Genomic DNA, 61,844 nt, shown 5'->3' with positions numbered 1-61,844 from the left:
TCTATTTTACTGTTTATATAATACTTTTATTTTCAAATAACGTTTCTCTATTCCAGTTATTTAGAAGTTAGTTAAATCATCATTGAGTTAAATCAACATCCTGTGTTAAACGCAAGTATGCTATTACAAAAAATAAAAAAATAAGACCACACCAGCCAGCCAAGATGCTGACATTTGGGCACAGCGATTACAGATGGTCGCCCTGGACAGCGATGTTCCTGCTGATTCGGCAGCGACTCAAGGCTGCGTTTCTGTGCTGACCTGCCCTTTGAGTCTTTATGCACATTTGCTTTGAGAAAGAAATACTTCTTCATTTTTTGCTTTGTCTAAACCCACTTCCTTTATCAGACTTAGAAACACATACCTTCTTGCTTCAGCCTGTGGCTGTCCATGTCTAGAACCAAATTTTCTTGATGCGTGTATATGTGTTTGGCTTGCATTGTTTTCAAATATACCATTAGTTAATATGCGTTAGTTACTATGTGTTAGTGGTTGTCTTATGAAAGAAATATATTCATTAAAAAAAATAGGTTTATGGGAAAATGATTGGTTTTATTTTTATTACAGAGACTAAAGAAACTACATGTAACATGGATATAATACATTATTTTTTACCCACTGAACACTATAGTAAAGATGGGATTGTGCGAATATAGAGAGATACAGTATCAATAAGGCCAAGTTAGCATGGAGCATGATATGAATTAATGTGTATGGCAGTGGTAACCTTGAACCATGTCATAACAAAAAAGAACAGAAGGATAAAATCCTGTATAAGGCCACTTAACTTAAACAGGATGACCCTGGAAGTTTAGAACTAATGATCATGAATAATTAAAAAGACTTAACTCAAAGTACTTTGACCTAAATTCAGGGAAATTCATTGTTTAATTGCATTCAAGTAAATCAGCATTCTTGGAAATAACACGATTTAATCTGCCTTGTTAAAAATTCAAATTTTCACATGTAATAAGGCATGTTCAAACTTCAAGTAGTTTAAATTGCCTTCTCATAGGAATTAAAAAGATGATCACAAATTTAATCCCTGAGATATAATATCTAAAGAATGAAATACACATTACTTGCATTCTAAAATGTAAGGAAAATCAAATTTGAATACCAAAATTAGTGATTTCCTTTAAAAATAAGGGGCTACAGGGCCGTCTTCCTCAGCAAAAAAAAAAAAAAAAAAAAAAAAGAGGAGGATTGGCGGATGTTAGCTCAGGGCTGATCTCCTCACAAAAAAAAAAAAAAAAAAAAAAAAAAAATAAGGGGCTAAATTCTCCCATTAAGCTTACTGTATTTGCAGATTTTTTTCAAGACAACAAATTATAGAGTACAGTTCCTGAGTAAACACTGGATTAAGGATATTTTTCTCTTATTTTCCCACTTGAATAACTGAATATTAATAAAGCTACAATGTCTTGACCACTCAAGAGTTAGAAATGAAAGCCTCCATGGGCTTTGGTCCTGTACACATTTATTTTGCATAGACAACAGTGACTTGTCACCATCTCTTCATGTAAGTCCATGATTCTCAAAATGATGATTTCATTTACACATAGCAAAAGTTCACAAAACCTTTTAGCGCTGTTAACATTTTTCACATCTGGGAATAGAGCTAGTTCGTTTTCTTCTGATTTCTTCCATTTTTGGAATCCCACATGATTATAATGTTAAAGTACACCAAAAAGAACAGGAAGTTCAAGCAGGACACAGAACAAACCAATACAGTAAATAAGTCCGGTAATTTCTGAGGAGGATCCAGTGTGACAGTCATCAGTGTCAGAAGGACCATAGTGATTACTGAGATAAGAAACTATAACAAGAAAAAAAAAGTATTAATGAATAGTATAAAAGATAAAGCTTAAACGTACTGGTAACATTGTTTTACAGCTGTAAATGAGCAGAACTGAAGGTGAGGGTTCGGGGTTCAGTCTCTTCTGGTGGATCTCACCCTAAGCTGCATGTTAGAATCATCTGGGGGCTTTTAAAAAATCTCAATGCCCAGGCCACACCCCAGATCAAGTAAATCCATTTCTGGGGTAGCCCTCAGTATTTTTTAAAGCTCTCCGAAGCCCAAGAGCCCCTGTCTTATACTTCATACACTCAGGCACTGAAGGAAGGCATGTGAAGCAGATCATACTGCTAGTCAGGGTTAAAGTCACAGCATGCTCCAGGGCCCTGAGTCCCTAGAGGATATAAAATTCTAAGCTAATCTAAGAGCCCATCTATGAAAAAGTTTTCCATGGCAAATGGAAAATTACATTTCATATTCACTGAACACTTTCAGTGAGCTAACCCTGCAGTAAAGCATGGTGGGGCATATAGGAGAAATGCAGTCCTCTGGCCTCAAAGAGTTTTCAATTTAATTAGGGAAATGCATGAGCTAGTTAAATAAAGTCACAAGGTCACATTTTATTAAATGCCAAAATGAGTAGTAACAATAATGATCTCATTTACTGTCATTGTGTAGCAGTCGGTGTTCTTCGAGACCAGTGTACTGCACGACAGAACTTTCTGCAGTGATGGAAACATCCTCTATCTGTGTAGTCCAGAGGAGGAGCTGCCAACCACATGTGGCTATTGAGCATCTGAAATCCTGCTGCAACTAAGGAGCTGAATTTTTAATTTTATTTAATTTTACTACGTTTAAATGTCCACTTGTGTCTAGTGGCTACTGTATTGGACAGTTTAGCTCTAGACTGAGATCCTTTAAGACAAGGACCAGCCAGATCTTACTCATTTTATCCCAAGCTTGGTACAGAAGTTCACAGAAGCTCCTTAAGTGAATGTAGAAAGCAAACAGAACAGTAGTTGCTAACTTTCCTGAAGGAGGGGGACATCCCTGGAACCCTAGAAGATGCTTTCACAGCTCTATTATGACAGGACTGGTAAGACCTGAATAGAGAGTAATACAGTGAGCATTCCAGATGGAAGAGGGGGAAGGATGGGAGCCAGAAAGGCTTCCAAATAGGTAAAAACAGGCTGCAAGTGTCCTCCAAAGGGAAAATCCCTGAGTCAAACTTAGTGGGAGTGAAAATTTCTGAAGTGAAATCAAATTAAAAGTTTCAAACTTAAGAAATATGGTTGAAATATCATGATGTTCTGATCGTGAATCGGTGTTCAGACATGCTAAAATTCCTCCCAAAACAAACTCTAGCTATTACCCCATTTGTCTGCTGTTTACAGGCAAGCTTCCCAGAAGAGTTGCCTCTAACTTGCTGCGTCCAGCTCTCCTCCCATTCATTCGTGAACCCACCCTAGGTAGGCTGTCACCCCAGTCACTCCAATGAAACTGCCCTGCTCAGAGATCCATAATGACCTACCTGTGCTAAATCCAATGGCCAATTCTTATTGCCTTATTTGATCTCTCAGCAGCATCTGAAATAGCACATCACTCCCATCACCTTGAAACACTTCCTTCACTTGGCTTCCATGACACCATACTCTCCTGGTTTCCTCTGACCTCACTGGTTAATCCTTGTTCTCTGCCTCTATGCACTGTAGTATCCCAGGGCTCAGTACTTAGTCTTCTTAATCTATACTCTCCCCTTTGGTGAACTCATCCCGTGACATGACTTTAATTACTATCTATCTATATGCCGAAGACTCAAATTACCAGCCCCAGCCTGGACCTCTCCCCTAAAGTCAAACTCATATATCCAGGTGCTCCTTAATATCTCTACTTGGATATCTAATAAGCATCTAAAATCTAAACAAACATATGAGCTACCCTCAGTAAGATTAAGAGGTGACTTCTCATCAGAAAACATGGAGGCACCAAGGCAGTGGGATGGATGACATGCAAACTGCTGAAAGAAAAAGACAATAATTCTATTTCTAGCAAAAATACCCTTCAAAATTGAAGAAGAAATTAACGTAAAGTCAATACATTTGAAAATACTGAAATAATACAAAGTATGTCCAAACACATTGGAATTAAGTTAGAAAACAAAAACAGGAAGAAATCTGGGAAATCCCCAAATTTTTGGAAACTGAACAACAAATTGCTTTTTTTTTTTTTTTCTGAACAACAAATTTCTAAACAATTCATGAACCAAAGAAGAAATCACAATGGAAAGGGACTATATGTTTAACTAAATAAAAAAACATATGTATGTCAAAATTTATGGAATGGAATGCTGCTTAAACAGGGCACGGGGGAATTTGTAGGTTTGAATGCCTATATAAAAATGGAAAAAAGGATTGCTGGAAGATGGCAGCATAGGAGAACTCTGAACTCACCTCCTCCCACAGACACAACAAATTTACAACTACTCTTGGAAAAATTACCCGAGAGAGAACCAGAAACTGGATAAAGAGAACCCCCACAATAAAAGACAGTGCTGACTGAGGTAGAAGAGGCAGAAATTCCTTTCTAGAGAGAAAAAAGCCACATTCAAGCCTCAACGCTTCACAGCCGGGAGCAATCCTAAGGTACGAAGCCTTCCCTGGAGGAGTGGGGGATCTGAGCGGGAGAGCTATGCCACAATAAGCAGCTTCTGAACTCAGCACAACTGAGATGGGTGTCATAATATCCAGCTTTGCTGGATATTAACAACAACGGAGAATACCCCCAGAAAAGCCACTGAATGTAAGGGAAAGAAAAAGCCTGCTCTTAAAGGGTGCATGCACAATTCCAGCCTTTTCAGAAAGCAACCTAAAATCACCAGAAAGAAAGGTGCACAGTCCTTTGGTGAAAAGATACTCACTTGATAGGCTCTGGGTGCATCTCAGTGAGAGGTGAGACCTCCCCAGGCTGAGACCACCTCCCCAGTGACTGAGACATTGGCAGCAGCCATTATTGTGACCCAGTACAGGCATGCTGACACAGACGCTGGCAGACGCCATTGGAGTTCTTCCCCTGGGCTGTTAGCACAGGGGTCTCCCCGACCCACTAGAGTACCGATTTAATCCAGCTCAGCCAGGGCAGGCAGCCTGCCCTAGGGACTGGCCCCAGTCAACAGCAAGCCCTTGGGCAACTTGTGGGCCTGCATAGGCAGGGTGTGTGGGACCTCTGCAGCGGGGCGAGTGGGTCCACTTCAGTGGGTCGGGGCATATGCAGCGGGCAGGACTGTGTTAAAGGGGTGTGAGGGCTTGTGGGCAGTGGGGCTTGTCAGCTGCAGCAGACTTGTGCTTCACAAAGAGCCACATAAGGGATCAGCTCCACCTTCCAACACCTGAAACAACTGTGTGCTACCACGCCTGGGGCCGGCCCCACCCAGCTGCACTACTGAGACCTGACAACAGCCTTGCAGGCCAGAGGCCCACAGCAATTGTGAGCCCCTGAGCCTAGCAACCAGCCATGCTGGGGGCCTACTCAACAGAAAAACTGCAGCAGGAATGTGCTATTAGACCTTGCAGCCAATTGTGCTGGGGCTCCCCATGCCCGATAAAGTGACTGAAGGGTCCACAGCAGCCGCACGCAGCTGAGCATTACAACCAGCCAGCCAGGGGGACAGCTTAGCTTCCCTGGGCACCTGCAGCAAGAGCAACCCTCCCACAACAGGACACACATAGCCCACACAAGGAACACTCCTGGAACCCTTAGAACTGGTGATGAGAGGGAAACCACTGCTGGGCCTCATGAGGCATCTCTTACATAATGCCACCTCTCCAAGAACAGGAGATGTAGCTGACCTGCCTAATACATAGATATAAGCACAGAGAAAGAGACAAAATGAGGAGAGGAGGAACATATTCCAAGTAAGGGAACAGGACAAATCCTCAGAAAAGAGCTAAATGAAACAGAGATAACAATCTACCTGATAAAGAGTACAAACTAATAGTCATAAGGATGCTCACTGATCTTGGCAGAATGGATGAACTCAGTAAGAACTTCAACAAAGAACTGGAAAATATAAAAAAGAATGAATCAGAAATGAAGAATACAGTAACGGAAATGAAAAATTCACTAGAGGGACTCAATGGTAGGGTAGATGATACCGAAAAATGGATCAGTGAGCTGGACAAAAGACTAGAGGAAATCAGCCAAGCTGAACAGATGAAAGAAAAAAGAACGAGGAGGGGCTGGCCCGGTGGCGCAAGCAGTTAAGTGCGCGCGCTACACTGCAGTGGCCCGGGGTTCGCCGGTTCAGATCCCTGGCCCGCACTGACGCACCGCTTGTTAAGCCATGCTGTGGCAGCATCCCATATAAAGCAGAGGAAGATGGGCATGAATGTTAGCCCAGGGCCAGTCTTCCTCAGCAAAAAAAAGAGGAGGATAGGCAGATGTTAGCTCAGGGCTGGTCTTCCTCATGAAAAAAAAAAAAATAATGAGGACAATCTAAGGGACCTCTGGAACAAGATCAAGTGCACTAATATCCATGTTATAGGTGTCCCAGAAGGAGAAGAGAGAGACAAAGGAGCAGAGAATCTATTTGAAGAAATAATAGCTGAAAACTTTCCTAACCTAAGGAAGGAAACAGACATCCAGGTACAGGAAGCACAGAGAGCACCAAACCAGATAAACTCAAAGACGCCCACACCAAGACACATCATAATTAAAATGTCAAGAATTAAAGATAAAGAGAGAATCCTAAAAGCTGCAAGAGAAAGGCAACAAGTTACATATAAAGGAAACCCCATAAGGCTATTAGCTGACTTCTCAGCAGAAACCTTACACGCTAGAAGGGAGTGGCACGATATATTTAAAGTGCTGAAAGGAAAAAACCTACAGCCAAGAATACTCTACCTAGCAAGGTTATCATTCAGAATGGAAGGAGAGAGAAACAGTTTTCCAGACAAGCAAAAACTAAAGGAGTTTATCACCAAGAAACCAGCCTTACGAGAAATGCTAAAGGGACTTATTTAAGTAGAAAGGAAAAGACAACAAATAGGAGTAAGAGAATTATCAAAAACAAACAAAAAAACAATAAAATTACTGGTAAAGGCAAATATACAATAAAGGTGGCAGATCAACCACCTATGAAGCTAATATGAAGGTCAAAAGACAAAAGTACTAAAATTATCTATTTCCATGATAAGAGGGTAATGGATAAACATGCACAAAAAAGAGGTTAAATATGATATCAAAAACATAAAATGTGGAGGAGGGGAGTAAAAGAGTAGAGCTTTTAGCAAGAGATCAAACTAAAGAGACCATCAACTTAATATAGATTGCTGTATATGTAGATTATTATATATGAACCTCATGGTAATCACAAATCAGAAAACTATAATAAATACATAAAAAATTAAGAGACAGTAACCCAAACATAATACTAAAGAAAGCCATCAAACCACAAGGAAAGAGAGCAAGAAAAGAAGAAAGGAACAGAGAAGAACTACTAAGATACCCAGAAAAAAAGTAACAAAGTGGCAGTAAGTACATTCTTATCAATAGCTACTTTAAACGTCAAAGGACTAAATACTCCAATCAAAAGGCATAGGGTGGCCGATTGGATAAAAAAACAAGACCCATATATATGCTGCATACAAGAGACACACTTCAGACCCAAAGACACTCACAAACTGAAAGTAAAGGGATGGAAAAAGATACCCCACACAAATGGCAATGAAAAGAAAGCTGGGGTAGCAGTACTTATATCTGACAAAATAGACTTTAAAACAAAAGCTGTAAAAAGAGACAAAGAAGGGCACTACATAATGATAAAGGGAACAATCCAACAAGAGGATATAACACTCGTAAATATCTATGCAGTCAACGTAAGAGCACCTAAATATATAAAGCAATTATTAACAGACATAAAAGGACAAATAGACAGTAACACAATAATAGGAGGGGGCTTTAACACTCCACTTACACCAATGGATAGATCATCCAAAGAGAAGATCAGTAAGGACCCACTGGCCTTAAATGACTCATTAGACCAGATGGACTTAGTAGATATACACAGAACATTCCATCCAAAAACCGCGGAATACACATTCTTTTCGAATGCACATGGAACATTCTCCAGGATACATATTAAGTCACAAAACAAGTCTCAATAAATTTAAAAAGACTGAAATAATACCAAGCATCTTTTCTGACTACAACGGTATGAAACTAGAAATCAACTACAGGAAGAAAACTGGAAAATCCAGAAATATGTGGAGATTAAACAAAATGCTACCGAACAACAATTGAGTCAACTAAGAAATCAAAGGAGACATCAAAAAATACCTGGAGACAAATGAAAATGAAAATACAACATGCCAAAATTTATGGGATACAGCAAAAGCAGTTCTAAGAGGGAAGTTTATAGCAATACAGGCTTACCTCAACAAACAAGAAAAATCTCAAACAATCTAATAGTGCACCTAAAGGAACTGGAAAAAGAAGAACAAACAAAGCCCAAAATCAGTAGAAGGAAGGAAATAATAAAAATCAGGGCAGATATAAATGAAATGGAGATTAAAAAAACAATAGAAAAAATCAGTGAAACTAATTGCTGGTTCTTTGAAAAGATAAACAAAATTGACAAACCTTTAGCTAGATTCAGCAAGAAAAAAAGAGAGAAGGCTCAAATAAATAAAGTCAGAAATGAAAGAGGAGAAATTACGATGGACACCTCAGAAATACAAAAGATTATAAGAGAATAGTACAAAAAGCTATAGACAACAAATTCTTAGAATCATATATCCTTCCAAAACTGAATCAAGAAAAAAAAGAATTTGAATAGGCAATCACCAGTAAGGAGATCAAAACAGTAATCAAAAACCTCCCTAAAAATAAAAGTCCAGGACCAAATGACTTCCCTGGTGAATTCTACCAAACATTCAAAGAAGACTTAACACCTATCCTTCTCAAACTATTCCAAAAAATTGAAGAGGAGGAGAAGCTTCCTACCTATCCTACCCTGATACCAAACCCAGACATGGACAACACAAAAAAAGAAAATTATAGGCCAATATCACTGATGAACATTGATGCAAAAATCCTCAACAAAATACTAGCAAATCAAATACAACAATACATTAAAATGATCAAACACCATGATCAAGTGGGATTTATTCCAGGGATGCAGGGATGGTTCAACTTCCACAAATCAGTCAATGTGATACACCACATTAACAAACTGAAGAATAAAAATCACATGATCATCTCAGTAGATGCAGAGAGAAAGCATTCAACAAGATATATCATACATTTATGATAAAAACTCTGAATAAAATGGGTATAGAAGGAAAGTACCTCAACATAATAAAGGCCATATATGACAAATGCACAGGTAATATCATACTCAATAGAGAAAAACTGAAAGCTATCCCTCTAAGAACAGGAACCAGACAAGGATGCCTACTTTCACCACTCTTATTTAACATAGTATTGGAAGTCCTAGCCAGAGCAATCAGGCAAGAAAAAGAAATAAAAGGGATCCAAATTGGAAAAGAACAAGTGAAACTGTCACTATTTGCAGATGACATGATTTTATATATAGAAAACCCTAAAGAATCCACCAAAAAACTTTTAGAAATAATAAATGAATACGGTAAAGTTGCAGGATACAAAATCAACATACAAAAATCAGTTTCATTTCCATACACTAACAATGAAGTAGCAGAAAGAAATTAAGAATACAATCCCATTGGGCCGGCCCCATGGCTTAGCGGTTAAGTGCACACACTCCGCTGCTGGCGGCCCGGGTTCGGATCCCAGGCGCACACCGACGCACCGCTTCTCCGGCCATCCTGAGGCCGCGTCCCACATACAGCAGCTAGAAGGATGTGCAGCTATGACATACCACTACCTACTGGGGCTTTGGGGGAATAATAAATAAAATAAAATAAAATTATAAAAAAAGAAAAAGAAAAGTTACGAATACAATCCCATTTACAACTGCAACAAACTTAGCCAAAGAGGTGAAAGATCTGTACACTGAAAACTATAAAACATTATTGAAAGAAATTGAAGAAGACACAAAGAAATGGAAAGATAGTCCATGCTCTTGGATTGGAAGAATTCACATAGTTAAAATGTCCATATTTCCTAAAGCAATCTATAGATTCAATGCAATCCCTATCAAAGTCCATCCCAACAACACTTTTCACAGAAATGGAACAAAGAAGACTAAAATTTATATGGAACAACAAAAGACCCTGAATAGCCAAAGGAATCCTAAGAAAAAAGAATGAAGCTGGAGGTATCACGCTCCCTGATTTCAAAATATACTACAAAGCTATAGTAACCAAAACAACGGTACTGGCACAAAAACAGACACACAGATCAATGGAACAGAATCGAGAGCCCAGAAATAAACCTATACATCTATGGACAGCTAATTTTCAACAAGGGAGCCAAGAACATACAATGGAGAAAGGAAAGTCTCTTCAATAAATGGTGTTGGGAAAACTGGACAGCCACATGCAAAAGAGTGAAAGTAGACCATTACCTTACACCATACACAAAAATTAACTGAAAATAGATTAAAGGCTTGAATGTAAGACCTGAAACCATGAAACTTCTAGAAGAAAACATAGTATACTCTTCGACATCCGTCTTAGCAACATATTTTCAAGCACCATGTCTGACTGGGCAAGGGAAACAAAAGAAAAAATAAACAAGTGGGACTACATCAAACTAAAAAGCTTCTGCACAGCAAAGGTAACCATCAACAAAACAAAAAGACAGCCTAACAATTGGGAGAAGATATTTGCAAACCATACATCTGATAAGGGATTAATATCCAAAATATATAAAGAACTCATACATCTCAACAACAAGAAAACTAACAACCCAATTAACAATGGGCAAAAGATCTGAACAGACATTTCTCCAAAGAAGATGTACAGATGGCCAACAGACACATGAAAAGATGTTCAACACCATTAATTATCAGGGAAATACAAATCAAAACTACAATGAGATATCACCTTACACCTGTCAGAATGGCTACAACTAACAAGACAAGAAATAACAAGTGTTGGAGAGGATGTGAAGGAAACTCTCATACACTGCTGGTGGGAGTGCAAACTGGTGCAGCCAGTATGGAAAACAGTATGGAGATTCCTCAAAAAATTAAGAATAGAACTACCATAAGATCCAGCTATTCCACTGTTGGGTATTTATCCAAAGAACTTGAAAACACTAATGCGTAAAGATACATGCACCCCTGTGTTCATTGCAGCGTTATTCACAACAGCCAAGACTTGGAAGCAACCTAAGTGCCCATCAAGGGACGAATGGATAAAGAAGATGTGGTATATATACACAATGGAATACTACTCAGCCATAAAAAAAGATGAAATCTTGCCATTTGTGACAAATTGGATGGACCTTGAGGGTATTATGCTAAGCAATATAATTATGCTAAGCAATATAAGTCAGAGGGAGAAAGTCAAGTACTGTATGATCTCACTTATAAATAGAAGATAAAAGCAACAGCAAGCAAGCACATAGAGACAGAGATTGGATTGGTGGTTACCAGAGGGGAGGGGGGAGGGCGAAAGGGGTGATTAGACACATGAGTGTGGTGATGGACTGTAATTAGTCTTTGGGTGGTAAACATGGTGTAATCTACACAGAAATCAAAATATTATGATGTACACCTGAAATTTATGTGATGTTATAAACCAATGTTACCTCAATAAAAAAATGGAAAAAAGTTCTCAAATCAATCACCTGACTTTGAACTTTAAGAAATTAGATAAATAAGAGTAAACCAAACCCAAAGCAAGCATGAGAAAGGGTATAATAAAATTAGAACCAAAATCAATGAAATAGAAAACAGAAGAACAATAGAGAAAAATTAATGATCAAAAGTTGGTTCTGTAAAAATATCAGTGAAACCAACAAACTTTACCTAGACTGACCAAGGAAAAGAGAAGGTACAAATTCCCCAAATCGGGAATGAAAAAAGGACATCACTCCTTACCATACATAAAAATAAAGAATGATAAGGGAATACAGTGAACAACTGTATGCCAACAAATTATATAATACAGATGAAATAGACAAATTCTTAGAACACCACACTACTGAAACTGTCTCAAGCAATACAGAAAGTCTGAATAGAAAGACCTATAACAAGTAAAGAGATGGAATTAATCATTCTTAAAGTCCCACAAAGAAAGGACCAGGCCCAGACAGCTGCACTAGTGAATCATATCAAATGTTTATAGAAGAATTAACAACAATCATAAACTCTTCCAAAAAGTAGAAAGGCAGTATCTTCTCAACTCATTCCATGAGGCAAGTATTAACCCTGCTGCCAGAACCAGACAAAGATATCATAAGAAAAGAAAACTACAGACCCATATCCCTTATGAATATAGATGCAAAAGGCATCTACAAAATACTGGCAAACCCAAACCAGTGGTATATAAAAAGGATTATACACCATGATCAAGTGGAACTTATCCCAAGAATGCAAGATTAGTTCAACACACAAAAAGCAATCAATGTAATATATCTTAATAGAATAAAGGGAAAAAACACATGACCATATCATTAGACACTGGAAAAGCGTTTGACAAAATCCAACACCTTTTCATGATAAAAACGTTCACTAAACTAGGAATAAAAGAGATCTTCCTAACCAAATAAAGGCCATCTCAAAAAAACCCCACAGCTATCATCATGGTTAATGATGGAAGACTGGATGCTTTCCCCCTAAAATCAGGAAGAAGAGAAGATATCCAGTCTTGCCACTTGTATTCAACATTGTACTGGAGGTTCTAGCCAGGGTAATTGGGCAAGGAAAAGAAATAAAAGGCACCCAGATTGGAAAGGAAGAAGTACAACTATCATGACTTGTGGATGACTCATCTTATATACAGAAAATCATACAGAATCCACTAAAAACTTATAGCACAGAATACAAGTTCAATATTAAAAAATCAATTGTATTTGTATACAGTAGCACTGAACATTATGAAAATGAAATTAAGAAAACAATTCCAGGGGCCAGCCCAGTGGCATAGTGGTTAAGTTCACACGCTCTGCGCTTCAGCAGCCCGGGTTTCGCAGCACTGCTCATCAAGCCATGCTGTGGCGGTGTCCCACATACAGAATAGAGGAAGATGGGCATGGATGTTAGCTCAGGGCCAATCTCCTCAACAAAACAAAAATGAAAGAAAGAAAGAAAACAATTCCATTTACAAAAGCATCATAAAGAATAAAATACCTAGAAATAAATTTAACAAAAGAAGTACAAGACTTGTATGTACACTGAAAACTACAGAACATTGTTGAAGGAAATTAAATACCTAAGGAAAGGGAAATGCATCCTATGTTCATGGGTTTGGAAGACTAAATCTTGTTAAGGTGGCAATACTCCACAAATTGATACACAGATTCAAAGCAATCCCTATCAAAATCTCAGCTGGGTTTTTGGAGAAATTGACAAGCTGATCCTAAAAATAATATGGAAATGCAAGGGGCATAGAATAGCTAAAACAATCTTGAAAAAGAAGAACAAAGTTGGAAGACTCACATTTTCAATTTCAAAACTAACTACAAAGCTATAGTAATCAAGACAGTGTAGGGGCCGGCCCCGTGGCTTAGTGGTTAAGTGCGCATGCTCTGCCGCTGGCAGCCTGGGTTCGGAACCCCGGGCGCACACCGGGCGCGCACTGACACACCGCTTCTCCGGCCATGCTGAGGCCGCGTCCCACATACAGCAACTAGAAGGATGTGCAGCTATGACACACAACTATCTACTGGGGCTTTGGGGAGAAAAAAAAAAGAAAAAGACAGTGTGGTACTGGCATAAGGAGAGACATTATAGATGAGTGGAACAGAACTGAGAGTCCAGAAACAAACCCTTACATTTAGGATAAACTGATTTTCAACAAGGATGCCAACATAATTCACTGGTGCTGGAACAGCTGCATAAAGTTGGGCTGCTACCTCACACCATACACAAAAATTAACTCACAATGGATCAGTGACCTAAAGATAAGAACTAAAACTATAAAACTTAATTCTTCATGACCTTTGTTACACATGGTTTCTTAGATATGACACTAAAAGCACAAGCAACAAAAGAAAAAATAGATATATTAGACTTCATAAAAATCAAAACTCTTGTGCTGCAAATCAAGAAAGTGAAAGATCAACCTACAGAATGGGAGAAAACATTGGCAAATCCTCTGTCTAGTAAGGGATCTGTATCAAGAATGTATAAAGAACTCTTACAACTCAAAAATAAAAAGACAACCCAATGCAAAATGGGGAAAGTTATCTGAATAGATATTTCTCCAAAGATCTACAAATGGCCCATAAGCACATAAAAAGATGCTCAATATCAGCAGTAACTAGGGAAATGCAAATCAAAACCACAGACAGATACCATTTCACATCCCCTGCGATGGCTGGAATAAAAAAATAACAAGTGCTGTCAAGGATGTGGAGACACTGTGACCCTCATATATGTCTGATAGGAATGTAGAATTATGTAGTACTTTGGAAAACAGTTTGGCAGTTTCTTAAAATGTTAAACAGAATTACCACTCATAGGAATATACTCAAGGGAAATGAAAACATATGTGCACTGATAAACTTGTAACAAATCTTCACAGCAGCATTATTCAGAACAGCCAAAAAGTGGAAGCAACCTAATGTCCATCTACTGATGAACAGATAAATAAAATGTCATATATCCATATAATGGAGTATAATTTGGCAATAAAAAAGGAATGAAGTATTTTTTTTTAATTTTTTGTTTATTGCAGTAACATTGGTTTATAACATTGTAAAAATTTCAGGTGTACATCATTGTACTTCTATTTCTGCATAGATTACATCATGTTCACCACCAAAATACTAATTACAACCCATCACCACACACATGTACCGAATTATCCCTTTCACCCTCCTCCCTCCCCCCTTCCCCTCTGGTAACCACCAATCCAATCTCTGTCCCTATGTGTTTGTTTATTGTTGTTATTATCTACTACTTAATGAAGGAAATCATACGGTATTTGGCCTTCTCCCTCTGACTTATTTCACTTTGCATTATACCCTCAATGTCCATCCACGTTGTCACAAATGGCTGGATTTCATCGTTTCTTATGGCTGAGTAGTATTCCATTGTGTATATATACCACATCTTCTTCATCCATTCGTCCCTTGATGGGCACTTAGGGTGCTTCCAAGTCTTGGCTATTGTGAATAACGCTGCAATGAACACAGGGGTGCATGTACCTTTGCAAATTGGTGTTTTCAAGTTCTTTGGATAAATACCCAACAGTGGAATAGGTGGATCATATGGTAGTTCTACCCTTGCTTTTTTGAGGACTCTCCATACTGTTTTCCATAGTGGCTGCACCAGTTTGCACTCCCACCAGCAATGTATGAGAGTTCCCTTCTCTCCACATCCTCTCCAACACATGTTGTTTCCTGTCTTGTTAATTATAGCCATTCTGACGGGCGTGAGGTGATATCTCACTGTAGTTTTGATTTGCATTTCCCTGATAGTTAGTGATTTTGAACATCTTTTCATGTGTCTGTTGGCCATCTGTATATCTTCTTTGGAGAAATGTCTGTTCAGGTCTTTAACGAAGTATTGATACATGCTACAACATGGATGAACCTCAAAAACGTGCTCCAAGAAGCCAGTCACAAAACACCACATTTTGTATAATTCCATGTAATGGACTGAACTGTGTCCCCACAAAATTCATAGGTTGAAGCCCTACCCACAGTGTGACTACATTTAGAGACAGAAATTTTAGGGAGGTTAATGAGGTCATAAGGGTGGGGCCCTACCCTGATAGGACTGGTGTCCTTTTTTTTTTCTTATAATTTTATTTATTTATTTTTTCCCCAAAAGCCCCAGTATAGTTGTATGTCATAGCTGCACATCCTTCTAGTTGCTGCATGTGGGACTCGGCCTCAGCATGGCCGGACAAGCGGTGTGTCGGTGCACTCCCGGATCCGAACCCGGGCCGCCAGTAGTGGAGCGCACGCACTTAACCGCTAAACCACGGGGCTGGCCCAGGACTGGTGTCCTTCTAAGACGAGGAAGAGACACCAAAGAACTCTCTCTACACACACATATACACAGAGAAGAGGCCTATGAGGACACAGCAAGATCACCTACAAGCCAGGAAGAGAGGCCTCACGAGAAACCACTGCTGATGGCACCTTGATCGTGGACTTCTAGCCTCCAGAACTGAGAGAAAATAAACTTCTGTTGCTTAAAGCTACCCAGTCTGTGGTATTTTGCTGTGACAGCCCTAGCAGACTAATACATCCTGTTTATATGAAATGTCCAGATAGGCAAATCTATAGAGACAGAAAGTAGATTAGTGGCCGTCCAAGGCTGGGGGTTAGGGGTGAGGGTGCAATGGGGAATGACTACTAATGAGTACAGGGTTTCTTTTTGGGGTGATGGAAATAACCTAAAATTAGACTATGGCAATGGTTATACAACTTTGTGTACATAGTTAAAACCACTGAATTGCACACTTTAAATGAGTGAATTTCCATGAATTATATCTTAAAAAAGCAATATAAGAAAAAAGATATTACAATAATTTTTTAAAAAACAGTGCCATGCTAAGTACCATTCCTTTAAAACTGAACAACTTACCAAATGTTGTATAATTCTGGGAAGAAATGTAAAACGTGGGAGATATTTCCTAACAGAAATGGAAAAGGACTTCAAGTGCAGTTCTTCTTCAGAAGTCTTTTCAAATATTGAAAAGGAAGTTGCACAAGCTATAAAAAATGCCATTGTTGTCACAACTGAGGGCATTAGGAGCTCATCCTTCAATAGAAGAGGCACCATACTGTACGGGAAAACAGAAAAACCATCATCAGAGAATTGTCAATTCAAACCATAGTCACTCTGTAAAAAAGTTTTAATGGGTTTATAAAAACTATACTGAAAATATTATATGGAAGTTGATGTGACTCACCTAAATGTTGACACAAGTAAAAACCAAGTAGACATAAAAGGAATTTCACTTAAAACTAGGCAGACTGGTCTAAAATGACAAGAGAAAAAATATTTTAATCTTACAGAATATAATTTCAACTCTTGTAAATAATACAAACACATTCTATCTGTCTGATTTTTGGGGTAGCTAAAAAAACAGAAAAACAGCCAGCAAGATCTCATATGGACTACTGACTCGTTTTTTTATAGCTATCAGTCCAGAGAGGGTGTCACCGCCTCCTAATGACTGGAACACTGCTGCCTCCAGCAGTCCATCACTGGACACTTTTCCCCGTCATACAAACGGTAGGTTACAGAAGGATCAGATAAACAGACGTGAACAGTCAGAGAAGAGCTTTTCCACGTATTTCACCCCACTTGGTAGATAGGAAATGAGTTCCCAGTACTGTGGTTTTCAAACTTCTCTTTTAAGATCCTCCATGTGACATATTACTCAGCTGAGTTACAAACTCAAGTTATGAGACAGGATCGTCATCTGCCCCTGAAGAGAGGAGAATAGAGGCACAGAAGAACCATAAAGGGAAATAGGTGGATGATGATGATGACAGAGCAGGGGATGAGCAGGAAGAGGCTACATGAAAAGAGCAACGAGGACTTTCCATTTCATGGCTTGATGCTTTTTATATCAGGATGTATTTGTGTTGATGACAAGCACACAGCAGGTGCCCAGTGGATATTCTTTTCTCTTTCTGGGTCTTAATTCTTTCCCATTTATTCATTTACTGAACACAAGCATTTGTGGAAAACATATTATGTATAAGCATGGCTCTGAAAGGAAGACACAGATGACTATAACTCAGCCCTTAACCTCAAGGTACTTAGTATTTATAATCAAGCAGCAACCTCCCACATCCTGGACCTCTCCTCACCCTTTTCCCTCATCACCTGGTTCACAACAACCCCTGGCTCCAGCCGCACCGCACCCCCTAGGACTTCAAATACCTGGCCCAGAGGAGGGAGCGGACTCCTGCCCTTTCTCACCTCTCCCACACGAGTTCTCCCTCTCTCTGCCCAACAATGTCCAGCTTTGAATCTCATGTCCTCAGGCTCTATCCCGTTGTTCCTCATCTTTGTTATCAACCACCAGCCACAAGGCTCACTTCCCTCTTTACTCAGTGAGTTCAGCTCCTTACTCACTGTCACTCTCTCAACCCTACTCATCTTAATTCTTGGCAATTTTAACATATACATTTCAAATATAACATATTTTAGCACATAACATACACATGATCTTCCAACACACTGACTTCTTGTTTGCTGGGACTCCTCTCTTCCAGTGATCTCGTCTTCAGTCCCATACCTGGGAGTCACACTCCAGACTGCAGCCCCCCATAATCACAGCTCGTCACCTGCATTCTCACCTCTCCTCGACCTTTTCAGTACTCCAACTCCAGCAATCCTCTGACCCCACCAAGACCTTCAATCCATCGTTCCTCCCACCTCTGCACTTTGCTCTCTCCGCCAATGTCCTCTTCTCTTCTTAACGAGCATAAATTCTAAGGTCAGTCATTTTATACTCACTCCCAAGCCCTGAGCAAGTGATTTATCCTCACAGGCAAAACCGTAAACGTGCAAACACCCAGCTCTCCACCTGCACTTACTCCAACCGTACTGAGCAACTGCTCTAAAGGAAAACATTTACCCACTAACTGTTCCCACTTTAAATCCATGATCGTGATATTCAAGCGCCAGCAATTACCATAAATTTCCCTAGTCTGTTCACACTCTGTGTCTCCTTAGAAAAATGATTCACATTTTCTCTCTCCTCATACTCCCAACAGCTCCAACCCACTCTTGCCTAATAACCTTGCTTCCACTTCAGTAAGAAAACTGAAGCAATTAAAAGAACGTTCACAGATGCCACCATCACATCTACTCTCTTCCAGCATCTGTACCAATATCGCCTGCTCCCCCTTTTCATTAAGATGAACTGTTCAGGCATCTGCTCAAAGCCAGTTCTTCCATTTGTGCTCCAGATCCTGCCCCCTCCCTTTCTGAAGGACACTGCGCCAGCAACTCTCACCTCTCTCCCATGCCATCAATCTTCCCTCCCTCTACGGACCATTCCCAATGCTGTAATTTCTCCTATCTTCAAACAACCAACACATCTCTCTTGATCCACTTTCTCTACCAGTTATTGCTCTATTTCTCTGCTCTCCTTTTCAGTAAACTCATCTAAAGAACTGTCTATCTATCTCATATCACATACAAAACTTAACTCAAAATAGATCAAAGACCTAAATCCATAAGAAGGAAGAGCTAAATCCATAAAATTCTTAGAAGAAACATGAGGGTAAATCTTCATTACTCTGGATTTGGCAATGGTTTGTTAGATATGACACCAAAAGCACAAGTGACAAAAGAAAGAATAGATAAATTGGACTTCATCAAAATTAAGAACTTTTGTGCATCAAAGAACACCATCAAGAAGGTTAAAATCCGAAGAATAAGAGAAAATATTTGCAAATCATGTATCTGACAAAGGTTTAATATCCAGAATATAAAGAACTCCTAAAACTCAACAACAAAAAGACAACCACTTAAAAATTGGGCAAAGGACTTAAATAGACATTTTTCCAAAGAAGATATACATACTGCCAACAAGGACATAAAAAGATGCTCAACATCATTAGTCATGAGGGAAATGCAAATCAGAACCACAATGAGATACCACTTCATACCCACTAGGATGGCAAAAAAACAGAAAATAACAAGTGCTGGCAAGGATACGGAGAAACTGGAATCTTCATACATTACTGGTGGGAGTGTAATGGTATAGCCGCCGTGGAAAACAGTTCCTCAGTAAGTTAAATATAGAATTAATATATGATCCAGAAATTCCACTCCTGGGTATAGATCCAAGAGAACTGAAAACAAGTGTTCAAACAAAAATTTACACACAAATGTTCATAGTAGCACTATTCACAATAGCCAAAAGGTGGAAACAACCTAAATGTCCATCAGTTGATGCCTGGATAAACAAAAGTAGTATATCCATACGATGCAGTATTACTCAGGCATAAAAATGAAGTACTGATACATGCTACAACATAGATGAACTTTGAAAATATTATGCTAAGCGAAAGTGGTCAGACACAAAAGGCCACATAGTGCATGACACCATTCATATGAAATACCCAAATAGGCAAATCCACAGAGACAGAAAGTAGATTAGTGGTTATAAGGATTAGAGGGAGGAGAGAATGGGGAGTGACTGCTTAATGGGTATGGGGTTTCCTTTTGGGGTGATGAAAATGTTCTGGAAGTAGATAGTGGTGATGGTTGCACAACATTGTGAATGTACTAATGGTGTATTCTACTACAATTAAAAATATATATATATAATTTCTTTTTTAAAAAAGAATTATCTATACTTCTCTTTATTTCTTCTCCTTTCATTATTTCTTAAGCCCACCCTAATCAGGCTTTTCCCTGCATCACTCCACTAACACTAGCCTTGTCAAAGTCACCAGTGACTTCCATTTTGCAAATAGTCTATTCTCAGCCTGCAGCTTATCTGACCTATTAGCAGCATCTGATACAACTGGTCACCTCATGTCCTTTACTGAGATATAACTGACATATAACACTGTATAAGTTTAAGGTGTACAATGTGAGGATTTGATATAGGTATATACTGCAAAATGATTACCACAGTAAGGTTAGTTAACACAGCTGTCAACTCAGTTACCTGTGTGTGTGTGTGTGTGTGCGGTGAAAACTTTTAAGATCTACTCTTCTTACAACTTTCAAGTATACAATACCTGTTAAATATTGGTAACTATAGACACCAGGCTGTACATTAGATCTCAGAACTTACTCATCTTATAACTGGAAGTTTGTATCCCTTGAACACCTTCACTCACTTCCCCGACCCCCCAGCCCTGCCAACCACCAATCTGTTCTCTGTATATATGAGTCAGTTTCTATGTCTTAGATTCCACAAAGAAGTGAGATCATACAGTATTTGTCCTTCTGTCTCACTTATTTCACCTAGCATAATGCCCTCAAGGTTCATCCATGTTGTTGCAAATAGCAGGATTTCCTTCTTTTTTATGGCTGAATATAATTCCATTGTATGTGCGTGTATATATAGATGTATATATATATTGTATATATGTAGGTATATATATGTATATGTATATATATATACACACACACTTTCTTTATTCATTCATCTGTTGATAGACACTTAGGCTGTTTCCATGTCTTGGCTGTTCTGAATAATACTGCAATGAACGTGGGGGTGCAATACCTCTTCAAGATAGTGATTTCATTTCCTTCAGATATATACCCAGAAGTGAGATTGCTGGATCATATGGTAGTTCTATTTTTAATTTTTGAGGAACCTTCATGCTGTTTTCCATAGTGGCTGCACCAATTTACATTCCTACCAACAGTGTGCAAGGGTTCCCTTTTCTCCACATCCTCACCAACTCATTATCTCTTGTCTTTTTGATACGAGCCATTCTAAGAGGTGATAGCTCGTTGTGGTTTTGATTTGCAGTTCCCTGATGATTAGTGATGTTGAGCTTCTTTTCACATACCTGTTGTATGTCTTCTTTTGAAAAATATCTATTCAGGCCCTTTACCCATTTTTAATCGGATTTTTTTTTTACTATTAAGTTGCATGAGTTCCTTAAATATTTTGGATATTAATGCCTTATCAGATACTATATTGTGTGCAAATATTGTCTTCCATTCCTTAGGTTGCCATTTCCTTTTGGTAATCATTTCCTCTGCTGTGTGCAGAAGCTTTTTAATTTGATGGAATCCCACTCGTTTTTTTTGCTTTTGTTCCTTGTGCTTTTGGTGTCTTATCCAAAAACATCATCGTGAAGACCAATGTCAAGGAGCTTTTTCCCTATGTTTTCTTATAGGAGTCTTATGGTTTCAGGTCTTACATTTAAGTCTTTAATCCATTTCAAGTTAATTTCTGTGAGTGGTGTAAGATACAGGACTTCATGTCCTTAAAATACCTTCTTCACTCAGCTTCCAGGACCAACTCATGGGGTTTGCATCCTACCTTGTGGTCATTCCTACTTGCCTCTTCTCCCAGACCTCTTAACATTGTGTGGCCCAGGACTCAGTTCCCAGGACTCTTCTGTCTATACTCACTTCCTTAGTGATCTGATCCAGTCTCATGACTTTAAACGTCGTCTCTACTGACAAACTGCTCAATTTATATCTCCAGCTCAGCCTCTCTCTGGAACTCCACGCATACATCCAACCCAGACTCTATCTAAATGCTGACTCAGCATCTCCGCTTGGATGTCCCAAGTCCAGCGCTGAGCTTGGGAACCTCCCACCCTGTCCACATCGAGCGTAATCCTGCTCCACTTGCAATTTCCCTTTTTCAGTCAATGGCTATTCCATCCTTCCAGTTCCAGGCCAAAAACCATGGACACACCTTAGACTTTTCTCTTTCTCTCACATGCTACATCCAAGTCATCAGGAAACCTTCTGGTTCCACATACATACCCATACTGACCTCTCTCACCTCTTCCACTGTGACTCTCTTGGTCCCAGTCACCACCCTCTCTCACCTAGAGTTTGGCAACAGCTTTCTAAATGGTCTCCATGTCTTCTACACTTGCTCTGTGCAGGCTCTTCTCAACCTGCAGCCAGAACGATCCTTTTATTTTTTAACAGCGTCATTGAAGTATAAGTGATATACAAAGAACTGCATGTATTTAATGTGTATAATTTGATAAGCAGAGTGATCCTTTTAAAACATCGAGTCAGATCATGCTTCTTCCTCAAAACCCTACCATGGCTCCCCATTTCCTTCAGAATAAAGGCCTACGTTCCTAAGATGGCCTATAAGGTCCTCTATAATTTGCGCTCGTTACCTCTCTCCCTACTCTGGCCACAGGGCCATTCTGTTGTTCCCCAAACGTACTAGGCAACTCCCATCTTAGGGCCCTGGCACTGGCTGTTGCCTCTGTCTAGAATGTTACTCTCCCAGATGCCCACACAGCCAACTTCCTCCCTCCTCCCGCCACTCGAGTCTCTCCGCAGAGGCCTGCCTTGACAGCTGTCTCTGAAATTGCAGCCTGCACTTGCTCTTGTGCCCCCATCTCTAGTACTCCCAACTTCCTAACCCTGTTTTAGTTCTCCCTGTGCCCTTTATGACCTTCTAACTCACTATTTAATTTCCTATTTTTGTTTAATTATTAGTACCTGTCCTTGAGAATGAAAGCTAAGAAAGTAGGGATTTTTGTCTGTTTTGTTCACGGATATATCTCACGTACACAGAACAGTGCCTGGCAAATGGTAGGCACTCAATAAGTGTTTATTGAATGAAATATCTGTTTAATGACAGGCTCGCTGGGACTAGGTGAAGGAGAACTTTTAATGCTAACTCTAAAATATTTGATCAAAATTATATTAAAGCCATGCAGTGTTATAAATAATCTAGGTACAGTTGTTGAGTATGAACCCCTAGAAATTCAGGGCCTGAGAGTGCATCTGAATGTTCAGATTACAGGTCACTGAAGGAGCTGCCTTTCTATGGGGCAGAAGTTCTGGGGAAGATACACATTTGAAAGCAACACCTCTCCATGGTTCCATCCCCTGGCACTAGGAACTTGTGTAGGGTCAGCCTCACCTCACATAATTGTGGTCAGACCTAACTCAGGTTTAGACTTCGGGGGATGAGTTTAGCTGTCCTCCAAGTCTGCAGTGGTATTCTGTTCAGAGCAAAGAAGCCTTCCACACAGGCCAGTGCAGCTTACTATACAGTTCTGCGCCGAGGTTCCAGTCCAAAGCTCCACCTAATACAAAGCGATACTCCTTCCATCTGTCACTGGTCATTCTGCACGTCCCCCCACAGGAGCCTGACTAACACAGGGTGAGGGTGCAGTAGTCGCGGGCTGGGACTAACCGAGGGCAGGATTCAAGTGTTCCAATGGGTTCTGGGCAAATACTGTTTTAACACTGGGATAATGTACCCCTAACTATGACCCAATTTCTACAAAGACCAGGAAAAAATTTTAGTGATCCTCAAACAGAGTAGTCTGGTTAGGGATTGCAACAGGGTCTAACAAAGGTTCTGACTAAAGACACGGTAAGGACAAACACATGAAAGCCCTGTAGAGGAGACCGGAGAGAGCAGGGCTGCTGAGTGGACAGGGCAGAGAGGACAGACAGGCCCCAGTCTGAGGGGGGCCTCCTCGGAAGACATATTTTTTATTAGCATATGGAAAATTACATGAAGAAACAGCAAGAAATGAGAAGTATATCAGTAATAATTCTATGAAATTTTTTCAGTTTAAAACATTATACTTTATAAAGAAGTAAAACTGCAAGAGATCATTCTAGAAAAAATATGATTTTATGAAGTAATTTTATGCAACTGTATAATATTTGTATAGTTTTGTTTTGCACTTATGTGATTATATGTAATAAATTTATATATTATAAAACAGAAATAAATGAAACATATACTTGAAACATTTTTACTCACAGTGATACCAAGAGAATGGACTTTTCATGTACTTGGAAAGAAAATAAAAAGAATGACAGTGCACAGCTAACCTTCAAGGAAAAAGGGGAGAAAATGAAATATTACAACTTGTAAAATATAATACAATTTAATTACGAATCTAAATAAAAATCATTTCAAGTAAAATTTTAAAGCTTAATGTAGCTCTATCTATAAGGAAAGTACATACACAACACTAATATGCACAATATTTTATTCAAATTTAATAAGCAAAATATTTTTTGAAAAAACAATGATTATAAAGCTATACTTAACCATCTACAACAAGTTCAGTGAGACTCAGTTATTGACAAACAAAACTACTAAGTACTTCAGACACAACAAGCGTGCCTTCAGCCTCCCTCGGAATCTCTGACAATTTAAACTTAAAAAGCATGACGGACAAGGTCAAAATCTAAAACTGGCAAAACAAATCTATTTTAGTGTTTTTTAAATGTGCACTTCAATAAAATATATTAAATGTGCTACAAAGTAATCATTTGCTATCTGGGGTTTTAAATAAAATTACTTAGATCTATTTTCAGAAGTTTATATTCTGCATATTGGACATGTATCTATATACATCCAGTCCAGCCGCTCAAGCAAAACACCTAGATCACTATCTTGTACATCTACACATCCAATCCATCAGCAAATCCGATCTACACCACCTCCTAAATACAGCATCCACCCACTTCTCTCCATTCCCCTCTGCCGATGGTGGCAGAGGAGTGCTCTAGGCTGCGCCATCCTTCTCCTGGACTGCTGCAGTAACCTCCTGATTGGTAACACTCTTGCCTCCCTACAGTCCACTCCCCCCTCAGCAACCATGCCAGATCTTGTAAATTTCCCTCCAATAGCTTCCCGCTACACTTGGAATAAAATCCAAACTCCTACATGATCTGGGTCCTGCCTTCCTCTTCCAGGCTGTTTCTTACTGTCTCCCTCCCTTACTGCACACCAGCCACTTCATACTTGTCCTTTTATGCCTCAAACCGTCAAACGTGTCTCTGCCTTAAGGAAAAACTTGCCCATTCTGGTCAGTCATTCAGTTCTAGGCTCAAATGCCCCAGTATGGCCTTCCCTTACTCAACCTAAAGTAGTAACCAACCGCCCCCCCCAGCACTCTTTTCACATACACTATTTCCTTCATGGCCCTCATTACTCCCAGGTCTTTTCTTGGTAACTGATTTATCTTGTTTATGGTCCTTCTCCTGCCACTAGCATGAAAGGCCCCAATTAAGAGGGCAGAGATGTTAGCTGTCATTCACTTACATGCCAGATCCTAGAAAAGGCCCTAGCATACCGGAGACCACTTAATAAATACTACTTGAATAAATTAAATGCAAATCATCTTGCTGCTATAGATGTATTAGTATTCATACTATGAATTACCTCAATTATAAACTTATATTGAGAAATAATTCAATCTTGATCGAAAGGAAAACACTAAAATAATTACAATGGGAACTCTTTTTAAAGCTCTCAGAAGTATTTAGTAAGAATTCAAAATATTACCAACAAAAATAAAACAATAAAAGTCATTAGCAGAAGTCGTTTTTATTTTTTAAACACAGTGGCTTATATTAAAACATAGAAAATAGAATAAAATTATGAAATTAAGAGAAAGAAAATGTTTTTTCTAGCTTATAATCCTAAAAGTAATCCTCTCTAACACTGCTGCAGTTACTCAAACTCTGAAATTCCGTTCCATTATCTTTGAAATATACCTTTCTTTAGCATGCTATTTCCTAGAAAAATAATATAATCTTACATAAGCTTGCAAATATTTCAAGTTAGGCCTATTAAAGACATCAGAGCATTACTAACCACATCCCTCCTGTTCTAACCATCCTATAGAATATTAACTGCAGATGACTTAATATGCTCCGAGTTCATTCACAGAATGAAACAACAGAAATCGTCAATAAAAAGGTAATAAAAAAGAAAAGAGGACCATGAAACTATCCTTTTTGCATGTGGTACTGATATGTGCTTTTGAAATATTTCACCTTGACACCGTGTTCTGGCTTGTTTTCAGAACGCAATGTAAATAAGTGGCAGCCCCAGAATTGAAACGCTCATTTCTGAAATGCTGTCACCTTATAAGTCCACTGAGACTTACTATTTTCGTTAACTAAATTTTCTTGATATTTTAAAAAGATATTTTTAAAACGTCATTTTATAGACCAAGGTACACAGGAACAAAATGTTAAATACCACAGAAATACACCAGGAGGAATTTGTAAACCCACTCAGAGAAACCCTAAACTGTGGGAAATGTACTCAATCCATGTTCAAACTGACCAAGTCATCTTCCTATAACAGAGATTGGTCCCCGCCCCTTCTCAAAAGTCTTTTTTGGGTCCTCTTGCACACAAATCAAACTCCAAATTTTTCAACCCAACACTCAAAAGTCTTCTTATACAATCTGATCCTTTTTGACTTATCTCTCACTAAATCCTCTCCCAACCTCAACACACACACACACACACACACGTCACAAAAATTGCATTGTTTAGCAGCTCTTCCCAGAGTGTTCCCTGTCCTCGCCTTCCTCTGTACCTTCAGGCTCCTCCTCCTGTTCTGAATTCTCTCTGTGATATAACCTCCTATTCCAAATCTTGCCCAGCTTTCAAAATCTGCCTTTAATCCCAACTGTCTAAGAATCTAAAACCTGCCCCCAAAGTAATGTCTCCTTTTCCCGCATGCTCATAGCACTTAACTATACTGAGAACGTAATACCATCCGCCTTACAGCATAATTATGTAAGCATATGTCTATCACCGCTGTTTTCTTCTTTGTATTCCCTCATTGACTAACACACAGAAGAAATTAAACAGTTGTTGAATTAAACTGAAAGACCCTGATTGCTCAGGCTAGTGCCCAACACAGCACTTAAGTATGTCAAACACTCAATAAATGTTCACCAAATAAATGAATGTCCTATTTCCCAATCCAGTAAATCCTGTTCAGAGCAAGAGAATAACTATCTGTATTTTGAAAAGATCAGTTTCACCAAGAATTAAGTATCTCAAGTTATGAGAAACTTACCAGAGTAAATCTGAATACTCTGGGAGAGGGCTGAAGTGTCAATTTTATACATGCAGGAAGCAGGCTCAAAAACGTAAAACAAAAGCTAAAAAATGAATAAAAATAAAACATGTGGTTTCTTTGTAGAGGTATATAGCTAAAAACAAAAAATATCTTTTTAATATAAGGATCACATTACTTATCAACTTAAGTAGATTTCAAATTAAAGTTTATTTTTATTTTTTAAAGAGCAAATAACATTTAAATAAAATCCATATGTTGAAATATGTACACATTTTAATATATATGATTACATAATACAGAGCAAAACATAGTACTAAATGTGGCTTATGTTATTTTAGTATTTAGTGTCATTTATAGAAAAGATACAAAGATAGCTAAAAGTCAATTATCAAACACTCAAAATAAGAAAACATAACCAGGTATAAAGCGAGAATGCTGTATTTGTAACACTAACATTCATGAAACTTACTCACGAGAGAATCTCTCTGGCCCTCATTTCATAAAAGCTGATTATCTGATTTTCAAGCCCATGGTAAATCAGAACGAGCAAGCAGAAAGGGAGCAGGAAGCTGCTAGGGCTTCTCCTGGAGACGGCTGATGGGCAAGGAGGAGGAAGAATGCAGCACGGAGAGTAGTCGGGAGCCGTGTGGCACCAGGGCAAACAGCCTTTGAAAGCCCCGAGTACGGTGCTGTGGCGATAGGATAGCTGGTCCTCCCACTTGTGGTGGCTGTGGTGTGTCAGCTTGGCTAGGCTGAACTCCAGCTGCCTGAACTCCCTGTACTGTGCCTCCCGTTACCATGGGCTGCAAGGGGTGTTCTCGGAAGAACTGGAGGACAGAGGGGGCAGCACCCATTTTGTGGTGCGCACACACACACACACACACACACACACACACTTCTCCCAGTTACTCTACACTCATCTTGTTGCTGCTGTGAAAAGATGTTGCAGATGTAATTAAAGTCCCTCATCAGTTGATTTTAAGTTAATCAAAAGGGAGACTGTCTTGGGCGGGCCTGACCCAATCAGCTGGAAGCCCTTTAAAGAGGGCTTGGGTGGGGGCTGGCCCTGTGGCTTAGCGGTTGGGTGCGCGTGCTCCGCTGCTGGCGGCCCGGGTTCAGATCCCAGGCGCGCCGGTGCACCACTTCTCTGGCCATGCTGGGGCCGCGTCCCACATGCAGTGGCTGGGGGGATGTGCAGCTGTGACATGCAGCTATCTGCTGGGGCTTTGGGGGCGGGAAAAACAAATAAATAAAATCTTTAAAAAAAAAGAAAAAGAGAGGGCCTAGGGGGCTGGCCCCATGGCATAGTGGTTAAGTGCGTGCGCTCCTCTGCTGGCGGCCTGGGTTCAGATCCCGGGCGTGCACTGAAGCACCACTTGTCAGGCCATGCTGTGGTGGCGTCCCGTATAAAGCGGAGGAAGATCGGCACGGATGTTAGCTCAGGGCCAGTCTTCCTCAGCAAAAAGAGGAGGATCAGCATGGATGTTAGCTGAGGGCTGATCTTCCTCACAGAAAAAAAATGGGGGGGCCAGCCTGGTGGCGCAAGCGGTTAAGTGTAAGCACTCCGCTGCAGTGGCCTGGGGTTGGCTGGTTCGGATCCTGAGCGCGCACCGACGCACTGCGTGGCAAGCCATGCTATGGCGGCGTCCCATATAAAGTGGAGGAAGATGGGCATGGATGTTAGCCCAGGGCCAGTCTTCCTCAGAAGAGAGAGGAGGAGTGGCAGATGTTAGCTCAGGGCTGATCTTCCTCACACGCACAAAAATAAATAAATAAATAAAGAAGGCCTAGGCCTTCCCTGAGCTCAGAGACTCCAAACCACAGCTGGGTCTGAATCGCTCTCCCTTCCCTGTGATCTTCCTTCCAAACGCCTGCCTTGTGGGTGTCCAGTCTGCTTAGCCAGCCCCACTGTATAAACCAACTCCTCGTAATAAATTCACACATGCTCACCTCCTCATTCCACTGCTCTGGTTGAAACCCGACAGACACCCCTGAGAATCACGATTCTTCCAGGTAACGTGAAGTCATTCTAGTGTACCCGCTGTTGAAGGAGGAGGGAGTAGGCAGCAATAACGTTCACGTAAGAGAGTCTCGTTGTATAGAGAGGTTTATGTAATGTGGAAAATTCACTAACGTAGAATACCTCATTCCCTAACAATGCCAGATACATGAGACATTACCACAATACTTACAGAGCAGCTTATAAACACTACATACCAACTCTGTGTCTCTTACCTGATTAGTATCTGGATGTGATGTGGCAAAATATCCTTGATCTTCAGAAAGACACTGAAGCTGCACCAAATATTGGCAACTTTATCCTGAAAAGAGATTTGTTAGTTTTACATTCTGGTATAATTGAAAGAAAAATTAAACTCCATGAAGTACAGTCCATAATCTCTAAATAAATAAACTTCTGAGACATGTGAAACTTTTGTTCACAATTTTATAACTAAGTTGATTAAACTCTCCAAGGAATGAACACTCACACACACACACTCACACTCACTCACAAGCTCAAGCATTTTTCATTTTGAGCAATGGGAGTTGGTTTAAATCACTAGTCAACCATAATATAGACATTCCCAAGAATTCCTTAATATTTTTTCAAAGAGCAGCACATGATCCCTAAGTACAGAAGTTACTCATCTTCAGAAATTCTTCTAAGAAATCTTTGTAATTTGACCCATTTTATCACACATTTAAAATTATTTAGAGTAATCTACTAGCTACTAGCAATGACAGGAGTTAATTGCCAATAAATCAAGAAGTTTAAAGACACCAGCAGTTGTGCTAGGACTGCTTTCAAAATTCAATTTGTAACCGCAGCTCTCTGCCGTGAACCCCCGTCTACACAGCTGCTCCACGCACAGCCGTGCAGGCACAACATCAAGAAGCGGTATGGCTGATGACTGCACCATCCGACTGCCCTCTGTGGGACCAGTGAACATGCTCTTCAGGTCCTGAAGACAACAAGCCAAGGGAGGTGACCAGCAGCACGATCAAACGTGCGTGATACTCATCTTTGTAATTATCCCGGTAAGTACCACTTCTGAAATGGAAGGCAAGGCAAAGAACCAGGCAGCTTGCACGGAGAACTTAACCTGTTCTTTATACAGGTGTCAAGGTTAGACACCATACAAAGAGGTGAGGAGCACAATTTTCAGAGTTCAAATCACAGTTCTGCCACACCCCAGCTGTATGAATCTCTGACCTCAGTTTTCTGGTCTGTGAAGTGGGTGTAACAGCTGCCTCAGCACTAAAAGGATCAAATAAGATAACACGTGAAGAGTGTGGCACCTGGTAAGCAAGTGGCCGTGATAATATAGTGATTATTTATGATTATCAGTATCATCACCATCATCATCCCCATCAACACACAAGTCACACATTTCTGTTCCTTCACAATACCAAACTCTTTTAGTCTCTTTCAAAATGCTGGTTCCATCCTCCTATTGATCCCCTGAGAGATATTCCATAGCAATTTATATGTTGAAAAATTAGAAAGATATATATGATTTTCTAATTCTTTTTAAAAGAAATGTTTATTCAAAAGCAAATTATCTATAAATATGTTGTCTCTAACTTTATTAAAAGGCCTTTTGTGTTTCAGGAAAATGGTTTGTTTAATTTAATTACTAAATCTAAATCAAATTATCCATGTAATAAAAGTTTAACAAGAGTGATTAAGCTAGCATTAAATGAAATGAAATGAATGATCCTCATTAAAAATTACTATGGATAAAGGTTATATATCTCATAAGGAATTATGAGATCTTTCTGAAGAAAACATGATTATTAGTTTAATAAATAATTTCCTAAGACTAAAAAGAGACTATAAATCAAAAAATTACAGAGTTGTTAACTTTGTAGCTGCAACTTCTCATGCTGTCTTTCATTATGGACCCTATTTCATTAGAAAAATGTAGAATTGAATTATAGATCTCATGATGGCATAAATATTACCTATTCATGCAGTGACTAGAAAATGCCAGCTGAGCTAGAGCTTATGCACTGTATGAAATAACTGGCACGAGTGACTGGAAGAGGAGAGTGCTGAAGTTACTATTCCTGTGTGTCTTCTGCGTGAAACCCCGAAGGTCACAGGGAAGGTGCCGTCACAGAAAGGAGTGAGAGGGGAGTTTCTCAACATGCCTCAAACAATCCACGATCAACTGGAAAGAGTCTTCTTAGGACCTGCAGGGTCTGTTCCCTTTCTGTGAAGAACGGCAGCCAGCAGATGATGAAGGACGCCAGCACAGTGCAAGCCAGCTTAACGAACAGTACAAACCTGGAAGAGGAACAGAGGCGGCCAGTGAGACTGGGAGGGTCTCGCTCAGCGTAAGGAACGCCAATGTGGGCTGATGATCCACCCGTGCCACCAGCACAGGTCTAAGATGGGAGTCCGCTCAAGTCAGAGAAGGACATGCACACCTGTTCAGGTGTGCACTGCTCCAACAAAAAGACAACCCCACTCTCGTCAACATGTACCTTAGATGCCAGTCCTCGGCAGCCATGGAGAAAAACGTCAAATTGGGATGTATTTCTAATAAGGATATAATGTAGGAAGCTCTAAAGAGATGAAATCCTACAGCAACGCTCTAACATGCCAATCCACATTACGTCCAGTAAAGGGACATGGATTGAATCACTTCTCTAGGCAGAAGGATTTAAAATAAATGATAGAGAACAGAACAGTCTCTCTTCGCACTCACCCCGCAGCTGACGCCTTAATAAGAAATCACCAAAAGGCAAAGTGGACGGCCCGCATCCTCCAGGTCAGTCTGCCAAATAAATTCTCTCAAGCAATGTTTCGAATTCTGGTGTTTAAAAGCCACTCACCCCTTTCCTTTGAGGCCCTTTTTAAAACACTTGCCAAGTAAAAAGCAAAAAAATGGCAAGGAGTGGTACAGTTCCATCTGTTTATAATTTACAGCCAGACAAAAGGCCAGTGAGCCCAGCAGGTCCCAGTTGCAGGACACGCCGAGGACACCCCACAGGGCAAATCCGAGGCTCACGGAGTTATACCTGTTCCTGCGTCAAGGAAGTTCTCAGTCATCAAAGGAGATGGATCTTCATTTTACAGAGTGCACTTCTTATGTGGTTTTAAAATAATATATGTAATGAGAGCTGTTTCTACATAGAAATTGAAAGTACTGAAGTGATTAACAGATTTGAAATTATAAATAATGGCCTCAAAAATATTAAATCTCCTAACAGAGAAACTGATTTGTTTAGGTTTGAAAGAACTCTAAATAGTTAACACATAGCTTTGTTTCTGCTAGACTATTTTGCAATATTGCTAAAACAACATACCAAAATCTAGAGAATTAAACAATGCTCCAAAAGTAAAAAAAAAAAAAAAAAAAACACAAAAAACCCACAAAACTTACTGATATCACTATACTTCCTCTATAATATGCATCAATAATATAAATTAATATAGGTGTTTGATTAGAAACTAATAAAATTGTTATATTAAAACAACATCACAGGGCTGGCCCCGTGGCTTAGCGGTTAAGTGCGCACGCTCCGCTGCTGGCGGCCCGGGTTCGGATCCTGGGCGCGCACCGACGCACCGCTTCTCCGGCCATGCTGAGGCCACGTCCCACATACAGCAACTAGAAGGATGTGCAGCTATGACATACAACTATCTACTGGGGCTTTGGGGGGAAAAATAAATAAATAAAATTAAAAAACAACATCACAATTAGATTTTCAGTTCAAAATGGTGAGCTGAGCACTGTTTACCTCCTGTCCTTCCTAAGAACCCCTTAGAATGATAGGGAATTTTTAAAAGTATAAATTCACAGCCATAAAGAGAACAGGAAGATGGGCTACAACAGAAAAAGATTTCAACACATTTCTAGAAGACAGAAAGAAGACAGAAAAGTGGTAACAAATAAAACAGGATGGAAGAAGCACAGCTTAGAGAATGCACAGAGGAAGCTCAGGCAAGCAAGGAGCCAACCTAGAAAACCCTGTGAGCCCCTAGAAAACCCTGGAAACACTAAGTAGGGTGGAGTGCTCAACTAATACGGTGAAAAGAAAACAAGAAGACTGACGGAAAATCCCTAGACAAAGAAGTCCAATCCTGCCTCACTCCTGTGCGAAGATTATCTGGCAGCCAAAACATTTACCCCAGGCAACAAAAGGACTATTTCTCCAAAGAAACGGAATAAACTATTGGGCAGCTAGTATATAAGTTAATGCTACAGTGCCAAGCCCTCCACATTCTGACATTCAAGGATCCCAAAGTGTACCAGCCAGCTCCCTGCCCACGTACCCTCCAGTGGACCAAATATACAGAGAGCTCACATACAGCTTTTTCTTCTGCCTTATTCTTAGAAAGATACACTAAGACCAAACAGACGTCGAAGGAAAACCTATGACAGAAAAAGGAACAAAATGAAAAGAGGAAAAAACTAACCCTAGAAGAATGGAAATAATTCAGGGAACAGTAGGGGAAAAAAAAGAGTAAAATGAACTTTAAGATATGCTTAACAAAACAAATGAAATTTAATACAAGTGTTAGAGATGAAGTCAAGATCATCTTCCAAACCACAAAACAAAAAGACAAAGAGATACTCAAGATGGAGATGAAAGATCTAACATCTGACTAATAAGCTCAAGAAAGAATGAAGTGAGAAAACTATCAAAGAAATAATGTAAGAGAATTTCACAGAACTGAAGAACTTGAGTTTTCAAAATGAATGACCCATAGAGTGTCCAAAACAGCTGTCAAAATACCTACCTACGTCTCAACAAATCACTGTAAACTTTCAGAGCCCAGAAAGTGAAAAACAGTAACAGCAGCAGCAGCAGCAGAAACAACAAATAATAACAGCAATAAACACTTAGTACCTAGTATCTCCCAGTACTATTTTAAATGCTTTACAAAGATTAATTCATTTAATTCTCAAAAAGCTTACAAAGTAAGGGTTACTATTATCTCCATTTTACAAATGAGGAAAGTAAAGTACATAGTGGTTAAAAAATGTGTCCCCACAAAATGACATAATCCCAAAAGCTTCAAGAGTTTGATTCAAATCACAGAGGAGACACCACTACAAATTGACCAGAATGGTTACAGAGAAAATGACTGACAACTGGTGAAGACGAGCACCCAGACCTCTTATACCATTGCTGATGCAAGTGTTAACTGGTACACCACGCTCAAAACCATCTGGGGAGATCTACAATTGAACATGGCCACATCCTATAACTCAGCAATTCCACTCATAAGAAGTACACTTATAGGGGTACAAAGTGATATTTACAAGAATGTTCACAGCAGCATACTCATCAGAGCCAAAACCTGGGAACAACCCAAATGCCAGTCAGTAACAGAATTGTGTGTATCTGTGCCACAGAATATGGTAAAGCCGAACGAGCACAGCCACACACAACTACATGAAAACCTCTCACAAACAGGATGTTGAAAAGACATTACTGGAAGATAACATTGTACAAGCTGGGCCTCGATTTCACAATACACATCTGATTTCATTTCTAAATTAGTAAAGGATACTGAAAATGTCCATAGTCGATAAGAATAAGGCCTGGATACAGCAATATGCATAACACATTAGCAATCTGTAAAGAAAAATATTGTGAAATAAGAAAGTAATCTGTTACTTGAATCAGACAGAGGCAACGTGCAGTTTCATTTAACACAGTAGCAAATGTTCCCCTCTTACATTCTGTTTATCAAAAGATTCCATTTTTATAAAACAACTCTTTAAACACTAAAGTTTTGATGGACGTGACATCAGATACTTCAGTAAAAAGGAAAAAAAAAACACTAAAAGGTATTTGTCAGAGAAAATACTTTTAGATATACAAATCAGAGAAGTTAATCTAATGATTAACCCATATAAAATGACCAAAAAGAATATGTGTTAACTGTGAACATAAGAATATATATCAACTTTTCAAAATGCCTTTCACTTTAGTCATTCTCACAAGCCAACTCAAAATTGAGATTTACCAGTTAAGCAATAAATTCAGCATGCTGTGTAATTCAGCAGCACATAACTTGTAAAATTCAGTGCATCTTATTAGTATAGTTGGACATTTAAACAATTACTCTACGTTGATGTTTTCTAAATGAAAATATATCGACAAAAGATATACTGCTCCCTCTTATCTAGTCCCCAAAAGCACGGCTTCCTTAAGCTCTAAAACTTAATAGTTAAGCTAATAAAACATTTCAGAGATGAAATATCAGATTGCTTTAAAACTCACCTTTTTCTTAGTTGAGATTTCTTTTAAACAACAACAGTACAAAACCACTGCAGGTATGTAAATCAGCAAATCAGCAATTAACACTGAAAAACAAGCAAATGAGTTTTAGCGTGAGTCCATCATGATCTACAATAACCTATTAACTGCCTCCCTCCCTCCAACCCTGAGTGGGAATTCTAGTAACACGGGCTCCCACCCACTCTGGACAAGCCCTTCTCATTCCCTTCACCTGTGCCTAATTTGAACTGATGTGGTACTACAGAGCCTCTTTTAATTTTCTCTAACAAATTCACACATTAGATCAATTACCTGTATCCAAAATTAATTCTCTTTGCTCTGACATGGACTTGAAAATTAAGAATACTCAAAGCAACAAAAACAACACTTTTTTCCCTCAATATCTCCAAATTGTCTGCTGTGAAGAATACCTCAATGTGGTGATGCATAGGAGAATCTTTTTAAAATGTTAATATTTATACAAAATACATAAAATTTTGCTAATTAATGCATAGAAAGAGCTTGAGAGACCCAGGTGAGGAGGAAACTGAAACAAGTTAAAAAAAAAAAAAGCAATTCATAATTCTGAATGTTCAGTCCTTTTAAAACAAAGGAAAACAAATACGTTACGTACTTCAACAGTACAACACAGCTATCCAAAAAGCCTGTTGTTCTGGTACTAAATACAGTGTCCAGAATGAGGTAAGTGACAGTACACTGTCAGTGTGAGATGCAGGCCACCTATTCTCAGCTCCAGATGCCACAGTTAGGATGACACTGACAACCTGGAACATGTTCAAAGGAGCATAACCAGAGGCCTCAAAACCAGAATCCCACTCAACAAACGGGTCTTCTAAGAAACAGCTAAAGCATCTAAGAACATTTACTCTGGAGAAGAGGTGACTTCAGATGTCTGCGGGCTGTTAGGTATAAAAGAGTCAGACTTGTTTTATGTAGCCCAAGAAAACAGGACCTAAGATGATGAGTGGAGGTTCAACAGAAGAAGGAAATTTTTAATGACTGGGGCTCTCGGAACACAGAACCGACTGTCTGTAAAGGTTGTGACCTCCCTGCGGATACAGCTATGGGCTCAGAAGTGAGATGACCGTGTGGTGAGTGCGCAGCTCAGAGGATGAAAGTGCTGGGGGAGAGGGGAGCGGAGCGGGAGAGGGAAAGACAGGAAGACAGATGATGTCCGGGGCCTGAGACTGTAGGACCGAATGAATAGTAAAGAGAACACACGCTGACTAAATCCAGACTGATTAAGGAAAAGGCCCAGGCTACCATTAAAGGCTAGGTCATGTAAAGCTTTAATGAAATCTAAGCTTATGACTTTCAACTCTCAGAACAGCACACAATCAATGCTCAGTCAACGCTGGCTGAACGGATTAGTCATATGCCGCATAATGACGTTTTGGTCAAAGAGGGACTGCACGGACGACGGTGGTCCCACAGATTAGTACATACAGCCTAGGTGTGAAGGAAGCTGTAGCGTCTGGGTGTGTGTGAGTTCACGCTGTGATGTTCACACGACGATGAAATCACCTAAAGAAACTTTTCTCAGAACACGTCCCCATCATTAACCAAGGCGTGACTGTATTTAATTTAGCAACGAAGTATGAGATATAACTGTAAGGTTTACTTTAAGAAAAGGATTTGGAATTCGGACATTAAAGCAACAGCCTGAACAACTAAAAGTTCAATTTACAGCTATCTGAGCTCAGGAGGGCTATTAACCTCACTTAACTGCGCCTCAGTTTCCTCAGCTTAAGATAAGGGTAATAATAGTCTTTATCCCATTTGGCTGTTCAAATTATTAAGTGGGATAATAATAAACATAAAGCACCCAGAACATTCCTCTCTGCTCTTGTTTTTAGCTTCCATATCCATTTGGTCATGTATTATACAGATATATGCATATGTATAGTTACACAATTTTAAAAGTCAGTAAGAACAATAATAGAAACTTTTTATCAGTATGTCCAAAATATTCTTTTTGTTTTAAATGAGTCAGTTTATTCAAGTAGTTTTATATATAGCATTTTATTTTATTTTATTTTATTTTTTCCCCCCAAAGCCCCAGTAGACAGTTGCATGTCATAGCTGCACATCCTTCTAGTTGCTGTATGTGGGACCCGGCCTCAGCATGGCCAGAGAAGCGGTGCGTCGGTGCGCGCCCGGGATCTGAACCTGGGCCGCCAGCAGCAGAGCGCGCACTTAACCGCCAAGCCATGGGGCCGGCCCCAAAATATTCTTGAAAACCAAATTTCACACCCGATACCTACTGCTCTTTTACCTGTGGCGCGCATGAAGAGCTTATGTGCCTGACTCTCGTATCCACGCGAGGTATGGAGAGCAATCCAGTCTGGATTTATAAGCTGGGCCCTGCAAACCAAAGCATATGTACATGCACTTTATTCCTCATCCCTTTTAACAGCCAGGACATCTGAGGACATATGAAGCTATTTTGAGAAGTGGCCACTGCTCTCATAAAGCGATAGAGTCAAGGCTTAAGTCTTACTCTTTTAATTTAATTGTGTGACACCATCTTAAGCTATAAAACAGTCTGCCTTGCTCATCTTCCGACAAAACCACGGAACGTGTTACTAAAAGCCCCACCTTCACAACTCTTCCCTAAGTAAAAACAATCTGATGTGTCACATTTCATTTATTAAACATACACTTTGTAAAGAACAATATGCTAGCATTGACCAGAGGATGATGTTTTATAGTTTATAATCTTTTCAGTTATCACAACAATTGGCTACAATAAATAGCTATTAATCATATATCATTGCATAAAACTAAACATAATTGGTAAAGATAAATTAAGTTTTCAATCATATTACATTACCCTGAACACTGCAAAGGATAACTGATTATCATGAAGTTTAGGGACTTATTTTTAATCCAGGAAGCTAATTTTTACAAAATATGAAATAGTAAAACGAATGAGATCAGTTCGGAAGATACTGTGAAGAAGCATCTGTTGACACACGTCAAGTCACTACAGAGCAGAACTGGGTCTCCACAAAAAAGAAGCTCATAATCTTCTATAAACCATCCCATTCCTGTAAAAGGAGAAGGAATCCTAATCCTGATCTTAAATCATAAGTGAAACAGTAGAGTGATTCTAGTTTCTAACTTGACAGGTTAGTCAGAATACCACTTGGACCTATATTTTTCATTTACTTTGGGCCATTCCAGAAAGAAGCTTTCCTATGCACAACTAACCATACTGGATACATTTCTCAGTAGTCTATGCATAGTTGGTAACAGCTCTGCTTCAAAACAAAGCTAGATTTTTGCATTTCTTTCTAGCCTGTCCTCCAAAGAAATTACGGAAATGTTCAGACTCTTGACAGATAACTTTCTTACAACCCAATTGTAAAGGTATAGTGTTTTACAAACCATAATACAATAGTAGCTACAAATGCTCTCTCCTCTACTCAACAAAGCCAGACCACACTGTTTCTTACTACATCTGCTAAGGACATAAGTATTTAGAGTTACATTAAGGAAGAAAAACTTACACATATGCACATAAAAGACTATGATAAGCTGTAAGAGGTGGATAATCCAATCCCCAATACTGTAAATTGTTATCACTGCTGTTAAAATACCTGAAAAAAAAGGGAAAAAAAAGCACCATTCCATTAACCAATATTCAAGAAATAGACTTATATTTAACAGCTCACGTTATTTAATTTAATTAAAATGAAAAAATATGTTATACAAGGTAAAAAAAAAATTCAGCTGAACTTTTTTGTCTTTTCCCCTTCTCCTAAGAATTTTTGTGAACTCACAATTAAAAGTTGTTATTGAGTAGAATGACTAAAATCATTTATTGTCTAAACCAAGTACTCTTGAGAGTGAAAAAGGAAGCTGTTAATAATTAAGCCATAACAACAGATGCAAACCAAGACTGTCCCAGGTGAACTGGAACTAACCGTCACTCTATTAGTGGACTTAATGACTAACACTTATACAAAAGAAAATATGCAACAAAGAAGACAATTTGCTTCTGATAGTCTAACAAATTAGAGAAACAGTATGAAATCACAATTTAAAAAAGTAAAAACTGGGGCCGGCCCCATGGCGTAGCAGTTAACTTCACACACTCCACTGCTGGTGGCCCAGGTTCGGATCCCAGGCATGCACTGACTCACCGCTTGTCAGGCCATGCTGTGGCAGCATCCCACATAAAGTGGAGGACGATGGGCACGGATGTTATCTCAGGGCCAGTCTTCCTCAGCAAAAAAAAAAAAAAAAAAAAAAAACAAAACACAAAACAAAAAACAACAAAAAAGGAGGATTGGCATGGATGTTAGCTCTGCACTGATCTTCCTCACAAAAAAATAAAAATAAAAAATAAAAAAATAAAAAAGTAAAAACTGAGTATCAAAGAACACACAAAGATTTGGTTTATAGAAAGAGAATACTTCATGAAACAGGTAGACTTTGAGTAAGACTTGGTTTGAAAACAGTTGAACCAGCAGGTAATATGAGAGCCTATTATATGTAAGATTCTTTGAATTAAAGAAGAAAACTAGATCTAATGTTCATAAATTAACAGGTTCCTCCAGTTGGCCAGAATGGGAAAGAACTATATATAATTATTATGACTGAAGAAAGAAAAATTAAAGTTACATAAACAGATTTCCTAATTATATCCTTTATAACTAGGCAGCTTCTGTCCAACTCATTTTCTCAGTCATAAGAAGAACTTATATCATAATAGAGACCAAACTCACAAATAACCATTGTTCAGAATGGGTCTAGAATGGGTCACAATTTTTCAGCATCACAATCTCTCACTTGGGGATTAAAAAATATTTTTTAAGTTAGCATTCATCCTGATCCCATTAAATAACCTATTATTCATCTTCTGAAGGCCTACTTAATGTCAGTCACATGACATATAGGTTGGTATGGGGATTAATAAGATGACCAAGCCAGGCTGGACAGCCAAGAGATCTGGGTATAGGGTACTACAGTAGGGTACCACCTGGTGGCAGCTGCCCACTCCCACAGCAACATCCGTGTGGGCATCCAGGATCCTATATCCGGCTGGGGCTTGAAGCCAAGGAGCAGCGAATCCAAGAATCTCCAAGTTAGTGGGAGCTCCTTTTGACAGCTTGCCTCTGGGAAAACGGACCAGGCCAACAGTGGAGACCAGAGGACCCGTTTCTCTAGACAGGGTTACCTGAAGACAGGCACCAATTGTGTTATTTCCAAATTCACGTCATGACAGAGGGCACTAGCATCGAGTTTTACTGTATCTGTCTCACAGAGTTGTTGAAGGATTGAGTGAAACATGTGAAGCTGATAAGTCACTACCCAACACAAAGTATGTGCCCAACAGTAGTTCTAACTGGTTATTAGCCACGAAACTATTGGGATGGATACAGCAATGGAAAACTATCAAATAAGTCAAGAATCACATTTTGACCAAAACAATTTGGTTTTCAGCTTCTTCTAAGGCAAAAGCTATTTTTCATTTACTTTAACCTTGAGACCCACTGGAGATAAGTAAAAGAGGTGCTGACAGTAAGCTGTAAGCTTGCAAAGATATATACTAACAGTAAAGTCACTGGTTAGATTGGGAAGAAAGAATGATAGGGCTAACATCTGTGTCCCTATTCCTATGGAAATGCATAAAGAAGAAGAGAGAAATTCATGGAAGAAGATAGTTTAAAAGTGTTTCAAGTAGGGGGCCGGCCCCACGGTGAAGTGGTTAAGTTCGCATGCTCCGCTTCAGCGGCCTGGGGTTCACAGGTTCGGATCCCAAGTGCGGACCTATACACTGCTCGTCAAGCCATGCTGTGGCAGTGTCCCATGTACAATAGAGGAGGATTGGCACAGATGTTAGCTCAGGGCCAATCTTCCTCAAGAAAAAAGAGGATGATTGGCAACAGATGTTAGCTCAGGGCCAATCTTCCTCAACAACAACAAAAAAAAAGGTGTTTCAAGTAAACCTTTAAAATCTACCAGTAGAAACAAAGCAACTAGTTAATGCTCCTGCTTTATGTATTTTAGATCTACCTGAAAAGTTGTATAAATAGCACTGAAATGTATTTTCCCACTGAACTCCCATGTAATCTCAGTAGATATTTTGTCAGAAAAAAAATTTGGCTGCCACACAAATTATGAAATTACATTCAAGAGTGTGATCATTAACTTTAAAATGTAATTTTTTTTAACATACAACCTAGAGTCGTGGGTATTTTTGCTTTTTAAAAAATATATTTTCAATTTGAAATAGTTCCAAATTTACAGAAAACTTTCAAGAATAGATCAAAGAACTTCTATACATCAAAATGTAAAATTTTTATATGACAAAAGACACCATAAGAAAAATTCAAAGACAAGATATTTCTTTGGAAAAATATCTTCAAAGGAAGAAGATATTTATTTTATACATATACACAAGATAAATGATTAAAATGTAGACTATGGTTGTAGCAGACTTCAAGGTCATCCCCACGAACCCATCTCCTGGTGTTTGTGCCCGAGTGTGTACAGTCCCCTCCCTGTGAGTGTGGGCAAGACCGGTGACCTGCTTGTAACCAACAGAACATGACAAAGGTGACAGGATGTCACTCTGGTGCTTATGTTTCATGTATACGTAAGATTCCACCTTGCTAGCAAGTATGCTAGACAGTCTCCCTGTCACTGACTCTGAAAGAGAAGCTGTCATGTGTTAGTAAGTGGCCATATCAGAGAAGCCACATTTGGCAAGAAACTGCAAGTGGACGCTAGGAGCTGAGAGTAGCTTCCAACAAGAAACTGACGCCCTTAGTCTTGCAGATGCAAGAAAATTAATTCCTCCAATAACATGAGGGAACATGGAAACGGATCCTTCCTCAGTCAAGCATCTGATAAGACTGCAGCCCCAGCTGACAACTGAACCGCAGCCTCTAAGACCCTGAGCATAATATCAAGCTAAGCCGTGCCCAGACTTCTGACCTAAAGAAACTGTGCAATAATAAATGTGTTTAAGTAATTACCATTTGTAGTCATTTGTTACACAGCATAAAAAATTAACATAACTTCATTTAAAAACCATACAAATCATTACAAAAAAAGATCAGCAATCCATTAGAAACATAGGGAAAAGATACAAATACACAATTTTGAGAAGAAATATGATGATCAGTAAACATATTAAAAGATGCTCAACGTTACAAGTACTCAGGGAAATGGAAATTTTAAAAGTGTGGTGTTATTAAGTGATGGTAGGGGTATGTGGAAAGAGATATTCTGGTGGTGTTATCCATTAAAACTGGCTACTTTAGAGATTCCACTTCTAGGAATCTACCTAGAAAAACACGTACACATGTGCACAGGGGACATATACTTTATCTAATCATTCTCTTAACCTACTAAGAGACATTTAGAGTATTTCAGGTTTCTCATTATTATAAACAGCCATCCCCACAATTCCTGTTGACCTTATAAAACTGTGATTTTGTTTTGAAAGCAACATGCTCAGGGTAGGTGGACTCCTCCCCAGCCCCAGACAGAAACCACGCCTGCACAGAGCCAGGAGTTTCTTTTTACAAATGGCTGCTTTAAGGGTGGGAAAGATTCTGCTCCTCGACAAAAAGAGAGGTGAAAAGAAGGCCTTGAACATGGCTGTGTAAAGTTACAACGCTTGTAGCCCTCGCCATCATCTCCTGACAGTGGGGTGAAATGCCTCCGGGTGGAAAACCAACATGCCAGGAAGAAGGAAGGAAAGAGAAGAGAGATGGAAAATGCCTGGGTCCTTGGCTGCTATCACTGAGCCACTTCACCAGCCCGCACAGACCTACTTCTGGAGAGAATTAAATTATTTTATTGCTTAAGTTACTATTACTCAGGTTTTCTATTACTTGATGCCAAAACTGCTCCTGATTTCACAAGTAAGGAATTTTCATTATAAAATTAAAGAAAAAAGTTCTATTTTCCTCTATTACTTACAACTATCCATACTGAAATGGAATAAATGTTTTCTTCTAATTTAGAATTATAAAACTGACATTTTCAAAGTTAACCTCACTGATCCTGATTTCATATTTTAGACAACTATGTCACCTGAACGAGTTCTGACTAATTACATGATAGCTAACTTTCTAGATGAAGACAGAAAGACCTTACCCTTGGAAAACTGAAGTTAAAAAATAAATCATTCCTTAGCCACATTACCAGATAACAATAATGGCGAACTAATCAGATTTGATAAAATTAGCCAAAAAAATTCAAAATATTAGAAATGTTATTTCCAATATAGATTTATATCCACTGTTGACAATGGTGAATCTGTCCCAAGTATACATTTTCTATTTTATTTTATAAATTGTGCCATTGTGATATACCATTTTCAATGATGGCCATTATGAATCATAAATCAAATAAACTGAACTTCAAACTAGGAAAAAAAAAGAAATCACACAATTTAGACATGAATCTGAAACAGACTGGTTTCTCTTATAATCACCACATATACATTTTTGGTTTTTCTAATCTATCCACTCATAAAGAGAAATTTTCTGACCTTTACTATATCATATTTCTTAAGTTTCTTATGAAGTTCCTGGAGTAGTGCATGATGGACTGATGATAAATCCTATTTCTTTATGCTGTACGCCTCTGTTTCTGAGCCTGCCACTCAGGATTCTGAGGCTACACAACCCTTGATAAAGATTTCAACACTACGAAATTTACCACCAAGATTACCTCAGGCATCTCATAATTTTTAAAGACTCACAGGCCATAGTCAAAACCTAATCTTACAATTATTCTCTGAGTTATACAGTTCTGGTTTTTAATAAAGAAAAAAAGATTGAAAATGAATACACAGTCACCTCTTAATCATCTGGGCCAAAGTGGGAGACCACTGGCCCAGAACTGAGAGCCGAGGTAGACCAGTGTTGGAATGACCCATCCCCTACCGGATTAAGACTCTATCCCCCTCCCGGAATCCGTGCTTTCCCCTCCTAGCATTAAGCCAAGTTATCAATTTTCTCTAATCTTTCAAGACTAAATACTACATTTAATCTTGTATTAAAATCTTTGTTGAGAACTACTTACCAAAGAACAGCCAAGAATACAATTATCTTATCCGTGTAATATTTACAAAAGAATAGAAAAGAATTACAAAGCTCCAAAGCAGTGGTCTGGTTTGCCTCAGCAAATATGACCTTATTCTACCCATCAAGTACGAGAAAAACATGAAGAATATGCTAATAATCTGAACAGTGATACTCGCTGGTTAAACCAATGTCTGAGGATCTGAAAGATGCTCAAGATAGAACAATAAAGATAGTGCCAAAAATTTAGCTGACCTCTATTTTAAATACTCCAAACTCTGACTAGGGTACGGCCAACCTATTAATGGAGGGTTCAATAGGAAATCCTTGCATGAAACTCTCTCATAAAGGAGTTACATAAACGCAACTAACAGACAATGTAAACAGTCTGTATAGCCAGTCTCTAATAAAATAATCTGCCAGGCATCCAATAAGTCAATAAATGATATCACCAACTGTTATCAGAGTGTGTTTACAACAATGCCACAGCACGAATGTCTGTGCAGATGTGACACAGCCAACACGACTGGGAGCTCACGACACCACAGGCCCTGGTCTAAGGGCTCCATGCACATCGTTTTATTCAGTCCTCACAACTACCTGGTGAAAGACGTCTTCTGTGACTCCCACTCCACAAGTGACCAAACCATGGCAGGGAAAGTTAAACCACGTGCCAAAGGCCCCAGTGCCAGTACACAGTGAGAGCAGGACCTGTACTCGAGCGGTCTGACCCCACCACTCACCACCACTGGCTACTGCTTTTCTACAGCTCATTCATTCCTATCAGAGAAACTCTGCGAAACCTCCAGAAGAAATATTTTTAGCCCATGAACTTCCACGGTTTATGTCCAGAGGAGCTTCTATGGCATACGGTGTTCTGTCCTCAGAGTTCTAGCTCAGTGCTATGTTCTAGCTGTAACTGAGTATGTGGGTAACTTTCAGGAGGATGAAATGGCCTACAATGTGCAGGGTAATGTATGTGACATCAGTATGCAGGAAGACGAGGATGCTGAAGATGAAGAAAACAGCATATTTTCCTTTTAAATATCTTCAAATAATCTATATTAACTATGATAAACAATGAAATCAAATTAAAATTATCCATACCATTGTTTGATGGGTAAATTAAAAGTAATTTCTTGCCAGTGTCTCTGAGCTTCATAATCACCAAACATAGGGGGTTTGCCAGCACCTAAGATGAAAGGTAAAAACAGCAAAACAATCAAGAGACTTCAGCATATTTTTATTATACATTATGTTATATTTTATTTCCTCATGAAAATTTTCTGAATTATAGAGGTAGTGTGGGTAAAGGAAAAGAACACAGAAGTCACCAAAAAGTCCACGAGATGAGGTCTCGAGCACTGAATGTGTGGGACCTGGAGCCACAGCACATTAAAAACAGGATCGATGCCACCCACCTAGAGGTCTAATGGAAGAAGATAAAGGATATGAAACACCCAGCCTAGTGCCTGGCCCACAGCAAACACTCAATAAATATCGTTAACATTAATTAGCTATTAACGTTAATTAGCTATTAATTCATTGATAATACTAATTATAAGATATCCAAGTTTACTTTTACTTCATGAGAAAGACTGTCAACTATACCGTCCAGTAAGTTTCATAAAACAATAATAATAACAAACATCAGTATTTCACAAATGGCTTTTACAAACTAAATATAAATAACTTAAGGTGAAGTATAGAACCAAAACCAGACTATATGTTACAGAGACATTAGTTAGGTCAGGCTTTGAGGTCAAATGTTATATAAAAACTGTCCATTTATAGCTTTTTTTTAATTGTAAAGTTGCAAATAAGGGATAAAGAATCATTAATAACTAACAATTGATAGTGCCTACTAGGTGCCAAATACAACAATGAAGTAGGTATTATTATCACCCCCACTTGACAGCTGGAAAAACGGAAGCAACGGTCACCCAGGTAATAAGTCGCAGAGTCTGGATGTGAACCCAGGCAGACTGGCTCCATAATCCATGCTCTTAGCTCCTCCTCTGCATGGCCTCACAACTTGGTTAAGTAGGTTATTAACCTTAAATCATTTAAAATGGCATAAAGGTAATTCCATTTAGCAAACACCCACTATTTAACTAGCAATTGACTACAAAATTGTGAGAAGACGTAGAGATACAGTACAGTCACAGGTTTTTTAGTCAGCAAATGAAAATCAGATGTAGTCAGATAAACTCATTAACCCATTGGGAAGGTGGGCCACATTGGAGAATGACATACTATCACTCACTGAAATCCAACCCAGATTTTCTCCAGCTTTGGAAGACTACATTAAGTAGATTTTTTTTGCATTTAATGGCTATATTATACTAATATTCTTTAAATGCTAGCACCTCCACCCAAGGAGATACTCCTACTACAGGATAATCATGGGAAAGGCAGATCAACATCTCCAAAGCATATACACCCTGAGTGACTGTCACAAAGAATTACCCACAGTACACAGACACACGTACACACACACACCTCTGTCTCTCTCTCAGAAAGTACCGTATCTCATTCATTTTGGTACTCTCAGGATGTAACGGCACCTAGTAGATTCTCAGTGTAATCGGTGTGATATAGCAAGGATTTTAAGTTCAAAAGATTTGAATTTCTGACTCCCTGCTTTTCCACTTACTGGCTGTGCAACACTAAGCGATTTGTGATGGCAGACCAATTAATTATGCCAAGGCTACTTTAACACGATGCCCATGTATTGGTTCTTGCCCAAAACCATCTTTAAGTTACTGTCAGACACTCTGAAATTCCAAGCCTCTGTTCGTGCTGCTTCCTCCCTATTTATACACCTCTTCAATCAACTCATATCCAACCTGTAGAAATCATCTCAAATTCCAAACTCTCCATGAAATTGACTCCATTAATTGACTTCTTGTAATACTTATATTTTCAATATCATATACTTTGTCACATGACTATACTATTTCCTAATTGCTACCCAAATAAGAATTTTCGTTTCTATGACAGAGAATGTGATTTTCCAGAGTTCAAAGGAAGCATATTGCTATGCATACAGTACATACTTTCATTAAAAACTTGCTTAATTAACTGAACAGGAGGAAGAGGATAACCTACAATTTAAAAAAAGGAAAATAATTCCTTGATGAATTAATTGCATTTTTGCATGTGTATTTTATAGATGTGTGTGTATGTGTGTTTCCGTTTTTAGGAATACAACTATCGTCTATAGGGGGAAAGGAGTTGATTTTTATTTTTGTTTTGTTTTTATTTGTTTGTTTTTGGTCCACTGGGATAATAAAAGTCAGAGAGGATCTTAAGTAATTTCCTATACCTGAAAACATCCAACTATCTAGATTTTCTGAAATTGCTCTAGACTTGGGGTCAACATGGAAGAATTTATTACCATTCTCTAACAAACGGAAGAATAGATAATGACTCTCTTCAGAGTTGAGAAACAAGTTTTTATCCAGAGTCTGACCTACTTCAATAAATTCAGCTGACACTGGCTATGAAATTAGTACTTAAGTTTTTAAAACTGCTAAAGTGCCCTTACAACCACCCAAAAGGACAACCCAACTGCACCTGTGGGAGCTTCTCCTGGGAAAGGCAAAAGGATTCCTTCCACTGTCATTAATCCACAAATTCAATTACATGAGGTTCAGAATTACATAAGGAAAACACACTAATGTGTATTTACAAAGCTTCAATTTTGTCTCATTCTCAGGAAAATGGGCTTAAGCACCCCTTAAAAGTTCATTTTATTAATTGCTGAACTATTCAGAATTATGTTAGAATTTAAAAAACAAGTAGTTTGATAACAATACATACTAATTGCCTTTACATTCAAATTTTAAACTTTTTTTTTTGTGTGTGAGGAAGATTAGCCCTGAGCTAACATCCATGCTAATCCTCCTCTTTTTGCTGAGAAAGACCGACTCTGAGCTAACATCTATTGCCAATCCTCCTCCTTTTCTTTCCCCAAAGCCCCAGTAGATAGTTGTATGTCATAGCTGCACATCCTTCTAGTTGCTGTATGTGGGACACCGCCTCAGCATGGCCAGAGAAGTGGTGCGTCAGTGCATGCCTGGGATCTGAACCCGGGCTGCCAGTAGCGGAGCGCACACACTTAACCACTAAGCCATGGGGCCGGCCCAAATTTTAAACATTCTAAGAGAAGAGAATTTGGCTAAAATTTTCCAGAATAAAATCCCACTTTTTATATGTTCCTGGTGAGTAAGAAGAAACAATACAAATAGCAATGGGTAAGCTGAGAGACACTAACCAATGAAATAGAACACAATCATATTTTAACAATGATTGATACATTGCAAAAAATGATTGTCTACGACTTTCTCCTCCTAAACAGCCAATACAGCTTTGAAAAAATAGATTAAAATTGGGTCAAGTGTTGCTATTTGCTCTAAAAACCTTGGTAACACTTTGAATCAAGTATATCCAAGGAGGAATATAGGAATGAGGAATTGTGAATCTCTGCAAGTTATGATAAACAATCAGTACTAAAATCAGAATTTGTCTCCTCCCCATGGCTTGTTTAAAAGCAACAAGCCATATTTATTCAATATTTTTAGGTCTGTAAAAACTATATAAGCAGTACTTATGTAAGGGGTATATGTAAATATGTAAGGGGTATACATTTTACCAAAATTTAAATTAAAATATACACAATATATGCATTTCCAAAGAAGAAACAGTGAATTAATACTAAGCAAGCTCACCTAAGCTTCCTTACGCAAGTGCTTCCTAATTACAATCTTAAAACAAGATTGAAAAAAAAGAAAACTAGGGGCCAGCCCCATGGCGTAGTGGTTAAGTGCACACGCTCCACTGCTGGCGGCCCAGGTTCGGATACTGGGCACGCACCGAGGCACCGCTTGTCAGGCCATGCTGTGGTGGCGTCCCATATAAAGTGGAGGAAGATCGGCTCAGATGTTAGCTCAGGGCCAGTCTTCCTCAGCAAAAAGAGGAGGACTGGCATGGATGTTAGCTCAAGGCTGATCTTCCTCACAAAAAAAAAAAAAGAAAGAAAGAAAACTAAAATAAGCATGTTAAAAACAAATTATAACCAAAAAAAAAAGTATTTTAATTAATAGAGGGAAAAATTCTCAGTGGAATCACAGATGTTATACTTATTCATTAATTTTCCCAGCCTCCCATGATACAGAAGTTCTTCACATGTGAAAGCTAAATGTTATATCCTTTATCATGGAGCTGAGAACTCTGACAGAATCACCATTTTCCTTATTGTTTAGCATTTTCATTTTTCTCATCTGAAAAAATACATAACCACCACAAAAGATACCTACAAATATTCTACTAATGTGCAATAACAATACTGCTCTTATACATACAGTAATCCAAAGGTAATATTATCTGTTGACTCTCTTATGGGACAATTTAGAGCAAGGTTTAAAATAAGCAGCAGGAGTCCTATCTTCCAGATGAGGAAGAAACTGAGCAAACGTGACCTCAGGGAAGAAATGCTAGAATAAGTAATAGATGTAAGCCTAAATATTTAAAAATTTTAAAATATACTTCCAAATAACTCATGAGTCAAAGCATAATCACAATAGAAAGTACAAAATATTACTTGTAGGGTGGTACTTGAAAGGAAACATACAGCTTGAATGATTGTATTAGAAAAGAAGAGAAACCGAAAATACATGAGCTAAACCATCGACTGAGCAGCGAACAAAAGAACAAACCCAAACATTCTATTGAGAGGATGAGCAAAGCTCAAATTAGTTCTTTGAAAATAATGACAATTAATAAACTTGTAATAGGACTCATTTTTTTTAAATGGAACAACATAAACTACATAAGAAATGAAAAAGGAACCATTACCAGTAATACAGTAGAGACACAAAAGGTAAGAAAACATGAATAACTTTATGCCAATACATTTTAAAACTCAGGTGAAATGGGAAAATTCTTAGAAAAATATGAATTATAAAATAATTCAAGAAGAAATAGAAACCCCAAATGGTCCTATAACCATTAAAGAAATTAAATCACTAATTAAATATTTTCCCACAAAGAAAATTCCAGGCCCAAATAGTTTTACTAGCAAGTTCCACCAAGCATTTAAAGAACAAACAATTCCAATCTTACATACTATTCCAAATTTTAGGAAAAGAGGTTATACTCCCTAATTCATTTTACACAGCTAGCATAACCTTGATAACAAATCTGAAAAAGGCATTTTAAGGAAGTAAAATTGAGAGCCAATCTCATTTGTGAGCATAGATGCTAAAATTGTAAATAAAACATTAGCCAAATCTAGCAATATACGTTAAAAAAAAACATAACATATCACAAACGAATAGGGTTATTCAGGAATATTCCAGGAATGCAAGGTTAGTTCAATACTAGAAAGAACAAAAATATACTCAATGGTGAAGTAAAAGTACCCACTAAAATTAGGAACAAGATAAAGATGCCTGAATCACTACTTATATTTAACACTGTAATAAGGTCCCAGCAAGAAAAAGACAAGAAAAAGAACTAAAAAGTGTAAGTAGTAAAAAGGAAGAAATAAAACTGTCGTTATTCACAGATCGTTTTTTTACACCAAAAATCCAAAAGATCCTTCAGATAAATTATTAGAATTATAAGGGTTTAGAAAGGTGGCCAAATATAAATAGTCAACCACATTTTTATACCCCAGCAATAAGTATTTAGAAATTTTTTAAAAGATACCATCTACAATAGTGAGAAAAATATATATATGATACCTAGGATACATCTAAGAAAGGATGTGTAAGACTTTTATGTAATAAATTATAAAATTTTGTTGAAAGACATTAAAGAAGACAAATAAATGGAGAAACATACCATCTTAATGAAGGAGAAGCCCTGCTATGGTAATGACTGACAATTGCCCCCAAATTAAGCAATAGTGTAGAATGTAATTCCAATCCAAATCTCAACAGGGTTTTTCAAAGGACTTCGACAATCTGATTTTTGAAAAAGACATATATGTTTGTATTACCTTTCTATTGTTGCATAACAATTATTACAAACTTAGCAGCTTAAAACAGTATTCTTTTATAACACCCAGTTCTGTAGGTCAGAAGTCTGAGTGCACTTAATTCGGTTCTCTGCTCAGGGTCTCACAAGGCCAAAAGAGGTGTCAGCCAGTCTGCACTCTTATCTGGAGGCCCCGGCAAAGAATCCACTTCCAAGCTCATTCAGGCGATTGGCACGATTCGATTCCTTTCTGCTGCAAGTCTGAGTTCCCCTCTGTGGTTCCCAGTTCCCTCGCTGACTGTCAGCTGGGGGCTACTCTGCAATGAGAGGCCATTCGTATTCCTTCTCACATGGCCCCTCCACCCTCAGTCCAGCAACAGTGTGAGTCCTCAGGCTTTGCATCTCTCTGGAGTCCCCTTCTGCTGCCAGCTGGAGGGAGTTCTCTGCTTTTAAGGGTTCATGTGATTACACCGCACATATCCAGGTAATCCAATGCAATCTCCCTATTTTAAAGTCAACCAGTCAACCATGCCACAGAACACAACATAATCACCCCCAAGTGAGAGCTCATCGTTTCCACAGGTTCTGAGGATTAGGGCAGAACATCTTTAGGGGGCTAATCCAGAAGTTCTGCCTACTACAATATGAGAGAGCAAAGCCCAGAATAGCCAAGACACTCCTGAAGCGGAACTATCAGGTGGGAGAACTAGCCTCACAACACATCAAGACTTAATGTAATAAGACACGGCAGTATTAAATCAATGGGTCAGAATGGAGAAAACAGAGCTGTGCATATATGAAAACCTATACAGACAGAGCTGGTCTCGCAGATTAGTGGGAAAGGACGGACTATTCAGTAAATGAGCTGAAGCAACTGCTTATCCATGTGAAAAAAATTTCTAAATGGATTCTTATCTCAAATATTATACACAAAATTCAATTCTAAGGAGCTAACGACTTAAATAGGAAAGACAAATCTTAAAACTTTTAGAAGAAAATTTTAGGAAAATGTTTTGTGACCTAGGAGTAGGAAAGGATTTCTTATAAAAAGCACAAATCATAAAGGAAAAAGATTGATAAATTTCATTATGTTAAAATCAAAAACTCCTGTTCATCAAAAGACACCTTAAAGTGTGAAATTTCAAGCCATAAAATGGGAGATATTTGCAACTTGTACAAAGGTTAGTTTCCAGAATATAGAACACATAGAAAAAAAACCCCAAAATATAGATACATTAGAAAAAAAATCTAATAGAAATGTACAAATGACATAAGCAAATATCACAGAGAAGGCAATACAAATGGCCAATAAACATGAAAATATGCTCAATCTTTTAGAAATGAAGGAATTCAAATTAAATATACACCCATCTACCCTAGCCCCTAGACTGTGAACCTCTCTATGGCAGTAAAAGGGTGATTCTGGGACCCAACTACAATGTGTGAGGAGGAGGTTCCCCCACATATCCAACAAGCAATTCTCCAACACCAGCTAGTTGTCCTACATTTCAACTCAATTCTCACACTAGCTGGAGATGTCACAGTCCACAGGTTATGGCTTCGGTCCTAGAAGACTGCCCCCCACCTTCAGATGCCAGTCACATGCCCAGGTTGTCACCCATGCTTCTAACCAACTGGCTATAGATCGTAGGTTCCAATGACCCCCTCCAACTCAGGATGCCAATCCCTAGTCCGGGTTGTTACCTGTACTTCTGACTGACAGGCTATAGATCCGAGGTTCCCACAACCTCCTCCTCAGGTTTGATTAATTTGCTAAAGCAGCTCACAGAACTCAGACAAACATTTTAATTACTACATTACCGTTTTATTATAAAAGAATATAACTCAGGAGCAGCCAGATGGAAGAGATGCATATGGCAAGGTATGGGGAAAGGGCACGGAGCTTCCATGCTCGCTCCACGTGCACCACTCTCCCAGCATCTCCATGAGGTCACCAACCCAGAAGCTCTCTGATGAACCCTGTCCATTTGGGTTTTGATGGAGGATTCATTACATAGGCATGATTGATTACATCACTGGCCACTGGCAATGATTCAACCTCCAGCCTCTCTCCCCTCCCTGGCGGTCAGGGGATGGGATTGAAAGTTCCAACCCTCTATTCACATGATGAGTTCTCCTGGCAACCAGCCCCCATCCTCAGGTGGGGCCCAAAAGCTGCCTCATTAACATAACAAAAGATAACTTTACCATTAGAGAATTCGAATGGTTTTAGGAGCCTTGTGCCACAACTAGAGATGAAGACCAAAGTTATAGCTCTTATTATAAATCACATTATCACAAGAGGATATCATTTATTATTCTTGGTCACCCTAAATACCAGACCCAAAGACTGGATCACCACAAGACCTAATTTTGCTGCACAGCAGACACTCAAAAAATATTTTGCGGTTAAATAATCGATGTGAGGATCAAATGAGATAATAGTTATGAACTATTAATGTGCTGATTATATTCCTACACTATTAAAAAAGAAAACACAATTCATACATGTTATCTCAATTAACCCTCACAACAACCATGTTAAAGTACATATTAACATTCCCACTTTGTAGAAGACGTACATGAGAGGTGCTAAGTAAATAAATACTCACAGGGTTAAATTTAATCCCAAACCCAGCCTCCAGGTCCACACTCCATCAATTCTCCCTCGCTTTTTCTAACATCCTTCCCAATCTTATTCTCCACTGGTCTCTTCCTTTTAATCTAGTAATATGCCTTCTCCACGCTAAATAAAGAAAAGCCTTCTTTGATTTGCTCCCCTTTGAAGTACCAGCTCACTTCTCTCTTCAATTTGTCATCTTGCTGGTTGGAGTACATTTTTGTTTTCACACATCACAAAGCCCATGCTTCTATTTAGTTCTTATACAAATTCTTTTCATTAGAATTAGATGTTTAAATGTATTTTCTTGACCACACCAGTAAAGCCTGAAATTCTTCTCTGTCCTAGTCAGAAAACTGTAAACTATTACCAGAAAAAAAGAAAACTATTTAAGGAAATATTTGCCTATCTTTTAAAAACCAGTGAAAATGTGTTACCTGAGTAAGAATTAAGGGAAACTGTCCACCGTACTGTCAGTCCTATTAAGACCACAGCTGTCATCAAGTACCATTTCTCCATGCTTCTTCAAATTTAGGGAGGGAGAAAACCAGGATCAACGCCAGAATACTTTTAACACGTAGTCAGTCACTTCTTTTCTTGATCAGAGAAATGTTATCAATTCTTTGGAATTAGGAGTTTGAGAGGATTTTAAGTGATGCTTTGTTTCCAAACAGTTAAATATTGGTTTTGTTTTTTTTTTTGTCTATGAAGAAATAGCCTGGAGGGGAACAAAAAAAAGATACTAAGATTTAGCTGAGCATAGTACCTATAACAACAAACCCATTAAACCAGGTAGACAGATGGAGAATTTGGGTGGGGGGGTGGGGGATGGACGGGACACACAAGGACGAACACGGAGGAAAGGGGGTAGTTTTAAGTTCCTTATTCCCTAGTCCTCTAATTGGGAAATATTCCTCAAAAGGTAGCTCTCCCTGTAAAATGGGCCTCCATGGATCTAAAGATAAGTAAGGATCTGCTCTTACAAGAGAGTATTTCTGAGTGAAGAAAAACAACAGATAGGCAGACAGTAGAACAGTCAATTCTATCTAGAGATGTTCATCTACAGGCAGAAATGAGACCACAACGGTAAACAAAGTGGGCATTTATCTTTGGTACAGAGAGAAAGAGGAATTTTATCTATTTAGTTTGAGAAAGTCTTCCACTAAAGTAATTTATGTAGTTTGATTTTTCCTTCTTTTCTTCCAAAATATACTTGCACTAACCACACCAACTTTCCATCTTACAAACCTTTACAAGAATCAATAATAGCCCCAACTCTTAGGAGAAAATACAAAAGCAGTAAAATGCAATTAACTACTTACATTTTTTTAAGTTTTTTCCTTGGGTTGGGGGGTTTAAAAGTAAAAAGCTTTGAAAAATGGTGGGCCATCTTAACCACAGGATATACTTTAACTTAAATATATTCAGAAAAATACAATTAACAAATCAACTAAAAGATTTAGGGAAAAACTGGCACATTCTACCTATTGGGCAAAATATTTTCTTGCTTAATAGCAAAGGACAACTCCAGCACTATCGAAGTCTAGCATCTCAACCAGGCAGAGTGACTCAAAGCATTGAATAAGGCCCTGTAACCATATTATTCACATTTGGATCATGTAAATTCCCCTTCTCTTTCCTCCCTCCTATTGCATCCACCTTTGATCATTTTACTGTTCACTAGAAGTTCTATCACAGAGGCAAGGTAAGAGGAAAAATTAAAATTAAATCCCTTTCCAATGTTGATTCTGCATTTGACACAGATTACAGGTCATTATAAACTATACAAATTCTGTTTTAGTCTAACTTGAAAAGCCCCTTTTATCAACATTCTGCACTATTTATTCCAGAACTGTATACAACACTCTATTTTCTGCTGAGATATCATGTTTAAAACTGAATTTATAAATGCTAATTCCTGGATTTTAAAATATAGCTTAACTCAGGGCCGGCCCCGTGGCCCAGTGGGTTGAGTTTGGTGTGCTCTGTTTCCGTGGCCTGGGTTCGGTTCCCGGACATGGACCTACACCACTTGTCAGCGGCCATCCTGTGGTGGTGACCCACATACAAAGTAGAGGAAGATCGGCACAGATGTTAGCTCAGGGCGAATCTTCCTCAGAAAAAAAAAATATATATATAGCTTAACTAATATTCTATCTTGAAAACTTAAATCACCAATATGAGCAAGTTAAATCCATTCTCCACAGTTCTAGATAACGATATTTAAGTACTTCCCCAGGAACCTTAAGTAACAAAAATAAGACTACCAGTAACACTTCATAATCCTGACTAACTTAAAAAGAACATCATGCTTAACTAATACCACGCTGGTCAAGTCCACTCAGAGCACAACAGTGGAAGGGCCAGCTAACTGACAGATGAAAGAATCACATCCAAAAAGGTCTGGACAACACCCACGATGGACTAAATCTAACTCCAGAAACCATGACAGATAAATTCAAATAAATTCAAAGTTCTGCACTTAAATGTGAAAAAACAAACCAACGAAAGTCAACTGCGTGAGTACTGAAAAGGAGGCAACAGGTAACAGATGACAACTGTGAGTTCTGTATGGACATGGAACTGATGACCAATGTTACGGTGTTTTGATTAAATATTAGAAAAGCTTTTCTAACAATGAGAGCTGCCCCAAAATGAAACGAGCTTCCTCTTGAGAACAGGTTCAAACAGAAACCGAGCAACCACTGGACAAGAATATTTCTAGAGTGTAGGACAGATGACTAATTTCTGAAGTGTCTTCTCATTCTGATTTTGGAAGCATATTATGTGTCTGCATTAATACAAATCCTGACAGTACAAAGAAGACTCAGTCTCCCAGCATGTTAACCTTTCCTGATTCCCAACAGTTGCCCAGTATTGCCACTTTTGTAGGTTTCTTTGTTGTGTAAAACAGACACGCCTTCCCATCCTCAAGTGGCTCACGCTAAAAACTGAAAGGCATCAAAAGCCTCTCTTCCTGACACCTAATACACTTAGAACACAATCCACATCCCCCAGCCATCAGGCCCTCTGTGAGCTGACCCCTGCCCCCTCTCCAGCTTCATATCCTCTCACCTTCCCACAAGGGCTTCCTTCTCCTCCGGGCACCTGCCAGGTTCACTCACACCTAAGCTCCTTTCCACTTCTCCTCCCCCTGCTTGGAATGCTCTTAAGCCAGCTCACTGGCAGATCTCCTCTCGTTCATGTTACATCTCAAGTCGTCCCCCGAAGATCATCACGGACCACTCTTGTGAAGTTTCCACCTCTTACTGTTTGCACAATTACCTTCTCTAATTTTATTCCTAATTCTTTTCACTATCAGAAATTATATTTTCACACAACCTGGAACAACTTCACAAATATAATTTCGAGTAAAAAAAGCTAGACACAAAAGAATATATATCGCATGGTTCCATTTATGAAAGTCTCATAAACAGGCAAAACTAATCTATGGTGTTAGAAATCAGGAAACAGGTTACCTTGGGGGTGGGGGAGGGAGCGGTGTTGGGAGCGCTCTCCAGGGAGACCTTCTAAGATGCTGTGAGTGTTCCGTTTCTTGATTTGAGTGGTGGTTAAAAGATTTGTTTATGATAAATCGACAAGTTACAACTTACGATCTGTATATTTTCTTCTACATGTTATATTCCAATAAAAAGCATAAAAGGAAATTACATGTACTGGTCAACCAGAACACAAGCTCCATGCAAGCAGGGACCCTGTCTTAGTCTCGCCCTGTTCCCCGCACCTGGAACGACGCTGGCAGGGAGCAGGTGCTCACACAGCATCTGCTGAGTGGTCTCGTGTGAACAGGAGGTCCCTAATGTCACTGAGTCCTCTGCGGTTAACGACATATGTGAGATGCTTAACCGAGCCCTCCTCCTGGAACCGTATAAAGGGATCTTCACTCCCGTTTCCAGCGGTGAAGCACAGCGCGGTGATTTCTAACCCATCCCAGGCCACGAGGCTGCCCGGGGGCGGCAGAGGGTCCTGCCGTGCGCTGGGGGCGCAACTCGACGAAGGAAAAGTCCGCCGCCCACCTCCCGGGGCCGCCGCTGTTCCCTTTAGTCCCAAAGGTCTTCCCCCAGGGGGACACGACCCCCCGCGAGTGCACTACGCCAAGTGAGGCGGCCTGGGAGGAGGCCCCTGCGGAGGCGTCCTCCCCGCCTCCGGGGGCGACCCTCGGACGGCGGCGCCGGGCGCCAGGGCCGCTGCAGCCCGGGGTCCCCGCGCGTCTCCGCGCCCCTCCCGCCCCCCGGCCTGCGGGCGCCGCCCCTGGGAGCGCGGCGGAGCCGGGCCACCAGCTGCGCGCAGGCTCGGCGCGCCCCCCGCCCGTCGGCCGCGCCGGGCGCGCGGAGCCCGGGCGCCACTCTTACCGCGCCGCCCGGAGCCTGGAAGCGCCGGCGGGCCCGGAGGCGCCTGCGCGCTCGCCCCCGCGGCGGAGCCCTCGCCGCAGCTTCCGCCCTGCGTGCCCGCGCGCCCGGCGCGGGAGCGAGCCCGTCGAGCGTGAGGGAGGCGGGGAGAGACGCGGGGAGGTGGCCGGGGGCTGGGCTGGGCGGGGCCGGGGCGGCCGGGGCGGGGCCGGGGCGCCGGCGCGGGAACCCGGGAGCCCCGTCCGGGTGAGGCCCGGGCCGGCGGAAAGCCCCTGCTTCTCTTTCCAGGGAGCGGGGCCAGGGCCCGAGCGGTGCTTAGTCCGCGCATTCCTGTCAGGGGCGCGCCGGGCTCGTCCTCTCCAGCGGGCACTGGGTCCTCCTCTGGCCCGACCCCAAGGAGCGGGCGAGCCAGCGGGGGAAGAGGAGAGTGTAGAGGCTGGGCAGTCAACGTCCTGGAGCAACGTCCCGCCGTTCGGGGAGCCTGTGGGCCTACAGCCTGCCTCCAGTAGCCACTACGTGGTCCCCGCCTGTCCCCAAACTTGCCCAAACTCTCTGCGTTCCCTCCTGCATTCAGAGGATGCACGCATTGCCCCAGAATCCTGCCACTCTCTAGGAGCCAATCCTCTGATTCGTAATCCATAAGTGTCACAAATATTGGGCTGTGGCCATGGCTTTATACTAAGTGGGCCTGAACCACTCTGGATCTCGGTTTCTTCATCTGTGAAAGGAGTGAGTGGGGCTAGGTAAACTTCCAGATCTAAAATTTCATTCTACTCTATTTAAAAGACCACCAGCCCTGGAGATATGGAGAAATATGGCCAAGTCCCTGCCCTCAAAACATTTAATTCTCATCGGAAAGACATTTTCATGCATAAAAGGATAGAAAGCAACAGAAGGGAGCACATGCTAAATGTCAGATTATTGGTGTATGCATTGCCGGCACTGTAGGAGTTCAGAGAAGAGGAGTCACCCTGAACTAGAAACTATCTGGAAATGCCGAGTCAGCGGAGCTTTGAAGGAAAGATTGGGCTTACTTTAGCCGAGGGGCTGGGGGTGGGACTCTAGACAAAGGAAATGGTTCAAGCCAAAATTGTGGCAGCTGAAAAGTGCAGAACATTTCCTCCAGTTTAGATGGTGGGTGATGAAGCTGGAAAGGAATAATTGTGGAGAACCTTGAATACCAGGCTGCGGTGTTTGGAATTTATTTAATGATCAGTAAGGGGCCATTAAATGACTTTTAGCAAGTGTACAGTATAGTGTTAGAGAAAATTTAAATAATGGATAAGATGAATCAGAGGCAGAGGTAGAAATCATTGTAGTACCCTATGCATGATTAGACAAGGGCCTGGACTGAGATGGAAGAGAACTGGAAAAGAAGAGATCAACACAAGTGGAAGAATGTACAGGTCTTGGTAATGTACTAGATATGTAGAAGTGAAACAAAGGAGAGAAATATCAAGTAGGGCTCCCTTGGTTTCATGTCTGAACTGGAAAAACGGAAAGATCTAGGGGAGCCTGGAGGAGAAGCTGGCTTAGAGAGAAAGATGATGCATTGTGTTGAGTGTGAGGTGACATCAAGACAACAAAGTAGGAATATTCAGGTGCCAGTTATGAATCAGAGCCCAGGAAAGAAGTTCGGGCTGAAGACAGAGATTTGAAGTCTTTCATTTGGCTGAAGAATGAGGGAGACAGTATAAAGGGAAAATAGACAACCATATCTGAGTAAACACATATTTAAGTCCAGGAGGAAAAAGGCAAGTTGCTGAATGATATTATGTGGTTACAAATGTAGGGGAAATCGAGTACATTGCAGAATCATAAATTTTAAGCATCTTATGAAGAACTACATTTGACAGACGAAAAATCATGTTTTATTGAATCTAATTGGCTCTGTCAATTGTAAGAAGCATCATTATTTTATATACCACTAAGAAAGAAAAAAAAGTTGCCAGGGCCGGCCCTGTGGCCTAGTGGTTAAGTTCAGGGCACTCTACTTTGGTGGCCCGGGTTCAGTTCCTGGGTGTGGACCTATACCACTTGTTGGCGGCCGTGCTGTGGCAGCAACCCACATACAAAATAGAGGAAGATTGGCACAGATGTTAATTCAGAGCAAATCTTCCTCAGCAAAAAAAAAAAAAAGAAAAAAGAAAAAAAAGTTGCCATTTAAGCTTGTTATGATTGTACAACATAATTTCAGAAATATTAATATGTGAAAAAACATACATCTTCAAATGATGAAAGTTGGTATCAGTCTCTCCTTTCTGCCTCCCAAGTCGACAGCTTCTGGCACAGTATCAAGAACAAAGTTGGTGCTTAAAATATTTATTGAATAAATAGTGGAAGGGGCTTCAAAGCCTCTAATTCATATCTGAACTGCCCCACCACCCCACCCACGTACCTACACCTGCTCTTTCCCTCCAGGAGGCACTACCACCAGTGCCCGACTGTCCAGTGCCTGTCCATAGCAGATGCTCAGAAAAGGCATTTTTAATGAGGTCATTAGGGTAGGCCTAATGATTGGTATCCTTATAAGAAGAGGAATTTTGGACACAGACATACCCATGCACAGAGGAAAGACCATGGATGACACAGAGAAGACAGCCGTCTACAAGCCAAGGGGGGGGGGGTCTCAGAAGTAACCAACCCTGCTGACACCCTGATCTCAGACTTCTGTGTAGCCTCCCGAATTGTGAGAATATAAATTCCATAGTTTAAGCCACCCGGTCTGTGGTATTTTGTATGGCAGCCCTAACAAACTTATACCTACCTATCAAATGTACTCTCAATACTCAATGTGCTAGGCAAACTTCCTCACACAAATCATACTTTGTAGTAGTTTCTACTCCCTTCCCTAGATCACTTCCACCCACTAAGAAAACAAGCCCTTTTCTGTATCGGGCCCAGGACTTCCCTGGTTCTAAGTGAAAATCATTCATCTGATCATAGCTGTTCTTTGAAGTAAAATCCGTTCTCCCGTCTGCACATCTTCCTCAACTGACCCTTGTCTGTCATTTTCCACTCTTCTGAAATGTCCAAGTCTCATCATACCCTTGCCCCCTCCGGAGAATTAGTCACCTAAGTAGCATGAGTTACAGTTAACCTGCACATTTCCAAGTTTCAATATAGCCATTAGCAAAACAGTAGTCTCTTTTATATACT

At 39.7% G+C, this 61,844-nt stretch overlaps 1 protein-coding gene across 1 annotated transcript; it reads right to left on the bottom strand.

The window, feature by feature from the left end:
* Positions 1-1,269: 1,269 nt before the first annotated feature.
* Positions 1,270-57,960, bottom strand: ALG6 (ALG6 alpha-1,3-glucosyltransferase). The gene is made up of 15 exons (XM_058538212.1): positions 57,391-57,960; positions 54,753-55,033; positions 45,819-45,903; positions 39,174-39,263; positions 37,937-38,025; positions 35,644-35,726; positions 34,928-34,992; positions 32,239-32,424; positions 31,552-31,687; positions 29,632-29,717; positions 27,394-27,478; positions 24,322-24,392; positions 16,813-16,881; positions 16,485-16,683; positions 1,270-1,819 (listed from the first exon to the last, which is right to left on the bottom strand). The coding sequence occupies exons 2-15, from the start codon at positions 54,832-54,834 to the stop codon at positions 1,622-1,624; spliced, it is 1,524 nt and encodes a 507-aa protein (XP_058394195.1). The 5' UTR covers positions 54,835-55,033; positions 57,391-57,960; the 3' UTR covers positions 1,270-1,621.
* Between the last annotated feature and the right edge of the window lie 3,884 nt (positions 57,961-61,844).

The sequence above is a fragment of the Diceros bicornis genome, chromosome 4 (genome assembly GCF_020826845.1).
Source record: "Diceros bicornis minor isolate mBicDic1 chromosome 4, mDicBic1.mat.cur, whole genome shotgun sequence".
Taxonomy (NCBI): Eukaryota; Metazoa; Chordata; class Mammalia; order Perissodactyla; family Rhinocerotidae; genus Diceros; species Diceros bicornis.
This window is presented reverse-complemented; position numbering and strand designations above follow the sequence as displayed.

Excerpts from the sequence above, each read along its gene's own strand:
- ALG6 (XM_058538212.1), bottom strand. The coding sequence starts at position 54,834 with ATGGAGAAATGGTACTTGATGACAGCTGTGGTCTTAATAGGACTGACA. Across the intron at positions 31,688-32,238 it reads AAGGGCCTCAAAGGAAAGGG|GTTTGTACTGTTCGTTAAGC; the intron begins GTGAGTGGCTTT and ends TTCCTCTTCCAG. Across the intron at positions 16,882-24,321 it reads TCCATTCTCTTGGTATCACT|ACCAGTCTGCCTAGTTTTAA; the intron begins GTGAGTAAAAAT and ends TTGTCATTTTAG.